Genomic DNA, 72,089 nt, shown 5'->3' with positions numbered 1-72,089 from the left:
GGGCTTGTGGCTCGATGATGCAGAGGCTAGGGAATCCCACACTACTGAGGTAAATAGAAAAAGAAGTTAATGAGTAATTTACAGGAGGAAAAAAAGTTACAAAATTGTAGTCACCTCAAGATAAATTGAAGGAGAATTCGAGATGGTAAAGAATTCTCTATTCACCGATTTACAGTTAAAGTCTGTATGAAATTTTACATTAGCAGAAAGAAAGTTTACGTTATAAAAAACAGATGATTACATAGTTAAATATTAGAACCTACCCCTCGGCTGAGTTTGCGGAAATAGATACAGAGATAGAAAACTGGTGGCTTTTACCTGGGCTGATGTGCTTCCTGCCAAACACTTAGGCACACCGCCTCCTCTATTAACACACACACTCAGAAATTTGACGAGTTTAGACGAGGTAACTAGAAAAAGCCGCGGCATTTATACACGAGGGGAGGGTTCGAGAAGGCATCGGACTGAATCCGACCACACCCTCTCAATTTATTGGATACTCAAGTAGATACAAGAAGCTTATGATTGGCCAAAAAAAAAATACAGAAAATTTGTGATTGGCCAGACTCCAAAGATGGCAGGATGAGAACGAAGTGTTGCAAACCATGAACTATCAAAATACATGAAAGTCAATTTAGATGAGAAAACTTATAAACACAAGACTTCTTTAAATCATTAATTATTACACCTTGCACCAGAGTGCATGACTTCAGTTTTTTGTACAGACATCTATGGAGAAGAGTTCAAACTTCCTTAAGGCACTTCTATTAAATGTGCGGGGTTGAGGTGTACCTCCTGGTACAAATATTATAAGTCAAAATGGACTGGTAACACCACAGACCACATTAGGAAGAATAAGAATATTCTTCACTTCCCAAGAGATGGCTGCAATGTGTGTGGTATACAAGCGAATGCTGACAGTAAACAAGCATATAACCTACAACTTGTATGAACAAATTATCTAGAAATCAATAATTAATATAATCAATAAGATAACAAAGTTGTTTCATTTGGAATCAACTAGTAAAATATCCTGTAACAGTAACAAAACAATGTGTCTTTTAGCTACTTTGTGTTCAAAACTATTTACAAATTCAAAAGTATTAGTAGGAATGATACCAGATCCCAAATAACATAGAATAGAGGTCTTTGGAATAATCCTAACTGCTGCACAAATCATAACGCAAGATTGTGGAACAACTTGAAGGAAAAGTGAAAACTAGGTAAGTAAACACTCAATCTCATAAAAAAAGTATATTTTCTGTAGGACTATCAATCATGTGCCCTGAAATGAAGGATCAAACCCTGGTATCTGTTGAGCAATTTTCTACCCATTTCCATTTCCTGATGATGGCTTATCAAATTATGTACATTACCTCACGAGAGTTTTCCTGCGATGACCCTGGCTCTGTTAACTCTGATTTAACTTCTTCTTTCAGAGCTATCACTTCTGATACGTGTTCAAAATTTTCCTGTGGAAAATAAGATATATTAGGTATGCTCATAACACACATCTACAAATACTGTCACTAACAAATGAGTATGTTAATTCATTGATTTCCAGTATTACAGTTACTTTCAGAATTTCACTGATGTTTAAGGATGATTTCTACCAGCAGAGAACTGTTATAACCAAAGGCTGTACTGAGAATGGTGTTACTATTCTTGCCCACTCCTTATGTCAGAGAAAGGATGAGATGGAGAACAAAATATAAAATGCAAAATATTTTCTAAGCCATATCAGAAGATATAATACCAGGGATGGAATTGGGGCCATCTCACACAGAATTTGGAAGGAAGCAGCGATAGGCATAAACACTAAATTGTATGAACTGTTTTCATATGTACAATCAAATCATAAAAGTTGTGTGAACTAATTAGAAGCGTTACAACTGTTCTAAATATTTTTTTGTTCTCAGCATACAGTTTGTTTATAGACAGATTAAAATACCTTGAAATAATGGAATCATATTCTCTACTCTGGTTTTACTAAGATCACAGGGGCTACATAAACCATTAAGGCAGTTCTGTTTCAAACAGCGTATATCAATGCTTCCAAGTTTAAAATGAAAAAAAATAAACATGAATGAAGCAGACTTATCACAGTCATATACCAGCAAAATATGTCATGTAGCCCAAAGGAAAAGCAACTAGAAATGAAATATTTTACTACTATAAGCAAGTTATGTAGTGTTCTGTGAGGAGCTGTGGGGATGAGAACACCGTCAGTGGAGAATCAGCAGTGTTGGAGTGTATATCTGCAGTTTCAGAAGATCCCTTATGATCTACGACAAAACATTTAAATTTTTCACTTGGATTCATAAAACCTTGTCAACAGTAAAGGGGGGGAAGGGACTGTGAATGAAAGCTCATGTTTTAATATAAGTTAACCTACTATTAAAAGTGAATTAAAATATCAAGTTCTACAATATACCAACTTAACGCATTCAATATAGAAGAGAACAGTAGCTGAACTAAGGAATGGATAAAAAGGATGAACAAAAAGGACAGGGAAATAATGAAAAAGAGGAAAGAAAAACTCTGTTTAATGTGCCTTAAGAGCCTTAGGAAATTCTTCTCAGAAATCCTGCATTCTAGAGCCCTTAGACATGGTTCTCTATATAACATAGGCTGACCTGCATTTGAGGAATAAAATGAGCTAATCACTACTCAGCATTTTTGAATGAATTCAACGCCTGAGCAAAATACTTATTTTGAGATAAGTATATTCAGATTTTGAGCTATTTTATCCCTCACATGTCATAGGCAAATCTGCTCTTTCTTCAACACACATAATATCTTCCAGCACATTGTGGATGTGAGGGTAACCCAGAATAATCACACCTGTGTTGACTTTTTGTTTAGCAGACTGGCGTATCGTCTCAAAAACACTAACGAATGATTTGTGATTTAACTTCTTCTACACTAATTATGGTAGGAGTAATCATTTTTAACATGTGGTGCTAATGGTGGTGCAGTACTGTTGGAGAATATTAGTTTTAAAATCAATACAATGGGCCAACTATCCTCTATTATAATCGGAGGGGGAAAATAAAGGAGGTGCATTCCCTACAGGAAAGTTATTTAGATACTGACAGTAAAAAGTAGAGAATAATCCAACCACAACCTTAAGTTCCTAAGAGTTGGCAGCTTTGTGTAGCATGTTGTGGTGTATTCCAAGACAAAGAAACAAAACAGAGTCGTACTACGCTTACATGTCCATGCAGCAAATGGTGACTGCTGGTGTTAATATTGGGGAAGCACATAGTAAATTATACCTCTGTCAAACTAATTGAACTGGTAAGAGTAAGTTTCTATAATGTTATCTGGAATGAGACTTACAAGTGATGCATTTGTTGTTCCTTCAAGCCCGGCTGGTTCCTCTTTGATCTTTATTTCCAGGTCCATTTCGTACTGCAACTGAAGTAGAAGGTACTGGGATCGTTGATTACTTCCAATGACCTTACACTGAAACATAAGCCAGAAAAATATATTACCTTGTTGATGTCATTGCTACTTATGTTGTTTCTCAACAGACTAAGCAACAAGCTTGTAATTTTACATGACCATAATATTATGATCATAATGAAGAACTCAAAATTTGATATGCCTGTTGATATTGTGATCATAGCTAAGGACCTCAAGTTTTCTATGACTGATACTTCGATCATAGCTAAAGGCGTGTAGTTTTACATGACTTCTAAAACAGTGATCACTTCCATAGGAAATATAAGTTAACATATCTGTCAATATCAAGATCATAGTCAAAGGACCCCTAGTATTATATAACACCATATATCATACAGTTTTATATGGAACTGAAACCGCAACAAGATGACCTTTCTTATTAAAAATCCAATGCGCATCGCTTGTGATCGAAATGCACAAAACTTCTTGAAAATTCAGTGACTATTCCGTTTGCATATCACTCTGATCACCTGGGTCCATATCTTTAAATCTTCCTACAATTTATGAAAACCTATAACTTGTTTTCCGGTCATTGACCAGGTCAGGGATGGAATGAATGAAGAATATAAAGGCTATTAGTATGATGGGGTCGCCACTCCCAAAATGATTTATTAATGACTGATAGTTGCTATGAAATGAGAATGGAGTGTGTTGCTGGAATGAAAGATGACAGGGAAAACCGGAGTACCCGGAGAAAAACCTGTCCCGCCTCCGATTTGTCCGGCACAAATCTCACATGGAGTGACCGGGATTTGAACCACGGTATCCAGCGGTGAGAGCCCGACGCGCTGCCGTCTGAGCCACGGAGACTCCCTTCCTACAATTTATATCCTTTGCAATTAGCTTCAAAACTAACTGAACAAGATGACAACTCTTTGAGATTTGTTCTATCAAAATTTTCCTTCTCAGGATCAAATTCTCTCAAAACATTCTCCCCTCATCCAGCTGATTCACTATTTTTTTTATTTGAGACATTTTCTATCAATCTGATAACCAAGAACTTCTGATATCATGGCCGTTCAAAGGATTCAACTCTGTGTTTTCGGCATCCGTGTTTCACTTCCGTATGGTGTCGTACTCCATATTCAGTGTAAACATAATTTTAAAATTTTTCAATCTGTGAATCTAACGAACGTGATGGAGAACAGATGGGAATTTAGGCTGGATTCATTGATGATATTTATCAATATTTACAAGGCATGTGTTAGTGTACCATGGCACGTGATCTCCGATGCATTGATAAAAACAGGGCAGGGATAGGAGAACCAATTATAAAAGCCATGAAAGACAAGTGAGTAAGTAGTATGAATACTACGATGGGACAAACTATCTGGTTCAAAGTAGAAACACGACTTCAAAAAGGACGTGTTTTATCCCCCCCAATCTTCACTACAGTCATGGATGAAATCCACAAAAGTATACAAAAAATGGGAACCAAGAAGGCATCTCTGCAGATGACACAGTAATATGCGGAGAAGATGAAATGGAAGCACAAGAACAAGACACTGAATGGAATTAGGAGATAGAGGAATATGGAAAGAAAATAAGTATGGAAAAGTGTATGATAGTAGTGGTGTCGAGAGGTAATAGAGAAGGAAGTGGGAATATTGAAGTAAATGGAAGACCATTAAAAGTTGTGGAAAAAGCTTCAAGTATTTGGGGAGAATAATTGCAGAAGATGGGAAAATAAATTAAGAAATTGGAAAGGGATTTGAACAAGCCAATGAGTTTTACTAATGTGTGAGACGTATAGTCTGTAACTGGGACGTCCGAAAGATATATGACAAAATTCTACACCCAATGTATTAAAAACAATTTTGACATATGCATCAGGCACATGGACAACAATAAAACATGATGAAAGCAGAATGCAAGAGGCCAAGATGAAATTCTTTAAGAGAAATAATAGGGAGGGCAAGAAGGGATAAAGTCAGAAACATAGACATCAGGGAGCGGATTGGATTCCCTGAACTGAAAGGCAAGATAGAGTCCCGTAAGCTAAAATGGTATGGACACATGATGAGAATGGAAGAGGATAGAGTACCAAAGTAAGTATTTACAGAGAAAGTCATAAGAGAAAGACATCGGGGAATGCCCAGAAAAGGGTGAATGGATATGGAAAGGAGAGTACAGAGAAGAATGGAGTAAATGTAGAAAAATATTCGAGGAAGGAAGGGAGTGATGGAGAAAAACTGAGGAGGTACTTGATTCACATTTCAATGCAAAAGACTGGAAATGGAAAATGAAGAAAATTCTACTGATATGAAGACAAAAATTTATACAATTGTCCTATCAGCTCATTGCACTGAGCAATGCCATCAACAATTACTTAAGTGTCCTTTCTTTATTTTTCTGTGCATGTCACGTCTAATGACACAATCGAGTGGTGTTTACCAGAGCGCCCCTTGTAGGGAGTTCCATGTCAAACAATTGGTTTAAATGTTTAGCAGTTTCAATAAATCAATACTGATCTGAATTTAGGGCAGTCACCCAGGTGGCAGATTCCCTATCTGTTGTTTTACTAATATTTTCTTAAATGATTTCAAAGAAACTGGAAATTTATTGAACATCTCCCTTGGTAAGTTATTCCAATCCAAAACTCCCCTTCCTATAAATGAATATTTGCCCCACTCTGTACTCTTGAATTCCAACTTTATCTTCATATTGTGATCTTTCCTACTTTTAAAGATGCCACTCAATCTTATTCGTCTACTAATGTCATTCCATGTCATCTCCCCGCTAGCAGCTCCGAACATACCACTTGTTACAAACCATCACTCTCATTTTGGTTCCATATTGAAAACAGCAAGCACACTTAGTTTACAAAAGGAGTATATTTATTACCCCGTCTATTCAATACAATTAATACCAAGTTATGTGGTTAAATAAACATAGATGTTCAAAATTTTAAGGGGACAAGTTCCGCCCATCCCTTATTATGCTTCATCAGCCTTATTTAATCTTAAAACAAACATTATTTAGTGGACAATAATATTTATGTTTTCCAAAATTTGAACTGTGATGTCTTAAGGTTAAAAACACTAAGGAATAGTAGGTACAATGTATGACGTTGAGATGACATATATAGCACATGTTAAAATCATTGTAAACAATTTTAAAATCTTTGTCCAAAAGCAAATTTGTGTCATATAAAATTCTAAAAACAACTCTTGCCTGGAACTGAAGTGGATCCTCTTCGTAAGAAAATTCGAGCATATGTTAGCTTGAGGCAATTGTCAATACAAGTCTTTAATTGAGTAGCTGGTTGAAACGTTGAGGCTGGATTTTGTTTATTTTTGCGAAGAGGAGCTAAAGAATATTGACCAGGAGAAGAGGCGAATGTTTCAAATTATCTTATTAAGTTGATTGATCCATAAATTACCGTAATATATAGTAATATAACCAATGCAAGGAAAGATGTTGTTGTGCTGGTTGAAGCTGCTTTTGAAACAAGTATATCTGGTATTTGACAGGTTTCTTTGAATTTCTCGTGAAAGTGTATTCCCTCTAGAAGATGTAGACCATCGTGGAAAAGGATGTGCATATACTGTAATGAAACAAAGAAGAAAGACGTGTAACACGGTGTGTGTTTTACCTTCCCCTCAACATTCCGATCCTCCTCTACCACATCGATACAACACGAGGAGTAGGAACTCCAGACAGAACAACGCTGCTAATACACAAAGACATACATAGTTACGGCGAATGAGTAAGTACCCGTTTTACATAATACATAACTCTTGGATATTAACATACAATTTAAACACACACCGTCATACACGCCTTTCTTTTTGTTTGTTTCATTACAGTATAACCACAACCTTTTCCACGATTCTCCACATCTTCTAGAGGGACTACACTTTCACGAGAATTTCAAACATACCTGTCAAATACCAGATATACTCGTCTCAAAAGCAGCATCAACCAGCATATCAACATATTTTTTGCATTGGTTATATTACGATAATTATGGATCAACGAACTTAATAAGGTAATTTAAAACATTCGCCTTTCCTCCTGGCCAATATTCTTAGGCTACTGTTCACAAAAGGATACAAAATCCAACTCAACGTTTCAACCAATCTAGTCTATTGAAGACTTGTATTGACAATTGCCTCAAGCTAACATATGCTCGAATTTTCTTACAAAGAAGATCCAATTCAGTGCCAGACTAGAGTTGTTTCTAGAATTTTATATGAAACAGATTTTCTTTTGGGCAAAGATTTTAAAATTGTTTACGATCATTTTAACATGTGTTGTATATGCCACGTCTCAACATCATATTTTATAACTACTATTCCTTAGTTTGTTTAACCTTAAGAAAACACAGTTCAATTTTTATAAATCATAAATGTCAATGTCCTCTAAATAATGTTTGTTTTAAGATAAAATAAGGCTGAAGATGCCCAATAAAAGTAGGCGAAACATGTCACCTTAAAATTATGAATTTCTATGTTTATTTAACAACATAACATAGTGTAATGGTTGTAGAGTCGGCCATGCTAACTCGCTACGGCCGGGGCGGCACCCATCGCCCCACCCCCTTTACGCTCGAGCGTGCCAATCCGCGAGCAACACTCAAGCGCTGGGCCAGCCCTTCTCACTCCCTACATTAACACCTAGATATTTACAATGATCCCTAAAAGGAACTTTCACCCCATCAATGCAGTAATTAAAACTGAGAGGACTTTTCCTATTTGTGAAACTTACAACCTGACTTGTAACCCTGTTTATCAACATACCACTGCCTGCTGTCATTTTCACAACATTATCGACGTCACTTTGCAGTTGCTCACAATCTTGTAACTTATTTATTACTCTATACAGAATAACATCATCCACAAAAAGCCTTACCTCTGATTCCAATTGTTTACTCATATCATTTATATACAAGGCCGGCCCCGTGGTGTAGGGGTAGTGTGCCTGCCTCTTACTCGGAGGCACCGGGTTCGATTCTCGGCCAGGTCAGGGATTTTTACCTGGACCTGAGAGCTGGTACGAGGTCCACTCAGCCTACGTGATTAGAATTGAGGAGCTATCTGACGGTGAGATAGCGGCCCCGGTCTAGAAAGCCAAGAATAACGGCCGAGAGGATTCGTCGTGCTGACCACACGACACCTCGTAATCTGCAGGCCTTCGGGCTGAGGAGCGGTCGCTTGGTAGGCGCAAGCCCTTCAAGGGCTGTAGTGCCATGGGGTTTGGTTTGGTTTATATACAAGGAAATATTAAGGTCCAATAACACCGAATTGAGGAATTCTCCTCTTAATTACAGGGTCAGGTAAAGCTTCTCCGAGATCTATTTTCTAGAAATATAGCAACCAATTCAGCCATTCTGTTGTCTAGTCCAATTGCACTCATTTTTGCCAGTAGTCTCCCATGATCCACCCTATCAAATGCTTTAGACAGGTCAATCACAATACAGTCCATATGACCATCTGAATCCAAGATATCTGCTATATCTTGCTGGGACCCTACAAGTTGAGCTTCAGTAGAATAATCTTTCCTAAATCCGAACTGCCTTCTATCGAACCAGTTAGTAATTTCACAAACATGTCTAATATAATCAGAAAGAATGTCTTCCTATAGCATACACACAATGCATGTCAAACTTACTGGCCTGTAATTTTCAGCTTTATATCTATCACCCTTTCCTTTATACACAGGGGCTACTATAGCAACTGTCCATTCATTTGGTATAGCTCCTTCAAGCAAACAATAATCAAATAAGTACTTCAGATATGGTACTCTATCCCATCCCATTGTCTTTAGTATATCCCCAGAAATCTTATCAATCCTAGCCGCTTTTCTAGTTTTCAACTTTGTATCTTATTGTAAATGTCATTGTTATCATATGTAAATTTGAATACTCTTTAGCATTAGTCTCCTCCTCTATCTGAACATTATCCTTGTATCCAACAACTGTTTATTGTTCCCCAGGTGGTACAAAAATTGTCTATGTTGAATACCTCGAGTAGTGCCTCAGGGAATTCATTTCACCCAATAGCAGTGTTTTTTAGTCACTTTGTGATACTTCACTGTAAATGTAAACTTACTGCACTAACAATGAATACTACAATTTCTCCTACAGGTAATATATAAACTTTGTTACTGTGGCTAATTGGGCTAATTGAGTCTATTCTTACACATTGCCGGGGAACAGATTTCTATCTAAACACATATCTATTCAGGAAACTATGCTCAATAGTATTTTGTATATTTCAATGTAGGGGACTCTACTGAAATGTGCTGTGTTTACTTGTTCTGGCCATCACAGTTTATTCTATTAATATGTTATTAGCTTTACTTTCAAGCAACTGCTTTTACTGCTTCCACAGCCAGAATGTATTCCTGAGGATTGCTCTTCCATTCCTGCTAGCAGTTTAATGTTGCACTAACAACTCCAAGGGAAAGGGATTAGATTAGGTACGCAGCAGCTTTAACTAAGGTTAATTAATGATAAAATGGGGAAAACACGGAAACGTTTTCCAGGGCTGCAGATCCTTGGATTCGACACCATGCAAACTCACTGCCACTCGCCCCGGATAATCTTCTACACACCAATAAATCAGAGAGGCAGCCAACTGTTACCTACATCATCAGGAATAAAAACCGGATGTAGCTGCTGTGGGATAATGATGTCATACTGAAGAATCTCCATAACAACACTGATATAACAAGATACAGATATCCTAAATGGAAACATTTCAAGATTTGGAACCCTACTGCCATATGTCGTTACCTGTAGTGTAAAGAACAATTCAACATTCACAGCGTCACTATAAAACTGCACACAGAGCTAAATAACACAGCAAAACAATAATTAAAATTACACACTACATACTGAATTTCTTTCTGAAACTACCACCCGCAATCCTCATCTGCGTAGCTCTTCAGAAAAAGATCGTCATTTCACTAAATTGAGATATATTGCTGCTACACACATCTTGCAGGTACTTGCAACGCACAGGCTAGGAGTTTTTTTAAAAAGCAAGCTAGATATATGCGTATACATTTTGAATGCTTAATTAAAAATGAAATTTAAGAAAATTAATAAAATTAAATAGTAAAAATTAGGAGAATGCTGAAACTGAGAAAGATTAATATTAACTTCTAATATTCTCAATTGAGATCTATATATTTAGCAAAAGTATATGACTGAACTTACCGACAATATGTTACTGGTTGTGAACACAGTGTAGAATGATACAAATCACAATTCCTCAAAGAAGAAAATCCGTAAATCACTTAACGGAATAAGCTGTAGAATTGGCTATTACGCGCCTTATATAACAACATATCAGCCACTTCGAAACAGAACCGGATATTTGAATGTTGATAAATCACCTACAACAAACTCTTGAAGAACAAATTTGATTTGCAACAGTCAGTAGATCAGGCTGAATTTAGGAAAGGATGTATTACTAATGACATCTTCTTCTTCTTGGTTAGTTGTTGGACATCGTCGTAAGACGCTACGTCCAGTCACTGGTTTGCGGGATAATTAATGTCTGGGAGAGGTGCCAACATTAGAAGAAATTAGTACACTACGAGAGAGTAGGGTTAGCTATGTAATGAAGCTAATGACAGCCGTTAATAATGAAACTGAGGAAAATACCAATGATATGGAGGCTAAACTATCAAGGCATAACACAAAAACACTGGGACACAGGGCTCTAATGCTTCACGTCTGTGTGGTCTGTCACGACGTCTTACTACAAACGAACTAGACCGGACCACAAATAGGGGTTGGGATGCGAAAGTTCGTACCTATAGGGAAGGAAAAGGTTACAATTGGATGTTACAGGTAACTAAAAAAGTAAGTATTAAGTCTACAACGTGAAAAGTCGGTTGAAACACTAAACACGAAACATTTAACGGCAGTTGGTAACACGCATGAAGAAGCTTAGCTATGAAGTCGCGACGTTGATGTTCATATGTCTGACACTGAAAAAAGATATGATTGACAGTACCTACTGCCCGACCGCATGGACATAAGTTACTTTCGATAAGATTAAGGCGATAGAGATGAGCAGGCGTACACACATGATTTAAGCGGAGCCGTATGATTGTAGTAATATGACGCTGAGTGTAGTTACCAAAGGCGAACCACGGTTTATTAGGAATATCAGGCATAAGCGTGAATAAGTGCTTACCTTTCAACTGGGAAGTTCGGCGCCATTCTGCACACCACTGATCGTGGATGAAGTGACGACAGTGTTCCCATAAGTCTGTGTGTGGAACTGCGATATAGTAGTCCAATCCAGTACCCTGGGCGGCCTCTTTACTATAGGATATCCGCTGTGACGTTACCGTGTATTCCAGAATGGCCCGGAATCCATGCGAATAAGACTTTAACATTACGGAGGAACAGGTCATAACTTAATTTGCGTAAATTTTGAATGTACCAATTATTGGTATGTTCGGGATTGTCTAAAGCCATCAAGGTGCTTAAGGAGTCAGTACAAATGAGAGCTTTTAATATTCCAGAATATTTTATGTACAATAAAGCCTGGCGTATGGCAAAAATTTCGGCCGTGAAAGAAGAAGCGAGGTGTGGGAGAGTGAATTTTTTGTTCACAGCCAATTGGGGGGAGTAAATTGCAGCACCTACACCAGTTGGGGATAGATTCTTTGAACCATCAGTGTAAAAAGTAATATATTGCTCTTGGTTATGCCTACTGAACGCAAATTGAAATAGACTGGTCGTGACATGACTATTTGTTCGTAGTATTGGAGGACTAGTTTCGAAGATAGTGTGAAGAATATCAGGTTTAAATGTACTAGCTCGAAAAGGTACAGAGTATTTCGGGTGGTTTAATGTTTGTACCATGCTAGTACGAAAGTGACCGAATTGGTTAAATGCCCATAATATAGCCGGTTAATGTTCTTCATTAACATTCCGGTTTTGATAATATTCGTGTAACAGCTGTAGTTTCGGGAGGATTGGGTGGCGATATTTATTTAATTTGTTAAGAAGATATTTGCTAGCGAGTAGTCGTCGACGAAATTTTAATAGCGGTTCCGATGCTTCAGCTAAAAGTGCGTTCGTTGGGGAGGAGGACATAGCCCCCATGATTAAGCGGAGTATTTTAAACTGAAAGGTATCAAGTTTGCGTAGTTGGCTATTAGATGCTATATCAAGAAAATGACAGCCATATTCGAATACTGACCGGATGATATTTTTATATACCGTAAGAAGGACATATGGATCCGATTCCCAGGTGCGTTTAGTGAGAGATTTAATGATAAGGTATTTAGTTTCTAATTTGGAAAGAATATATTCGATATGTTCTTGCCAGAGTAATTTGTTATCAATTTTAATGCCTAAATATGTGATCGAAGTTTTGATACGAATCTCATAGGAACCAAAGGTAATTGGCGTACGATCATAATTTCGTTTCTTCGTAAAAATCATTGCAGAGGATTTTTGAAATTCTATTTCTAAATTATGCTGTAGGAGCCATCTATGGAGGATCGTTAGTGTACGTTCTATGGTAGTACGGGATTCAAGTGCCGATTCTTTAATGGAATAAATAACTATATCGTCAGCATATTGTAGGATTCTAGCCTGTTGAGAAATCACCCGCTCTAAGTCAAAGGTATATAACAGATATAAGATAGGGCTCAAAATATCACCTTGTGGGAGACCTTTAGAAGTGTATCTCGAATCGAGACTCTGGCCATTGGTCTTTAGAAAAATGTGACGATTGGTGAATAATTGCCGTATGATATTAATAAACGGAAGAGGAAATTGCCACTTATGTAATTTGGCAAGAAGTACTCCAATGTCCACATTATCATATGCTCCTTTTATATCGAGAAATATAGCCGTCAAAACGTCACCTCGACTTCGAGCGAGTAATAAATCTGTAAAAAATATATTAAGAGCGTCTGCCGTACTTCGGTCTTTCAAAAACCCAAACTGATACACTGGAAGTATATTATAATATTCTAAACACCATAGAAGACGGTGCAAGAGGATTCGTTGAAAAGTTTTACGAAGGCAGGAACCCAAAGCGATCCCTCTATACCCGTTTGGGTCTTGAGGATCTTTACCTTGTTTTAATAGTGGTATAATTTGAAAATCGTTCCAATCGACAGGAATTGCATGGCTGTCGGGTATGGCGTTAAATGTATTTAGCAGCGTTTGCTTAGCGTGGAACGGTAGATATTTCAACATTTTATAGGTTATAGAATCTCTGCCCGGACTAGTATCTTGTCGATGTTCGAGTGCCATATCTAGCTCATGGAGGGAGATATTCTGCAATAGACTAGAAAATTTTTCGGAGGAAGGTATTAAACTATATTCATAAGAAGGTTCCACGTAATCTGGTGTTAGTTGGTGGTAAAATTGGGCAATTCCGTTAGGGTGCGATTGAGAAACAAAATTTGTATGAGCATTACTTAAATGTTGGATGGCTGCCCATATATCTTTGAGAGGAGTTTGTCGATTGATAGATGTGACAAATACTTTCCACGCTGTTCGTCGTTTTTCATTAAAAATAGTCTGTATAGAAGCGACTATTTTTTTATATTGGATATAGTGATCATAGGAGCCATATGTTCTATAAGCTTTTAAGGCAGCTTGTCTTCGACGAACTAAAGAAGCACATTCGGAATCCCACCAACGAATAGCATTTATCTGCATTTTAAAAAACTGCTTGTGTTCAATAGGATGATAAGTATCTAAATAAGAATGAATAAAGGATAATAGTAGATCATAGTCAAGAATATGTGGAGCTGGAAGAATAGAGCGGATTTTATCTGCAAGAAAGGTCGTGAATAGCGTAGAATCAAAAGAGCGGAGATTACGGGATGCAGTAAAGTGAGAGACATTCCTGATAACCTGTGGGCCTATATCTATTAGAATGGGGAAATGGTCGCTTTGATGGGTATCATAAATTACATTCCAATTTGTTTTATGTGCCAAATCTACTGTGCAAATAGTGAGATCTACTGCACTTTTATTAATGTTAGGAGCTGTTAGACGAGTAGGAGAACCGTCGTTGAGGATAACCAGTTCCTGTTTTACGGTGATTTTTCCAATATTCCGCCCTTTGGGGCAACTAGATATGCTCCCCCAAAGAGGATTGTGGGCATTAAAATCACTAACGATGAGGGTGTTGTTTTGTGAGAATAGTGATAAAAATTTGTCCCATTGGGCATAGTTACCTTTTATCCACGGCGGGCAGTATATTGAAACCACGTACCAATCTTGAATTTTTACTACAAGGGCTTGAGTGCCCGGTATGATATAGTTTAATGGAGCTTCCTGAAAGTAGATGTCTTGTTTGAGTAAAATGCATGTACCTCCAGAGATGGGTGCATCATGCCGTATGACCGTAAAACCTTTCATACGAAAATGAAAATGAGATTTCAACCAAGTTTCGCTCAATAAAATTACCGCAGGATCAAAAGAATTTATCAAACTCACTAATTCATGTTTCTTATTTAATATGCTCCTACAATTCCATTGCAGTAACCGCATGTTTTACTTGGCAGTAGTGGAATGTCCCACTAATAGAAGTAACTCATCATGTAATGATTTTAACTTATGCTTCCATTGGACGTTTTGTCCCATTTCTTCTATTAAATCTTCAAATTTTTTAAAGGCGTTTCGACATTTTTCATTAGAATTAACATTTGATTGACAATGTAAAGCCATGACAGAGGGAGATGCTGATATTGGTGCGTGGGGATCCGAAGGTTACCCTTGAGGACTTGACTTCCGTGATGTAGATGCAGTCTCGGTAGGAGTAGCAGGTATCAAACGCACTATTGGAGTGCCAGAATGTTCTGGAACCGTCTTCGGATTACTTATCAAATTCAGATATGATGCCCTGTCATAACCTGGTGTGACAGGTGGGCGGGGAGGGTTAATAACTACCATAGTAAATTTACGCTTTCGAGAGAGAGTTTCTTCCGATTGGGAAGATCTAGTGGGTAAAGGAGGGAAATGTTGTGGCATCATAAGGGGGTTAGATATGGACTCTAATGGGGCAACATAGTTTTTTACTTAGAAATATGATTTGTTTTCAACACTCATAATGCGTTTGATTTCTTTCTGTTGTTTGTGGATTTCACAACGTTCAGCCCCCGCAGGGTGATTTTCTGCACAATTAGCGCATTTAACTAGTTGGTGAGTGCAATCTTCGGTAGAGTGAGGAAGGGAACAATTTCCACATCTCGGCTCCCTGGAACGACAATTAGTGGCGGTATGTCCATACCGCTGACATCGTTTGCATAATAAAGGAGAGAATATAAAGGCCTGAACCTCTAAAATGACCTTAAAAATGGACACACTTTTCGGAAGTTGTTGACTTTCAAATACTACCTTCACAGTACCTGTAGGAATATATTCAGTTTTTCCCTCTTTGGAGGATCGACGGTTTAGACGTTGTACTTTCACGACAGGATATGGTGAGTCTAAATAGGTGAGAATGTCGGATTCGGAAATAGTAGTATCTACTCCCCGTACTACTCCTACTCGATGAATATTCGATGACGGAATAAAAGCTTTCAATTTCTTTTCCTTCAGAATGGGATGAAAAAGAAAGGCGTTTGCAGCCTTGCTAGACATGAATGTAACTTGAATCCTATTTCTTCCCTTCCTATGAATGGCCTTGACTTCCCCAATTTGCTTTTCATAGAAAATCCGACCCAGAGTCATAGGGTGAATATGTCCTATTTTATTTTGAGATTCGGTCGATTCCACAAATACTATGTAAGGGCCAAGATGAGTGTTAGAATATGTAGGTACAGGAACGCGTAGACGCTGATCCATGTCACGTATTGTATCTTGAGAACTGTCTCGTTGGGTATCAATATTACTAGCGTCCATGTGTAAGTCCTCACGCACGGCATCATTACCAATATCAGGAGGTCTTCCTAAAGGGCCACCGCCACTATCTACAGACATAGTACTCCGAAAGGGGATTACACTACACTAGCACCAGAACAAACACAAAAGAAAAATTACTAGGATACAAACACAAACATAAAACACTCTACTTATCTACAGACGGGAAAAAGCCGCTGCACCAGTGACCGGAGCGAGACGTGTGCACTGCACAACAGCCGAACACCGAATGTATTACTAATGACCACTGCAGAGTATGCGACACTTTTTCTGCTTCTGCTTCTGCTTGAAATGTGAATGGGCTTGTTATATCACCCAGTTCCAATACTTGTAATATATCACACTGTAACACTCATATACAGTACACCAAAATACACAACTGTGGGGAGAGTTGTAGTTTAACATATTCGTAATGTCTACAATTGCAGTATGCTACAATGGGTGCAATGTCCCGCTAAGTCTGGCTCAAGGAGGATATGTAAGAGAGAAGGAACCTCTCCGGGTGAAAAAGGGAATACCAAAGCAGGTCAATAAGTCTTAACGAGTTTTATGCCATGGAAGGAGGGATCAACTGACTGAATTTTACGATCCAATTCTTCGTACACTAGGGGAAATAAAATCGTCCGGCTTCTATACATATATACATGCATTTTCATTATAGTCCGTTATGCCTTCCAGCGTTTAGTGTGCAAGCCTCTGTGAATTTACTATACGTCGCGACAATCCTCTATTTGCAACTACTGCCATGACCTCATTTAATTCTATACCTCTTATCTTTAAATCGTTAGAAACTGAGTAAAACCACTATCATCTTGGTCTCCCTCTACTCCTCTTACCCTCCATAATAGTGACTATTATTCTCCTAGGTAACCTATCCTGCTCCATTCGTCGCACATGTCCCCTCCACCAAAGACGATTTACGTGTACAGTTTCATCCATCGAGTTCATTCCTAAATTAGCCGTTATCTGCTTGTTCCGTGTACTCTCCTGCCATTGTTGCCACCTGTTTGTAAAATCAATAATTCTCGCTACTTTCATGTCTTGTACTTCTAACTTATAAATAAGATATCCTGAGTCCACCCAACGTTCGCTCTCGTAAAGCAAAGATGGTCTGGAAACACACCGATGTAAAGACAGATTCGTCCAGGAGCTAACTTCCTATTTACAGAACACTGTTGATCGCAACAGCCAGCTCACTGCATTAGCTTTACTACACCTTGATTCAATCTCACTTACTATATTACCATCCTGGGGGAACACAAAAAAACTTAAAATTATCTACCTCTTCCAGCTTTGTATCACCAATCTGACATTCTTACCTACTGACATCAATTTAGACGTGGAGAGGCTAATTGTCATACCATACTCATTGCACATATTTTCAAGTTCCAACACTTTAGACTGCAGGCATTCGGCACAATCTGCCATTAAGACGAAGACGTCAGTAGAGGCCAGGCTGCTTACTACATTTCCACCTGCCTGAATCTCTCCCTGCCAATTTATACCTTTCAGCAGATGATACACGTAAATTACGAAGAGCTAATGAGACAGATTACAGCCTTGTCTAACCCCTGTAAGCATCCAGAACCAAGAACTCATTCTACCATCAATTCTCACTGCTGCCCAATTGTTATCATAAATGCCTTTGATTGATTCTAATAATCTACCCTTAATTCCATAGCCCCTCAGTATGGTGAACATTTTTTCCCACGTTACCCTCTCATATACTTTCGCTAGATCTACGAAACATAAGCACAACTGTCTATCCATCTCGTATCATTTTTCATTTACCAGGCGCATACCGTACTGAAAGTCGGATCCTGACAGCTCCTCTGTGGTCTGTAACCACACTGGTTTTCATCCAACTTCCTCTCAACAATTGATCACACCCTCCCTTCCAAGATGCCAGTGAAAAACTTTGCCTGGTATAGTAATCAATAAGATACCTCTATAGTTGTTGCAATTCTTCCTGTTCCCTTGCTTATAGATAGATGCAATTAATGCATGTGTCCAAACTGAAGGTACCTCACCAACACTCGGTTCTAATCTTAAGTGCCACCGGTATTCTATGAAGCAATTTCATCCCGGCCTTGCCGCTATACTTCACTACATCAGGTCTAATTTCGCCTATCCCTGCTGCTTTATGACAATGGAGTTTATTTACCATCCTTTCCACTTCCTCAAGCGTAATTTCACCACATCATTTTCTTCCTCCCCATGAGCTTGGTTGTTCGCGACACCACCAGGAAGATTTCCTTTTACGTTGAGACGATTTTCAAAAAATTCCCTTCACCTGTCCTATGGTTCCCTGGGATCTATTATGAGTTCACCTGAATTAACCAAAACACTGCTCATTTCCTTTTTCCTTCATTTCCCAAGATTATGTATTTCTGCCCAGAAAGGTTTCTTTGATGCTTTAAATAGCCTTTCTAGGTGATTACCAAAATCTTCCCACGACTTCATTTTGGATTCAACGACTATTTCTTTCGCTCTATTTCATTCTTCTGCGTACAATTCAATGTCTGCATTGGCCCTTGCTTGGAGCCATTTCTGATAAGCCTCCTTTTTACGTTTAGAAGCTGCTGTCACCTCATCATTCCACCAAGATGTTCGCCTTTGCCCATCTTTACACACAGTCGTTCCTAGTCATTCCCTTGTTGTTTCTACTACAGCATCCCTGTATACCAGATATTCTCTTTCTATACCAGTAACCTGCTTACTGTCCACTGTTCGAAACTTGTCACTAATAATATCCATGTAGGCCTACTTCTGTCTAAATTCCTCGTCCTGGAGATTTTCTACACTTATCCCTTAGCAGACAGATTTCACTTTCTCTGTCCTAGGCCATTGAGATACTCGTACTTACTACAGATCATACCGTGCCCTGTATAACAGAAAAGTCACCTAAAAAGTCGTACATTCCTAACAGACTTCCTGAATTTGAAGTCGGTTAATATATACCGGTAGTCTACTTTATGAAACTGGTATCCCTAGCATTCCACGTGTAGCGGTGATTAGCCTTATGCTTGAAGAATGTAGTCGTAACTGCTAAACACATACCAGCACAGAAGTCCAGCAAACGCTTCCCTTTCCATTAGCTTCCATGTCTTCCCCATATTTACCAATCGCCCCTTCGAATACTTCAGTTCTCTTTCCAACTCTCGCATTGGTATCGCCCATCAGCACTATCCTATCTTTGCTGTTGACCCTGACTGCGATGTCACTCAATGTTGCATAAAACTTGTCAACTTCATCCTCATCTCCACCCTCACATGGTGAATAAATTGAGACAATTCTCGTCCTAATTCCTCCCACTGCCTAATCTACCCACAACGTTCGCTCATTTACGTGCCTAACAGAAACTACGCTGCGTACAATAGTATTCCTGATAAACTGCCCTACCCGATACTCTGACTTTCACCTTTTTAACACAAATCAAGTATACTTTATAATCTCCTGTTTCTTCCTCGTTATTTCTTCTTACCCTTAATTTCACTTACACCTAGTACATCCAGATGCATCCTGTTTTCTGACTCAGCCTGTTCTACTTTCTTTTTTCCGTAGCTCCCCATCGAATTCCATTTTTTTACAAAGTTGTTTCCAAGGAGAACCTCGCCTGTCAAGTGAGAGTGGGTCACCATTACTCCCATAGGTCCGAGGCTTTCTTGAAACGTACTGAACTTGGTAAATCCATGAAGCAGGATGTCACCGTACTTACACATAGTCCTGGTGAGCATTTTTCCTCTAACGGGTTAGGGACCACCGGTGAATTGTGTAGTCCTAGCCGCATGAGCGAATGAAGGGCCATTATACAGAATATCTCTGAGGACCCACTCCTGTTTCGTAGCAACTGGTATCCCGACACTCAGGACCACTTACTAGGTCACTCAGCTGTTGCCCTGGGTTCACGAACTAGAACGTGACTACAGCAACGTACACCATGAACCATCTAATATTATTATTCCGGAAATATCGTGCATCACAGAGGCGTAAGTAGGTGTTGTGCTGAATGGATGGACAAGGAATTGACAAGAGCATAATTTAATGCCCAAAATTTTGAAATTGTATTCCTTCCGTCCTGTTCTCTTATTTAAAATTTGGTAAATAGAAGATCTAAAAAAGCAATAACAATATAAAAATGAACTCGTTAGTTCCAACAACAACGACATAAAGTCCAAAATCAGGTATAAAAGTAGAGAGAATTATCAGGATGATAATATACGATGGATGAGTATTATTAGCTCTGAAACAGTTATACTATTTTATAAGAGAAGGTTTGCTCCATTAACTTCCATAGCCTAAGAGTCTGAGCTCCAAACTCAGAGGCATAACTTTCTTATAGCGCAGAATGTTATACAATGGCAATCTTCAAATCAGGTATTTACAGTCACTTCCGCTCTATTGTTTTTTTTTCGGAAACATAAACAGGGGCGATGAGTGCCCATAATAAATGGCTATGATGTAAAAAGGTAAAGCTTGATAAAGATCGGGGGAAAACAAAATCCATGAGGGCGAAAAACCTGCGCTCCTTGTAGAAAACTCTTAAAACCTTAAGTGGGCTTATGGCTCCAACATACAGAGGCTAAGCGTATTGTGCGCCGGGGAGACTAAATGATAAACATTATATACCAAAATCTGTTAATAATTTTAGAGGATAAGAAACTTTAGTCACCCCATACCGAGATGAACGGTAGTCAACAGAGGGTAATCACTCTTGTCCCCTTACATTATGTATTTCCCAGTAGGGAATAAAACAGATTACTTAGATTTGCGAATTTTTTTACATTTAAACAGCAGAGTTTAGTAATGTACATGAAATAAAAGAGTTTTGAATCATTTCATATGTTAAGAAAATTCTACCATTACCTTGAGTTGCTGGGCCTTTGAACACCGGTTGCGTCCTCTGCCACTTTAGTATACGCCGCACACAATAAACTGGAGCCATGACCATGACAATACGGCCTTAAAGCGCTCAGCTTTTATAGTATCTGGAGGGGAAGTTCCAGAACTCTTTGCAGATAGGCTGGATGCTTGTACACACCCCAAAACAAAATTTATTTGGCTAGAGAAAGTATACACAAATTATCTTTAATCCCGGCGGAGAGGACAATTAGGCCGATGGTAGAGACATCTAATAGATGAAAATCCAAGTGTATTGCATAACATTAATTCAAGTTCAATTACATAGATATCCTTACAGAAGGCAAGCAGTCTGACTGCACGGAGAAGGTGCACCCCCGGTACAGACCGCCACTCCCTAAGGTTTTGCCACGGTATGAACAGCTTTGAAATCTTGAATCTTGCCGTACATAATTTTTGATAAAACATATATAAGTTGGAGTATCACTTGATAGATAGGCCTTTCATGTTTAGTTGTTGAAGTAAAGTAGTTTAGATAGTGTTTGCGAAGTACTAGAAGTTCGGGGTGTTGCGCCCAGAGTCGACAGCAAGAGCGGCCGCCGATGACGATGTCAGGATGGGGTCGCCCGGTCCCCCAATGTACCCTCAGATATCATCCTCCCGTATATTTTGAGGAGCAACCAAGGCGATGGTCACAAAGTACCAAGTAGCATTGTTCGAGCCAAATATAGAGTGGGCGGTTGGAGTACAGCATCCAAGCCACTCCAGAGGATGATATTCCCAAAGGAGTCAGTTTGGACGGAGTCTCGGCCGGAACGAGGCGGGTCCATACCCAGCGCCGGCATCTCTCGCTCATTGACACGACGTGGCCTCAGGTGAAAATATGGCACTGCAGTATTGATTTTTGAGGCAACTGTAACTTACTCACAGAGAGTGTTACATGTGGTGCAGGTACGTTTGGCGACTTTGGAGGAATAGTGTACGGAGTTTCTGACACAGGTTTGGAGGCAGTGTCCTTAGTGGCAGAATAATAATGAGATCATTGAAGGGAAGGTTTAAAAAAAGGATTTAAACAAAAAATGAAATTTAAGTTATGATATTACTTAAATACATACAATATTTCACAGCCAACAGGGGCAGCAAGACTCCTTATTCTAACTTGATTATATAAAACTTAAACTAATAAGATGCTAAGGAAGGAAATATAATTAAATCAACAACATCATCCCTTGGTGGCATATACTGAAGAAGCAAATGCCTTCACACAGGTTTTACTTGACACAGGTGTAGCTCAAAAATCTTTTCATTTCATTGACAGGAGTAAGGAAATCAAGACTAATGCAGGGTTAATGAAATCTATGGGCAAGCTTGCCCGCGGAAACAAAGTTTTTAACATTACCTGATCTCCAATTTTTTACTTGGTGGATCTTTGTCCACGGTCATACCTCATTTTTACTCTCCGGTGAGAGGCCTTAAGATTATTTCTAGCTTTTCCCCATAAATCTCGGATATTCTCTGGATCTATTGTCTGTGGCAAAATCTCATTGGTCGACTACGAATTTGACAAATGAGTATTTGGGACAAACTTAAACATAAGAGAAATTGGAGAAACTTGTGCTGCTTATGAATGGCCGAGTTAAATGCTAATGATAACCAATGTAAGGAAGTGTCCCTTTGGGAATGATCTTCGTGGTGAAAAGCAATAAGGGCAGGTCGAGGATTATGATTAACCCGCTCAGCTAGGGATGGTTGTGGGTGGTGCGCAGATGTCGTGACATGCGAGATAGAGAGATCGAAACAGAACATACGAAATCAATTACAGGGGAACGGCTTATCGTTATCAGGAACAACATATTGACAGGGCCCAAAAGTCGACAAAACAGAACTGAGACAAGAAATAGTAAACTGAGTAGTGGCAAGCCTAGTCGGAAACAGCCATAAAAACCGAGTAAAACCACCCACAACACACAGGAATGAATTTAATCCCATTCCCCTTATATTGGGGAAGGGTGTGACGTAATCCATGTACAATCGCTCCATAGGGCGAGATGCTTGGTGTGAGGACAATAGTCTTTAATTAGCTGACAACGTGGGCTTGCTAATCAAACAAGACTTACATACCTTAACCAGTTCCCTAATCTCGCCATCCATGCTCTTCCAGATAAACGTCCCTCTTATCTTCTCTCTGGTTTTATAGATGAATAGATTTCCCCTAATGCGATCTCATGGTAATACTTCAAAATCATAGGTACTAGCACTGCTGGAACGACAATTTTTGTCTTCTGATCGTGCCTCGAAGGGCCACACAGATCTCCATTCCTCAAAACATAAGAGACGACATGTTCCCCAGAAGAAAGGGTTTCCATAATAGGAGCATGCACCGTGTCTCCACGCTGGCATTTGGCTATATCGTCAAATAACAAAGAGGCATTAGTCAAAATTGCACTTATGCTAGGTGGTTTGAAAATAGAAGGGGAACGTCTTTCCTTCGGATCAACAGAATTAGAATCGCCGGAAAACATTCGGCTTAAGCCACTGCGACTTCGTTCTCCGACACTCGAATATGTAGCACGTCAAACTGAAAAGCTGAAACCCTAGTCGCCCAATGGGTGATGCGTCCCGTACAACGGGGCCTAGGAAAAATCCAGCTCAGAGCCTGATCGTCGATCTCCAATTAAAATTTAACGTGCTCAAGGTAGAGGCGGAATTTTTCGAAGGCCAATCAGACGGCCAGTCTTTTCAACTCATATATAGAGTACTTGGTCTCTTGAGGTGACAATGTTCCAGGCGCATTGTTAGTTGGGCGGTTTCCGACTCCTGAAGAAGAACCGCCGCACCGCAGATAAAGCGGTGTCTGTCTGTAAAGTTAACTTCTTGGAGAAATCTGGCATTACCGAGACCGGGGCGTTACACAGAGCTGATTTCAGATCCTCAAACGCAGCTTGCTGTGATGTCCCCAAATCAAACTGGGCACCTTTCCTGCGGAGAAAGTTTAGGGGTGCCTTCCTACTAGCAACGATTAGGAATTCACCATGCTGATGAATCTGGCAACACCTTTAGCATTTTTAGGAGGCTCGAATCTACGGATTGCGTGAGTTCTGAAATGATCGACCGAAACTCCAGAAGGTGACACAGTATGGACCAAGAAGGACATGGATGGTTTAGCAAAAGGTACCTTTGACAACTTGATCGTCAATCCAGCTTTACACAAGTGTTTAGAGCTTTCTCTAGACGAGCGAAGTGTTCTTCAAAGGTCTCGGAGATAACAACATCATCCAGATAATGGTACAGATAATTAAATTTAATATTGGAGAAGATGCTAACTAGCAGCCTATTAAAAACCGCCACGTCCCCAGGGAGCCTGAAAGGCATCCCGTTGTATTCATACAAGTTCCATTCACTAGCGAAACCAGTCAGATATTTCGATTCTTCCACCAGAGGTATCTGGTTATAGGTTTGGTTAAAATCTAATATGGTGAAGAACATGGCCTTACGTTTAAAATATAAGAACAGTCACGTCCGTAGGGAGCCAGAAAGGCACCCGGTTGTATTCATGCAGGTTCAATTCAGTAGCGATAGCAGTCAGATATTTCGATTCTTCCACCAGAGGTATCTGGTTTTAGGCTTGGTTAAGACCTAAGATGGTGAAGAACATAGCCTTACGAAACCAAGAAAGACACGAATGCAAGTCGGGAAGGGGTGCTGATTATAGAATTATCTTACGATTTAATGCCCTCTAATCAAGCCGCCTTGAGGTTTCTGAACCAGAAAAATTGGTGAATAATACGCCTACTTGAAGGGTCGAATGATACCATACCTCAGCATTTGGTCAATGATTTCCTTGAGGGACTTTGTTTCAGGTGGAGATAGCCTGTACAGAGGAAATCTTAGACGGACCGAATCCAGAAACTCGATTTTGTATTCAAGTAACTCAGTCACACTAAGATTTTCCGAAAGACGTCGGAAAATAACTGACATAATTTACGAATGCAATTAGCCTGTTCCTCAGGTAGATGGCTAACGTCTAACGACATCTCACTCCCGGTAGACGAAATAACAGATGATATTACAGAATTACATTTTAAATGATGTATATGGAATTTAATCCTAAATTTGAATGTGCAGGAGTTACTTTGAAAATCGAGCACGATACCGGAATATGACATGAAATCTACACCTAATATCACAGGCCTTGACAAATTTTTACCAACAAATAACATAAAATTAGATGTAAATTTAGAAATACGAAGTTTCACCTGAGTAAATCTTAAAATTTCTAGTGGGCAAGAGTTAGCGAAAACACATCTTACAGAAGGAGACACTTATTCAGGAAATTTACAACTAAGCTTTAATTTTGAATACCATTCTTCCGAAACAATAGAGTGAACACTTCCGGAATCTAAGAGGGCAGTAACATGTTCATTGCTTATTTCAATTTTAAGGAATGGAACAAAATCTGAAGTATCGGAGGCAATCTTGAGGCACTCTTGTGGACCTTCAAAGATGGTCTTAGGCGTTCTTCCCTCTTTAGAAGATATGATTTCCGATTTAAACTGGGCTGGGCCTTGCACCCTAGTCATTTTCTATTGCTGTGGTTAGCAAAGGTAAAACCAGAAGTAGGACAAGAAGATATACTATTTGACAAGTTACAGTTCTTAGCCTGGTGTGTGAATGGCCCGCATTTGGAACAACCTTGAGAAGACGATCCTCTTCCGTACTGACATTTAATGGGACAGCATAGTCCCCATTTCTACCCGCAGACCCTGACTTTAATTTATTAACTTTATTAGACAGTTCATAAATATGTTGAGCCAAGGAGTTTGGCATATTTTAGTGCTCATCTCTGATTTTAAGAGGAAATAGATCCCCTACACTATTACAGAAATTAAAGAGTATAGCCTGAACACGTTTAAGCTGGTTTACTTTCCGGGTTGAACCGTGTTGTCGTTTTTTGTACATTACATACAGTTTGCTGACGTTCCGAATACATCGCAGTATTCTTTGTCAGGGCGACTGAAATACCCCTACTCGATCCGAGGTAACCAGTCTCCCAGGCAGCAATCCCACTACAAAGGGTGGTTCCTGACCTTGATCGATATATCCTAGCCTTTCTGGCTGACGTAAGCAGTGAAAAAAAAGATCTACATCATTCGGAATTCTTTCATCCGCACGAAGAAAATGTTTTCGAGAGCGGATATGAACTCATCATCATCATCATCATCCTAAACCATCTCCAGTTTCCCGGGTGTGGTATATGTACCATGTGCCTTGTACCATTCCTCCTCCACCAACTTGTTGCAATCATGACCTCTCAGCAATACATCGTTCTTAACTGAATCTATCAATTTCCTTCGTGGCCTTCCCAGGGGTCGTCTTCCTTACTTTTCTGTCAAATTCCTTCCTTGCAGTTCTGTTAACTGGCATCCTCTTCATGTGGCCAAACCACTTCAGTCTTGATATCTGAATCTTATTGAGGAGAAAATCATCTATTCCTACTTCTTCTCGAATTTTCTCATTCCTAACCTTGTCTTTCCTGGTTTTATGGATCACAGTGCGTAGAAGTTTCATTTCAGCTGCCTGGAGTTTGTAATTATCTCTATTGGTCAGTGTTGTGGTTTCGAGACTGCATGTAAGAATTGGTGTATAATAGGACTTGTACAACGTCATTTTTGTTTTCATAGGTATTTGCTCATCCCACAGCATGTGTCTTACCTGGTGGAAAAATTGTGTTGCCTTATTGATTCGATTGTTCACCTCATGTTTTGCTAGGTTGCCATTTGATAGAACGCTACCCAAAAAGAGCGGAACTGAGCTAAGCTAACTAATTAAGGAATATTACAATGTAATTAACATGCAGATAATTATGATAACCACACCTGATGATTTATTGTTTGTATAAAAGTTCTAGTCTTCTCTCTTTAGCTCTTGTGTACTGCTCTGTTTCTTTCTTATTAAACTCCGGGATGTTTCCCAAGGCTGAACAGAGCCATCATCTCATAGTGTTTCTCAGAAAAATGTAAACCCCATTTTGAGTCGAAGAACGACGTTAACTCAACAGTTGGCATGTGTATGGTGACGGTTTTATTCACAGCATTGACGCATTACCAGAAAGTCATTCCGAATGAAGAAGCCTTAACAACGTTTTAGCACCGGCAGCCACTCGCAGACCTGGTCTTGAATATAGAACTTGCAATTCTGTTTTCAGTTTTTGTTCATTCAGAGAAGGGTAAGCTTGAAGAGTGACTAAAAAGTGATGTTCAGGGAACGTCACGCTATACTGCTCAATATTGCTAAAAAGAAATAGCTATGGCGAACTCAGATGACTAGAAAATTGAACATTACTGCAATAATTTGCACAATAACATCACGAAATTCAATAGCAGGTGTACGATTATATGCCGAACCTACCTCGTTCCTACATCTTTGTTTGTTAAAGGGTTCACTTGCAGTCTCGTCGTATTTATAATCTCTGTGCATTGCTCTTTGTATCGATATATCGATTATAGGAAATACCTTAGCATTGTTGATTTTACAGCGGTGTGAAAATTATTAGAAAAATTTGAAAATTTTGTATAAAATCACTTTTATTCATTGATATTTTTCTTCCAATTGAAATTAATCACATATTTAGTATTTGGTATGCATTCTCTTTGATTATATGGCAGATTCAGTGCGATATGGCATGCTTTCTACATTTTTCTTGCAGGAATCTTTGATTTGCTTATCATAGTGCCATTTATTAATAAGTGTCCCTATGATATTTATCTTTGTTGTAATGCTGTTTTTCTTCAGTTTTCATTTCACAATGGCCCAGAGATTCTCAACGGGGTTTACATCTGGACTACTGCAGGCCAAGAACGTACTTTTACTTTGTTTCCACTTATAAGCTTCGTCACAGACTTCGCTTTATGGCAAGGAGCAACATCGTGTATGAATACAAAGTCACCATTGGGAATCCACTCTCTCATTTGCGTCAATAATCTTCTTTCAAGTACTGTTTTGTATTGAGGCTGCTTCATCATACCCTCTACAATATACAGACGTAATATACCATGAACTGACGTAACACTCCAGACCATAACCTGGATGGGATGCTTGACAGTTTGTGCAATTAATTGGGGCAAGAACTCTTCATCACTGCTTCTCCTCACGTACTCACTACTTTCGCCTGTTATTGCAAACACTGGTTCGTCGGAAAAACATGCCTGGAGAATTATAAACATATCTAATACCATACACACATCAGTATAATGAAAATTAAATGAATAAGTTTCTTGCAAGGGGAATTTCATTCATTTGTGTTAAATTTGGAATTTTCTTACTTCAGAATATCGTATCATAATTCAGGTTCATTGACTGGTATTATTATATGTAACCAATTATAATTTTATAATATCTTGCTCCAGTCATCTCCGAATCGTTCACTCACGTCTTTTGCCCACGCTTCATCCAGGTGTCAGCGCAAGACACACACAAGCCAGTAACGGGAACATCTGATTCAGTTGTTTCCAAATCACTGTATAGGTTCACAGCTTCCTGCACTGATGATGTCAGATTATCCTCACATTACTTCTCTTTGTATGAGTCTACCTTGCAGCTGGGGGTGGCATCTTCATAATTCCACAAAACAAGCTGGTATCTTCCCTTCCAATACCTGAACATCTCATTCCATAGCACAATCTCAGGTTGCTTCATAAGTCCAGTTATTCACTTCAGACGTTCTAGAAGCAATATAAAACTGACAGCTGTCACAATACAAATATAACGTACAGACTACACCAACCCTCTCTTCGTCTTCATATAACTTCAAATCTCGCGCACAACAGTTAGCACATGCACAAGCTGAACCTCGCAGAATCCTCAAATCTATGAACCTAAACCCACTTGAGGATTTATCTTCCGTCTTGTATTCATCGAACGAAATGCCTCAATCAATATTCGTCTCAGCAGCACTGGATATCTTGAACGAAGTACTGCGGATACTGGTATCCTGTTCTGTGCCTTGCCCTGATACATTCGATTTCTTTTTCGTAAACCGAGAAGAACTGTCCTTTTTTTACTTTCTTCAAAACTCTACGTTCACCTCAAGGCATACTGTTACTTTGAATAACATACAACTAACAAAATTAGCAATTGGTAAATCGGATATGAAACCACAGCAACACATATAGATAAATACGCTGTCAACAAAGGAAACTGAAGAATGCGGCGGCCATACTTTTCCACAGCTTTATTGATGACAGGTTTCCATGGAAAAAAGACAAACACGTGGAAATTCTCCGTAAGAGTATTGAAAAAACTCGTCCTACTGAGTTGGGCGTGGCAGTATACAAGCAGTTACAGATACTCATTTTTCTCATATTTACAAATGGCATTGACCTGTAATATTTTTTATTAAAATCCTGACATGTTACCGTATATTATGAGCAAATAAAAATTTGCTATTTTTACTCATTTTTACGTATTCTGCCGAACACACCCGGCGCACACACACTCATACACTCATGCCTTACACACACTCTGCTACCGTAGACACGCACACGCACATACGCACACACGCACGCATACACACACCAACAGGTCCGTGAATACTTACCAACTTACCTCATGAGACGAGGCCGTGGACGGGCTGGAACAGACTAAAACAGTCTGGAGCTGGACTCGAACCAAATTAAACTAAAGGGAGGAGCGGGAGACGGAATGAACCCAGAACCCTTCCCGATAAATGAAAGAACGGGGTCAAAATACATGGGGGTTTATTAATGAAAAATAAAGCGAACGAGATCAAACAAACAAAAATAATAAAATCAAGCTTGAAATATTACTCACGGAGATATGCATAGAAACTTATCGTGTAGGTTATTCATCCAATCATATCAAGGGGCAGATTGAAGAGATATCAAACATGGCCACACAAGCTTCTTTCAATCACAAACTTGTAACATACGATTTACTTCCTCCACATAATTTCGTACACGCGACGTATGACACATTCGTCCTCGCAATGAACTAATATCAGTGGACATACATCGAAAGAACTTACACGCACATCAAATAAAAACATACACGGTACATCTCACACATCTCCATGTATATGGACCAGCATCCCAGAGAAGAGATCCATCACGCAACAATCCCCCATTTGAAAAGCACAGCATCCCAGAAAGAAATCAAAGAATAAATATGGCTGCCATAGTTACGAGGCGAGTAAACAATGCTAACAATGAAAGAAGACTCATTCAAATGAAAGCAACAAACGTAAATATATAATTAGGCCAGCAAATAGCCCGAGGAATGAAAATAAGAAAATGTAAATAAAACTTTAAAAAAATAACACTGTAAGAAAAGGAGAATGCTGTTAATCAGGCAAGCATACAGCACAACCACACGTACACACACACCGTAGAGACCCAACAAAAATGTATACAGGTAGAATAATCAGTTTTGTCCAGACACATAACGAACACAGAGAGATCCGCATAGCAAGACAAGCGCTTTCATGGACTCATGAGCTCAATACAAGACGCGTAAATTAACAAAGGATTGCCGCATCAAGGGCAAGGCATATCCCCACATAATTCACAGTAGCATCATCGTAACCATCACGCTTGCAACGTATTCATATCGCCTCACCACGGACGAACATGAATACCAGTCATAGCGTCAAACTCAACGTCACGCATCAAGAGCTCGGCCATGAGAGAATCGACGAATAAAGTAAATGGCAATAGGTCTCGAACTTCAGACCACATACACGCCAAACAAACACACCACTGACTAAAACCATCCTCCATCCTTACGGGTTTAAGTCACACAAAAAACAGAACACACAAGATCAGAGAAAACTAGCAATAAGACAAAATACAGCATTAACGGTTAAATGTACATAACTAATACGCCCACGCAACCATAGCAAGCCAAAAAAGTTACCTTGATAGTCGGGCGTTGCTCAGAGCATTAGGTAGTCACAAAATAGCGACAGAGATAAAGAGCCGGGCATTCAAGTAGATAAATATACTGCTGGAAAAGTAAACGGCACAGGTCAAAGATCTCGTATCTCAAAAGGTACATTGTTGTCTCGACCGCTATGTCGGCTACAACCGTCCTGCGAACTTATTTCAAAGAAAGCGGACACAAGACTGACTGAAGAGGGCACTTCGGCTGATGGCCGGAAGCGCGCTCTGTCAAGGAGAAAACGAGGCATACGTCAGGTCCAGGGAATAAATCGACCGAAAGGTCGATAGCGGTCAAAGAATGTATATTACATACAAAGGAGTGCGCCACCAAGGGAAACTTGGTGCGGCACATCTTCCCCACACCCCCTCGAAAATGAGTCCTTACTTGGTGATCAGGCAAGAAGGGCTCATTTTACCACGGGTGAAACTTATCACTAAGTGTGTACACACTCTACAACTAGGCGTATCAATTTAACAATAACTTCAGGCATTAAAAATGGACAACAGAATATGAAAACATTTATACACACGTCATAATTACACCTTTTTTTGAAGATATACAATATAATAAACGTCCTTTCGTTATCAAACACAGATTCATTAAGAACTAAACAGGCATCAGCGTCCTTTCACCGAGCGGTAATTAACTCCAAGGAGAGTTATGGCAAGTCAGGCGAACATATGTATCTGTCGATAAATAATCCAGTGAATTAAACAAGTTCAGACCACAGTACTTCCACACACTCCGACCTCTTTTCAGTCACTGAGGGTGGATTGCGGAGGAATTTGGTCGAGCTATCAGTACGTTTCGTTTGCTTACAATACAAGTGTTTCTCACAGGGCAATCATTACCTGAAACACAAAACAATATAAGCATACGTGCTTGCAACAAGTCAAAGTTAACTCCATATTATCAAGTCCAATACATCTTAAGGGTGCTAAATAAATGAATGCTACGAACTTCTGGAGTAATACTTTTTTAACATGGAAACGTTCGCCTTTGAATGCACACGGCCGGAGAGATCCTCCACTTTTACCGTAACAGGACCCAGAAACTCAGTGATCCTTCTGAGCTCAGACCACTTTCGACACAGCTTTTTACTAATGTGATCCATGGTAGAACTGACAGGGAACCTCTTTACCAGGACCAGATCTCCGACGCGGAAAGGCACAGGCATTCTTCCCTTGTTACACCTCTGGCCACCCTGTCTCTGGCTTTAATCAGTTGCTCGGAGGCTATCTTCCATTTCTCCAGGACATCCAGACGTCGGGAGGGTTCGGAGAGATACTCCACATTCCATTTCAAAGAGAGTGGATCGTTGGGGACCCTGCCCAAAAATAATTCGGCAGGAGTGAAGCGGCTGGACTCGTGCATGGCAGTGTTGAAACCTAGGCTGAAACAAGAGAGATAGCAATCCCAAAGGGATTGGGTGTTATAATGGAAGGCAGACAAACAGATTTTTAGATTTCGATGAAATCTTTCAACAAGGTTCGGTTGAGGGTGATGAGGGCTCAGACGGATATGTTTTATACCCCAGGAAAAGCATAAATTACGGAACTTAGCGCCGGTAAAGATCGAAGAATTGTCAGAGACAAGCGTCCTAGGTGGACCAAAAACTCCGAAGATGTGTTTAGTTAATAAATTCACCGTGACGTTAGAATTAATTTTACGAACAGGGAACAGCCAAATGAATTTAGAAAAACCGTCGATAACAGATAAGATACCCACGTTGCCAGATTGAGATCGAGTTAGGGGTCCAAAGAAATCAATGAATAGTTTTCACCAGGAGAATTGGCAACGTCGCCGGAATGAAAACCGATCTGAGTATTCTGAGCAGGCTTACATTTTTTGCAAACATCACAGGTTTTGACATACTCGAAGACTTCCTTTTTTCAGTTCGGCCAGTAATAATTCCGGGAAATTTTGTGAAAGGTTTTTAACTGACCGAGATGAGCGCCTAAATGAGAATCGTGATAATAATTTAAGATCATGGGTCTCAGATTCTGGGGGACGAAAATTTTAGAAGTACGGTTGTGAAGACTTTTGTGACACAAAAGGCCCCTTTTTATTTCAAAGGATTCCCAACCTTGTTCCTTCTTCGAAAGTCTATCGGCTAGATATATACATTCATCGTCTTTCTTCTGGAATTCAGACAATTCGGTAAAACTAAAGGGGTAGTTTCGAAGGATGCAGACCGGGAGATGATTATCGGGGCTGCACCCGATCTCGTAATCTGTTGTCTCGCCACCTTCAAACATGCGCGATAAACAATCGGCAACAATGTTATCTTTACCTCTTACATGAACAACAGTGAAATTATAAGACGACAGTCGGAGAATCCAACGAACAGTCCTCCCTAACCTTTTGACATAGGCAGCCATCCAAGATAGTGCTTGGTTATCAGTATGAATCCAGAAATGTCGGTGTTCGAGGTACGAGTGAAATTTCTCGACACCAAGGACAACAGCCAGACATTCTTTTTCGTACGTGGAGTACCTGGTTTCAGAGTCGAGCAATTTCTTACTGAAATAAGCAATGGGGGCAAGATGATCGTTCTCCAGTCTTTGGTTCAATACAGCAGAGACAGCAATATCACTAGCGTCACACTGAAGGACAAATTCCCCGTTAAAGTCAGGGTTGTGCAATACGGGAGCTTGACAGAGGGCATCTTTAAGTTGGCAAAAAGCTTGCTCTTGAGCATCGCTCCAGAAGAAACGAACATTTTTCTTTTTCAGCGAGTTCAGGGGGGCTGAGATATCAGAAATGTTGGGGATGAATCTAGAATAAAATCCAATCATGCCAAGAAATCTACGGACAGCTCGTAGGTTCTTTGGCCTGGGAAATTCACGAATGCATTTCACTCTCTCAGGATTAACAGATATGCCGGAGCCGGAAACGATATGTCCTAAAAACTTTATCCTTCTAGAACACAAAGATGCCTTCTCAGGATTGACAGTGAATCCGTGCCCCTTCAACCTAGTGAAAAATTCGCGAAGATGAGCGACATGTTCCTCAAATGTGTCGGAAAAGATCACGACGTCGTCTAAATACGAGAATAAACAAGGGAACTTTAAATCACCGAAGACGGAGTCAAGAATGCGACTCAGCGCTTGGCCGCCTACTGAAATACCCATGGGAACTTTATTAAATTGATATAAGCCAAAGGGGGTGGCAAAAGCCGTAATTTCTCGGCAACTAGGGTCGAGAGGAATCTGGAAATAGGCAGAATTGAAGTCGAAAACAGAGTAGAACTGGGCCTTCCCGAAGGATTGCAGGGCAGATTCGATGGTTGGGAGAGGGAAACTGTCAAATTTAACATTGCGATTCAAAGATCGATAGTCAATCACAAGACGAGGTTGGCCATCCTTTTTGGGAATCAGAAAGGCGGGGCTACTAAAAGAAGACTTTGATGGGCTAATGACGCCTTTCTCCAGCAGTTCATTGATACACTTTCTCATAGCGGCGAGCTTGGGAGGGAAGCAACTGAAAGGTGGGTGTCTGACGGGAGTACGATCTTTCAGTTCGATGCAGTACGAAAATTCTTTGGCACACCCTAATTTGGCAGTAAGTACCTCAGGGAAATCTTTTAGAAGATTATTGAGCACGGAGACTTGGTCATTGGAAAGATCAGACGGGTCAATAAGGGGAATGCCGTTTGATATAAGGCATAACGGATTATTACCAGTAGGAACCTCGAAATGGAAGTTTTCATTGGATCGAAAGCGAAAGGCAAATGAACAGCTGATAAAATCGATAGATAACCCGGCGGCTAACATGAAATCAGATCCAAGGATGAGGGGAACAGTCAAATCGGGAACAACGTTAAAATTCCAGTCCCAGGAAAAATTGTGAATTTTGAAATGGATACGAACACGTCCGGTGGGACACATACGATGGCCATTGGCAGACACGTAAGTTGCGGAACATTCACTATCTCGAAGATGTTTCAAAGCCATGCCTTCTACCACAGACTGATTTATGAAAGAACTCGAGGATCCGGTATCCAAAAGGGCATATAGCGAGCGCGAGCCGGAAATAATTTTGGCCCAAGGAGACGCAAAGAGAAGACCACAAACTTTGCGATTAGAAAAGGTTTGGGGCACCAACGACGGGCCTACTCGCTGGCGCGGGATCAGTTTCCCTGGTTTCCATTGCATCGAGGACAGATATCACGAAACACGCCAACTAAGCCACACTGACAGCATTTTACTGGGGGCTTCGAGTTACACTGCATGAAGACGTGTCCATCTTTCCCACAATTCCAGCATGTAATGGACCTAGACGTCCTCCTACGGGGTACGTTTTGATTTTGAAGACTGCCTGCCATATTGTTTAAAGAGTGAGGAGGTTTTGACCGATAATCGGAACGATCAGTGCATGACGCTGAAGAGAGCGGTCGGGCAAAGGAGACCGATTTAGACACAGAGCGACAGGCGGTGTCAGGGAAAGAACAGGTATCGGGCGGAGGAGGGGGTTGATATAAGTGATTCAGTTGAAGAGTGGACTCGTATTCGCGCCCTAGATTGATTATATCATCCACACAATTTACCTCAGATCTCTTTATGAAGAGTTTATAGTTAGGAGCCAAATTACGGTAAAATGTATCAAATATTTCAGTCTCATGAATGTCAACATCAAGACGGTTAAACAAGGTAAGGATACCAGTCGCATATTCATCAATAGGTTCGTTAGGACCTTGGGTTCTCCGTAGGATCTCTTGTTTAAGAACAAAATTCATGTCTGATAGACCAAACCTAATTTTAAGTTCTTTTGAGAAATCGGACCAACATTTGACTTTAAATTTATTTAATCGGAACCATTTACTTGCACGCCCCTCTAACATACCGGGGATGACAGGGACAAATAGGTCTAGGGACATAGAAGCACACGCAGCGACGTCTTCAACTCTCTCTAAGAATTCAATCACGGGGAAACCTCTTTCTTCGCCAGAAAATTTTAAATTCCATTTTCGAATAACATCAAGAGCAGGATTAAATTGAGATGGCCCACTCGCAATAGGCTGAGGAATGCGATTTACAGTATGAACATCCATGCTAGAGATAAACTCATCAGGGCGATTGTTTACAGCAATACTCGCATTGTTGTGATCAAAGTTTGAATGAAAGGAATTACCTTCCATAGACGTGCCTGAATTATTTTGCATATCAACACTGGGAGGATTTTCACACGCATTGTCTTGTATGTTCTCCATTGTTTACAGATAAGATAAATAATGCAAGAGCAACAGTCAACAATGACAAAAACACAACCAAAGTTATACACAAGATTTAACGAAAGTATGCTGTGAAATAGCATCAATTAATATATATATTATTCATGGCACAGTATAGACACAAAAAGGAGGACTTAATTTTAAAAGAATCCAGCTCTGCTCCACCGAGAATCAGCCCCTCGGTGAAACTTTCCAGCCACGAACCACGCTCTGCATAGCATCTGCCGAACACACCCGGCGCACACACACTCATACACTCATGCCTTACACACACTCTGCTACCGTAGACACGCACACGCACATACGCACACACGCACGCATACACACACCAACAGGTCCGTGAATACTTACCAACTTACCTCATGAGACGAGGCCGTGGACGGGCTGGAACAGACTAAAACAGTCTGGAGCTGGACTCGAACCAAATTAAACTAAAGGGAGGAGCGGGAGACGGAATGAACCCAGAACCCTTCCCGATAAATGAAAGAACGGGGTCAAAATACATGGGGGTTTATTAATGAAAAATAAAGCGAACGAGATCAAACAAACAAAAATAATAAAATCAAGCTTGAAATATTACTCACGGAGATATGCATAGAAACTTATCGTGTAGGTTATTCATCCAATCATATCAAGAGGCAGATTGAAGAGATATCAAACATGGCCACACAAGCTTCTTTCAATCACAAACTTGTAACATACGATTTACTTCCTCCACATAATTTCGTACACGCGACGTATGACACATTCGTCCTCGCAATGAACTAATATCAGTGGACATACATCGAAAGAACTTACACGCACATCAAATAAAAACATACACGGTACAACTCACACATCTCCATGTATATGGACCAGCATCCTAGAGAAGAGATCCATCACGCAACAATCCCCCATTTGAAAAGCACAGCATCCCAGAAAGAAATCAAAGAATAAATATGGCTGCCATAGTTACGAGGCGAGTAAACAATGCTAACAATGAAAGAAGACTCATTCAAATGAAAGCAACAAACGTAAATATATAATTAGGCCAGCAAATAGCCCGAGGAATGAAAATAAGAAAATGTAAATAAAACTTAAAAAAATAACACTGTAAGAAAAGGAGAATGCTGTTAATCAGGCAAGCATACAGCACAACCACACGTACACACACACCGTAGAGACCCAAAAAAATGTATACAGGTAGAATAATCAGTTTTGTCCAGACACATAACGAACACAGAGAGATCCGCATAGCAAGACAAGCGCTTTCATGGACTCATGAGCTCAATACAAGACGCGTAAAATAACAAAGGATTGCCGCATCAAGGGCAAGGCATATCCCCACATAATTCACAGTAGCATCATCGTAACCATCACGCTTGCAACGTATTCATATCGCCTCACCACGGACGAACATGAATACCAGTCATAGCGTCAAACACAACGTCACGCATCAAGAGCTCGGCCATGAGAGAATCGACGAATAAAGTAAATGGCAATAGGTCTCGAACTTCAGACCACATACACGCCAAACAAACACACCACTGACTAAAACCATCCTCCATCCTTACGGGTTTAAGTCACAGAAAAAACAGAACACACAAGATCAGAGAAAACTAGCAATAAGACAAAATACAGCATTAACGGTTAAATGTACATAACTAATACGCCCACGCAACCATAGCAAGCCAAAAAAGTTACCTTGATAGTCGGGCGTTGCTCAGAGCATTAGGTAGTCACAAAATAGCGACAGAGATAAAGAGCCGGGCATTCAAGTAGATAAATATACTGCTGGAAAAGTAAACGGCACAGGTCAAAGATCTCGCATCTCAAAAGGTACATTGTTGTCTCGACCGCTATGTCGGCTACAACCATCCTGCGAACTTATTTCAAAGAAAGCGGACACAAGACTGACTGAAGAGGGCACTTCGGCTGATGGCCGGAAGCGCGCTCTGTCAAGGAGAAAACGAGTCATACGTCACGTCCAGGGAATAAATCGACCGAAAGGTCGATAGCGGTCAAAGAATGTATATTACATATAAAGGAGTGCGCCACCAAGGGAAGCTTGGTGCGGCACAGTATGTTCCCCCTTAAAAGGTGTTTGATGGGTATCATAGGTAGTTTAAGACAGTATAGTACATCATCTGTGTCAAGACACATACAAAATGTAGTTACTAAGGAGACACTCTAATATCAAAATAAAGCTACACTAGAGGGTTCGGTCAAAGCTTTAAGAGTATTATGTCAGCAGATTGGAAAAATGGAATAATACCCACTGGCTGGAAACGATCCATCATCTACGTTCCTATACCAAAAAAGGCGATCTGTTGGACTGCACAAACTACAGTACGCTTGTCCTAATATCACATGCTAGTAAGGTGTTGCTAAAGATCACGCAACGAAGATTAGAACCTTAATTGTCTAAACCTCGAGCTCGTTTTAGGATAGATATCATTAATAATATGCGTTGGATGGTAGAGGGAGCACAGGAGTTGGTCATCAGAAGGCCTTTTATAGTGTAAATCACAGGTCCATGAGGGATGTCCTTAGACGGATTAACATCTCTCTGTTTTGGATCCCAACTACCGATTTAAATTCACACTCTTGACTTAGTTATATGGTTCTCCGAGTACTGATATACATTATACCTGGACTTTTTCTGACCGTAATTTGGCAGGTGCGATCCTAGCTCAGTCAGGTTGTATTTGAAGGTGTTCAAATACGTCATCCCCAAGCTGGTAGATTTACGAGCAGGTAAATGTGCTCTTGCGGGACTAACTTCCGGCACCTCGGCGTCTTCGAAAACTGTACAAGTAGAGTAGTTAGTGGTACGTAAAGCCGATAACAAAAATATTCAATACTATAGTTGAAATTGTACTTTTTCTATTCTTCTGGGTATATTTTATCTTACTGTATATTATTTACTTCTCATTGGCAATGGTCAGGTTTGGATTCGTGGTTCCTTCTTATAGTTAACCCCAGGAATACTAACGGGGGGAACATTGTGCCCACCACCTGCTATTTATTGCTCTGTTTCTTTTGACATTTGATATTAAAAGGCTGTAAAATGTATTCATTGTTACCAACTCCGAATGGTGTATTTGGTTTGCTCATTTTTACCGTCTGAAGGCGGAGCAGTCATTCAAACATGAGTGAGCAAGAAGTAACCCCTCCACTTAATTAGTATTGGCAGGATTTATAGCGTTGTTGGCCACTCACAGTAAAACTGAAATAGTTTCTTTCTTGACTGCTACTAGACATTACTAACTGGATAGTTCTGTGTGTACTCCAAGAGCATTGCACCTGATGGATGGTTGCTGGAATACTCTCCGAGATAGCTAATTCGTCTGAAGATGACGACATTGATATTACTGTTAGTGAAAACGAAGAAGGAACTGAGAATATATATATATATATATATTAAAAAAAGCGAGCTGGATTACCATCATGAGAGAGATACACAGATAAACCCAGTTTCAAAACTGTTATCCGCCAGACGCGTAGAAATGATTCATCAGACTGAATGTAGAACATTGAAAATATTTGCACTTTAACAATAGCTCAGTCAGCTGTTTATTTATGGGGTTGACAGCTGATAACGTTACCAAGTTGAAATATATTTCTTTAGTTGATTGTAAGGAATGTGAAATAAGTTGGTAAATATCTCCAATAATAAACATCAGAGATTCACAGGAACTTGACTTTAAGTGTTCGTCACAAAGCACACTCCCGCTGGTATACAATGACATTAAAAATAGGGTTGATATTCCTAGGGTTAAAATTGTAAGTCACGCAGATAACAATAGAACAACAGTGGAAGCTATTGGATGAGGGTGACAGTGGGTTGAGTGAGAAGACGTATGCATAGAACGGAACTTTCCTTCACACATCACAGGAAAACTAGAATCCAGCTTTGAATTGTTGATGCTAGTAAAATAAATTTTAATTTATCAACTGGGAAAATAAATTGTTAGATGATGCAAATATCTGTGAGTTTTCCGCAAATGTGTAGTAAAGCTGGAAATATGGTCATAATAATTATAACACCAGCTGCGCGGCGGAAATACTTGATGCGAGTCCCTCGACCTCTTGACGCGAGTGTAACGTCCAGCCGTCAGAGCAAATGAACACTATGACTATCTCGAGGAAGAACATCTTTACTATACACTCTTATGCCTTTCAGCGTTCCGTCTGCAAGACCTGTGAAGTTACTAAACGCCTCAAGAATAATCTATATTCAACTATCCCTGAGACCTCGTTTATTTTCGTATTCTTATCTTTAAAACTGATTCTGACCATCGTCTTCTGTGTTTCCCTCTACGTCACTTACCTTCCACAACTACTTCATTATTCTCCTAGACAACCTACCTTCCTCCGCTCGCTTCACATGACCTCTCCACAGAAGCCGGTTCACGTGTACCGCTTCATTTACCGTGTTCATTCCTAACTCAGTCTTAGTACCTTCCTGCCATTGTTCCCACGTGTTTGTAGCAGCTATTTCTAACAGCAAACCGATTGGTACACAGATAGACTTCTTTCTTACAGAACACTCTGGCTGCGCGGTTAGAGTCACACACCTGTCAACACCACTGTCGGCAGCCCTGAAGCTGGTTTTCCGTGGTTTCCCATTTTGATACCAGGCAAACGCTGGGGCGCTTCCTTCCCACTGCTGTCCCGTCGTCATAAGACTTATCTGTGTCGTAAAGCAAATTGTAAATTAAATAAAACACACACTGCGAGCTTCACACTTACTGTGCTACCATCCTGGGAGAATACACATCCTAAATAGCTGAAGTGATCTACCTGTTCCAGATTTGTATCACCAACTTCAGATTACATTATCTTAGGTTTCTGGATACTCACTGCATTAGCTTTGCTGTACCAATCACACTTACTGTGCTACCATCCTGGGAGAATACACATCCTAAATAGCTGAAGTGATCTACCTGTTCCAGATGTGTATCACCAACTTCAGATTCAAAAATTCTCTAAGGTTTCTGGATACTCACTGCATCTATTTTCAAATTACTACTAGGCCACCATATCTCAGTGTTAGAGCAGCCAACGCGAAGTTTCTAGATCCCGGGCTTCAGCAGAGTCTGCCAAACTGCTTACTGAATCCCTCCCTGTCACTTTTTACTTTCCAGTAGTTTATCCATTAAAAGTAGGAATAACAAACAGCTTTGTCTAATTCCTGTAACTCCTTGAACAAAGAACTCATTTCGCTCTCCGTACCCCAACTGTCATAATAAATGCCTTTGATTGCTCAATTATAGTATATATATTATTTGCTTTACGCCGCACATAAACTCAGATAAGGCTTATGGCTTCGCTGCGATAGGAGAGGCCTACGAGAAGGAAGGAATCTTCCGTGGCCTTCATTATGGTACAGCCATCTTTAGGGCTGCCAACCGTGGGGTTCGAACCCACTATCTTCCGGATGCAAGCTCGCATACAGCCAACTCACCCGACAATTATAGCATATTATATTATGTTATATTATAAGAATAATTTAGTGTGGCTATTTCTAGCCTGGTGCAACCCTTGTAAGGCAGACCCTCCGATGAAGGTGGGCGGCATCTGTCATATGTAGACTACTGCATTATATTGTGGTAGAGGATAGTGTTAGGTGTAGTGTGTGAGTTGCAGGGATGTTGGGGAGAGTACAAACACCCAGCCCCGGGTCACTGGAATTAACCAATGAAGGTTAAAATCCCGACCCGGCCGGGAATCGAGCCCGGGACCCTCTGAACCGAAAACCAGTATGTTGACCATTCAGCCAACGAGTCGGATATTATATTATATTATATTATATTATATTATATTATATTATATTATATTATATTATATTATATTATATTATATTATATTATATTATATTATATTATATTATATTATATTATAATAGTGGTTGCAGAGACCATAGGCCTTCGAGTAGGAGCAGATGCATAAAAACAGCGAATTTTTTTTCACTCGGTGACAAATTCTTTCTTTCTTAATCAGTTTACCCCACAGGGTTGGTTTATTCCTCGGACTCAGCGAAGGATCCCACATCAACCGCTTCAAGAGCAGTGTCCTGGATCGTGAGACTTTGGGTCAAGGATAAACTGGGAAAGAGGACAAGTACCTCGTCCAGGTTGCCTCACAAAAGTTCAAATAAAGCGTATAGGAATGTTTTGAGATATTAGAGAGCTATCGGCTGTCCTGAAAATACTTTACTGCAGTTTCCTATTTTACTTGCAGGCAAACAGCCGATTCCTTCAAACTCCTCACCCAGTTCCATTTCATCTTCATTTTTCTAGAAAAATGTTCAAATGTTGAGGATTTTTCCTTCATTAAAATAGTTTACACCTGTTCAAGCAATTTTGCTAATGGGCCTTATTTTTTCAAAATTTAACGATTAAAATCTCTCATACTTTTGTAGTCACATTCGCGCAGATACTTGCGGCTTGTAGTCGCTAAGCATTCACGTTTGGAGCTGAAGGTTTCAGCACTGTTTTCTTTTACTAATGCATCTATTTTATTTTATTTTCTCAATAATTAATTTTTTGTTGTGTTCTCTTTTGTTTTAGAGCTATCTGCAATATTTTGAACCATTGTTACCCCTTGTTGCTTGACGTAAGTCTCGTCTTATTCGTTAGAATTTAAATGCAGCGCTGCGCTACGTTCATTCGCACTGCAACAACGCACTTTGCTCCACAATCAAGCTAAATTCTCTGATTCATCAGCAACTTTCATCTAACCCTATTGCAGGCATGATAATGAATTGTCCACAGCGTCTACGGAAATACAGTAGTGTAAGAGAAAATGGGGGAAAACCGTTCGTTTTTTCCTATAAACACCCAGTCTATTCAAAGATTTTTAAAATGATATGCATATCAAAACCTTCCTCCGGATGTGTATATACTAAATATGAGGCTTGGTCGAGATCCATCCAGCCGTTTCGCCGTGATGATGGAACAGACAGACAAACAGACAGATAAACGGACACGAAAAATAAAAATCACCGGATCGGTATTGAGTTGACCTAAAACGGATAAATATCTGAAAATTTGGCAAAACAAATGAAATTACAGGCAGCGGACCGCCTGCAACTTTATTTATATAGATAAGCATGGACACGTCCAGAAGTGCAGACCTTTATTTCGAGAGTCGCTGCTTTGAAACTATACGACATATCTACAAACGGACCTCACCATCAGACGTCTCATTTAGTGTTTACATGGTTGGCCCTACGACATCTTCTCGCACCTCCTATATTTATGGGTTAGATTGAGTTAGAGTCATTGAATTGAGTAACATTTTGTACAGTTTTATCACTCATGTGACAGCTAGAATCACAAAATTTGGCTATCATATGGCAACTGGTCATGTCAACATGCGAGCTGAATGTCGTCACTATATTATGTATCTATAAGTGTGCGAAGCGAAAACATAATCGTGTAAGAAGTACAAAATTAACTTGAAATCGAGAAATACATCTCTATTTAACGTATAAGGGATAGAAATACGACCTAAGTTGTAGATCTCTCCAGAATGCAAAAGATTGTGCTTTCTGTTTAGTGAGATGACTTACCGCTTAGCCACCAATTATCCCGAAACGAAGGTCTGCACCGTCGTTAAAATTTCATCCCTATTCCGATTTTTTCCGGCGCCAAAATTTATACATTTGCATAGCTTAGAATAGTTCCTCAAAGAAAGAGTGTCCAGGCTTCGCGATTAGCATTCGCATATGTATGGAGGAAGAAAATAATACAGTTAAGAAAGTTGAAATTAATAGAAAATAGGTCAATAATTGAGGACAGTCGGATAGGACAATAATATGTAAACACCAAGTGAATGTATTGGAAAATCAGATGCTGCTCAATAAATTATGCTGATATGAGTTAAGGATATAAGAAAGCGGTGACAGATGGGAAATTTAGGCGCTGGGATTCTTAGGAAAACACATGAGAAGATGACTAATGGTGTTATTACTTAAGCTATTCGATGACGGTTATAACCTCCAACGATATTCTACCAATATCCCGCAGAATGGCCGATTGACGTCTCTCTTGCTTTCTACCCAAGGGACAACCACTAATTTACAGGAATGATGACGAAAATGGCAATACGCTACTTCCTTGCTGGCAAGCAGTCAGAGAAGTTGCCATGGTAACCTGTAGGTTCGTTGTCGGTCTGTCGGTCACTCAATGCAGAGCATGATACCCGCAGAAATTAGTAATTTTCTCCGTCATTTGAAGAGCAAGGTCAATTATGAACATACTATAAGTTGTTTATAATGAAGAGATGTTTCACATACAGACCACGACGTTTACAGAAAGACAGTAGTATAACAGAAAATGCGGGAAAACTGTTTGGGTTTTCCTATAAACACCCTGTCTATTCAAAGATTTTAAAATGGTACGCATATCAAAACCTTCCCCGGGATGTGTATATACCAAATATGACGTTTGTTTAAGATCTATCCAGGCGTTTCACCGTGATGGTGGTACAAACAAACAGACAGCAAACAGACAAACCGACAAATAGACACGAAAAATAAAAAAACACCGATTCGGTATTGAGTTGACATAAGACGGATAAATATCTGAAAAATAGGCAGAACAAACGAAATTTCAGACAGCGGACCCCTACAATTGTATTTATATAAATAACAGATAACATTTATGAAGCTAAATGAGAATATTTGCATGGTAAAATTTGCTATTAATTTGAGGTAATAACGTTTAAATGAGGTACCTCGATTATTTAACTTAAATATACTAAGTCCTTACAACCAATAATTTATTAATATATCTTGAAGGAAACGGATTACTGCCAAATGGGTTAGAGCTCAAATTCTGGAATCCCCAAATTACAACTGATCAATCAATCAATCAATCAATCAATCAATCAATCAATCAATCAATCAATCAATCAATCAATCAATCAATCAATCAATCAATCAATCAATCAATCAATCAATCAATCAATACTGATCTGCATTTAGGGCAGTCGCCCAGGTGGCAGATTCCCTACCTGTTGCTTTTCTAGCCTAATCCTAAATGAATATTTGCCCCAGTTTGTCCTCTTGAATTCCAATTTTATCTTCATATTGTCATCTTTCCTACTTTTATAAACGCCACAAAGACTTATTCGTCTACTAATGTCATTCCACGCCATCTCTCCGCTGACAGCTCGGAACATACCACTTAGTCGAGCAGCTCCTCTTCTTTCTCTCAATTCTTCTCAACTCAAACTTTGCAGCATTTTTGTAACGCTACTCTTTTGTCGGAAGTCACCCAGAACAAAACGAGCTGCTTTTCTTTGGATTATTTCCAGTTCTTGAATTAGGTAATCCTGGTGAGGGTCGTATACACTGGAACCATACTCTAGATGAGGTCTTACCAGAGACTTATATGCCCTCTCCTTTACATCCTTACTACAACCCCTAAACAACCTCATAACCATGTGCAGAGATCTGTACCCTTTATTTACAATCCCATTTATGTGCTTACCCCAATGAAGATCTTTCCTTATATTAACACCTAGATACTTACAATGATCCCCAAAAGGAACTTTCACCCCATCAACGCAGTAATTAAAACTGAGGGGATTTTTCCTATTTGTGAAACTCACGACCTGACTTTTAACCCCGTTTATCAACATACCGTTGCCTGCTGTCCATCTCACAACATTTTCGAGGTCACTTTGCAGTTGCTCACAATCTTGTAACTTATTTTTCACTCTATAGAGAATAACATCATCCGCAAAAAGCCTTACCTCCGATTCCACTCCTTTACTCATATCATTTATATATATAAGAAAATATAAAGGTCCGATAATACTGCCTTGAGGAATTCCCCTCTTAATTATTACAGGGTCAGATAAAGCTTCAACTACTCTAATTCTCTGAGATCTATTTTCTAGAAATATAGTAACCCATTCAGTCACTCTTTTGTCTAGTCCAATTGCACTCATTTTTTCCAGTAGTCTCCCATGATCTACCCTATCAAATGCTTTAGACAGGTCAATCGCGATACAGTCCATTTGACATCCTGAATCCAAGATATCTGCTATATCTTGCTGGAATCCTACAAGTTGAACTTCAGTGGAATAACCTTTCCTAAAACCGAACTGCCTTCTATCGAACCAGTTATTAATTTCACAAACATGTCTAATATAATCAGAAAGAATGCCTTCCCAAAGCTTACATACAATGCATGTCAAACTGACTGGCCTGTAATTTTCAGCTTTTTGTCTATCACCCTTTCCTTTATACACAGGGGCTACAATAGCAACTCTCCATTCATCTGGTATAGCTCCTCCGACCAAACAATAATCAAATAAGTACTTCAGATATGGTACTATATACCAACCCATTGTCTTTAGTAGATCCCCAGAAATCTGATCAATTCCAGCTGCTTTTCTAGTTTTCAACTTTCGAATCTTATTGTAAATATCATTGTTATCATATGTAAATTTTATTACTTCTTTGGCCTTAGTCTCCTCCTCTATCTCGATATTACCCTTGTAACCAACAATCTTTACATACTGCTGACTAAATACTTCTGCCTTTTGAAGATCCTCACATACACCCTCCCCTTGTTCATTAATTATTCCTGGAATGTCCTTCTTGGAACCTGTTTCTGCCTTAAAGTACCTATACATACCCTTCCATTTTTCACTAAAATTTGTATGACTGCCAATTATGCTTGCCATCATGTTATCCTTACCTGCCTTCTTTGCTAGATTCAATTTTCTAGTAGGTTCCTTTAATTTCTCCTTACTTCCACAGCCATTTCTAACTCTATTTCTTTCCAGTCTGCACCTCCTTCTTAGCCTCGTTATTTCTCTATTATAATAAGGCGGGTCTTTACCATTCCTTACCACCCTAAAAGGTACAAACCTGTTTTCGCATTCCTCAACTATTTCTTTAAACCCATCCCAGAGTCTGTTTACATTATTATTTACCGGTTGCCACCGATCATAGTTACTTTTTAGAAACTTCCTCATGCCTGCTTTATCAGCCATATGGTACTGCCTAATAGTCCTACTTTTAAGACCTTCCTTTCTATCACATTTATTTTAACTACCACAAAACAGCTTCATGTTCACTAATACCATCTATTACTTCAGTTTCCCTATAGAGCTCATCTGTTTTTTTCAGCACCACATCCAAGATATTTTTCTCTCTGGTTGGTTCCATCACATTCTGAATCAGCTGTCCTTCCCATATTAACTTATTTGCCATTTGTTGGTCATGCTTCCTGTCGTTCGCATTTCCTTCCCAATTGACATCTGGCAAATTCAGATCTCCCGCTACAATCACATTTCTTTCCATGTCAATTCCCACACAGCTGACTATCCTATGAAATAATTCCAAATCCGCGTCAGTGCTACCATTTCCCGATCTGTACACTCCAAATATATCAAGTTGCCTATTATCTTTAGAAATGAGCCTTAAACCTAGAATTTCAAGTGTCTCATCTTTACCTTTTTCGTAGCTTACAAGTTCTTCTTTTACCAGAATGAACACCCCCCTCCCACCATTCCTACCCCATCTCTACGATACACAATCCAGTGCCGTGAGAAAATTTCTCCATCCATTATATAATTTCTCAGCCATGATTCAACTCCTATTACAATATCTGGTAAATATATATCTATTAAATTTCTTAATTCTATTCCTATTCCTTTCTACTTCTACAGTTCAACACTAACAATTTTATGTAATCCCTACTCGATTTCCAGTTCCGTGTTCCCTTACCACCGCTCCCTAGGCCACCCTGTTTACCTGAATGTACCTCCCTATTACCCTTCCAAACAAATTTCCTAACTTATACGTACCACTGCGGTTTAAATGAAGGCCATCTGAGCGCAGATCCCTATCTCCTACCCACACATTAGGATCTAGAAATTTCACTCCCAGTTTCCCACATACCCACTCCATAGTCTCATTTAAATCCCCAATCACCCTCCAGTCAGTATCCCTCCTACACAGTATTGCACTAATAACAATCTCCGCTTTCTTAAACTTCACCCGTGCTGCATTTACCAGATCCCACACATCTCCAATTATGGTACTTATATCAGCTTGCCTTACGTTGTTGGTGCCAACATGAAACACTACCACTTTCTCCTTCCCCTCCTCCCTCTCTTCTACTTTCTTCAACATCTGCCTCAACCTAATTCCTGGATAACACTCTACCCTGGTTCCCTTTCCTCCACACACTTTCCCCACGTGTCTACCGATGGAATCCCCCATGACCAGAGCCTCAACCCTACCCACCTCATTTGATCCACTCCCCTCCTGGTCAGCCCTATCTTTCCTGATAGCTGCAGAAGCTACTTCCTCCTCCCTTTTCTCCTTCCCATGACCCTGTTCCACCTGTCTTTTCATATCCTCTACTCTACATTTCCCTTTCCTACCTTTTCCCTTCCTCCTACTTCCACACATCTCACCAACAGTTCCCTGTCCGTCATCTTCCCTCTGTTGTTCTACCTGGAGTGACTCGTACCGATTTCGCACAGACACCTGTCCTGAATTCTGATCCTGAATAGAGCCCTTAGCCTTCAATCTCCTTCCCCTTAGAACATTAGACCACCTGTCTTCTACAACTCCCCCTCTCCTTCCCCTCCTTCTTGTACACCTACTGTAACCTGTACATTGTTTGAGGGAGTCCTATATTCCTTCCTGTCTTCTGTGAGAATCCTAATTATCTCCCTCAAACTTTACAACTCCTCCCTCATACCCCTCAATGCCTCGCCACACCCACAGTTCGTATACTCGCGCTCCTTAGCCATTCTTTACGGGAAAAATGAAATTAAAAATAAAATAATTAAAAAAAATAAATGAACGGAGGGATATATATTCTGGGATAGTACTCAAAGATCACACAACAATAGGGTAATTAATCTACGACTACACAACAATACTACTCTATTTTTTATCCTACAACCTGTAACAGGATAAAAACTGCTGTTAATTACTGAATATCGAAAGTAATACACAAGAACTACACAATTCCAATCTGCAATTAAGCCTATCCTAATTACAACAACAGAATTTTTAATAAAAGTTTCTACGGATACTTCTACTACACCGGTATTACACAAATATTTTAAAAAAATAAAATAATCACAGTAAATTCTAATAGGATATTACTCGTATACTACTGTACAGTACACTACAGTAATTTTTAAATTACTTTCAGACGTATCCTAATTTCAATACCGGTACCGTATGTCACTACTAAGCACAAACAGATATGAACTTTGCAAGAACTACTGTACTCAAAGATTACCAACAAAGCTAAATGCTTAGACAAATTATTATTAGTATTACGGTCTAATAGATACACACGAAAGATAAAACACCAATATAGCAGGCAAGATACGGCACTATCTAAATGTATTGTACTATACTACAATGTATCTACACTACACTACACTACGTTTGGTTAAATTCTTAAGTATCGAAAGGATTGCCGTACACGAAGAAAAACACGAATATAACTGGCAAGATATTATCTAATATATTATACCTTATCTTCACTACAATTCTACTGAAATGTGGTTACGTGATTATTACAGCTGGTGGATTACTATTATTTTGCCTACTCCACGTGACTGAGAGTAAAAGTGTCCTTAATTAGGCCTACTGAAAAATACGAGGTTGTCTACAATAATTTCTCAAATATTTCTATCAAAACTACTCCTACTACTCCAGGGACTCTAACTGAAATTAGGCCTACAGGGATATATGAAATTTATTGTTATTAGCTAACCGCTCATAAATACTGAAAGATCGAGGGAGTGAAGTATAAATTACGGATACTTTAACCTACTCAGAAGTACAAATGACTGGAATACAAGGCCAGCTGATTTATATTTATATTTACTTGACTACACTACTCCCTTTGTTCACGACTGTAGTCAACAATGCAATATTTGAATATGAGGAGCGACAATAATCAATAACAATACAACGACTGTTAACTACTACCGAGTAATCTCTTTAACTACTTTTTAAATGGAAGACAGGCGTATCGTCTTTTTAAATGTAGTAAATTATTACCTTCGCGATAGTTCGGACGGATATCTATACGAAATACCGGAGGAATTTCGGCGGAAGTTACGGTACTATTCCTTATGATAAGCTGCCCTTGTAAGTATTATACCAACGAACCTACAGATATTCACAAATATATTAAAAGTTAATATTATTACCTAAAAGTTAATATTATTACCTAAAGTATTTACTAAACCTAAATTCGATCAAGGTACACCTAGCTAGCCTACTTAACCTAGAAAACGTAAATTACTGAAGACCAACTGAATTACTTGTTATAAAATTTAAATAAATATCACTACCAACAAGCACTAAACACCACTATATAAATAGCACTAAATGAATCACAAATACAAAACGTTAAGCTATTTCAATAATTTTAACTACTTTATCACTACAATAATGCAAGAGCTCTCTCAACAGCCAACCGTTCTCAAGCGCATCCAACAATGCAAGGCCAGATCAGGAAATAATTAAATCTCAACTTTTACGATTAACGTATTGAGGTGACAATTAATAAATAGATAAACTAGCATCAAATCAATTACTATTTAGGACACAACCACGAAGTGACAAGCGTGAAGAATGTATGTTATAGTCATGTGGTAATGATCCTTCACTATCAGCACATCAGTTGTCTTTCACTATTTTTTATAAACAAGAGAAAGGGCAAAAAAGTATTCATTATCAAAATAAATGCCATTATAAGGCAACAAACCTGAACAATAGATAAGGCATAATATAACGTACTGTAAACTAGTTTTAACCCTAGAACACTAACCCTTCGTAAATTTTACGACAGTAGGTAGGAGAACGGTATAGTTTAATGCCTTCCGCGCGTGCGTGCGTGCGTGCCGCTATTTTGTGTAGCTGATTTTTTCGAGCAGTTATTGACTGTGGCATGTGCGATTGTTGATATCTTTGCTCATTCTTGTAATAATTGGGTGGGTGTCGTCATATTCACGAACGGTTAGTGATAGTGTGAACTTATAAGTATAATGTTTCGTCATGCCTTTTTTACATTTATACATATTTAATTTATTTTCTTGGTAGTTTTGGTTTCTTTGTGATGTAAATAACCTACATTCATAATTTAAGTGTTTATTTTAATATGTTGTGTTATAAAATTAATTTTTTTTATAAAACGTGTTCATTTAATACTTTTTGTGCGCCAAGTTTTCTACATTTAATAAATAATCACATAAAATTGTTTAATATCTACGTATTTTGATTCATGTTAAGTTCACGACACTATAGGAATTCTTAATAACCAAATTCTTGCCAAATATAAGCTGTTCCGTATAAAATATAACAATTATAAATTGGAGTAGTCAAATTTACGAAGGTTTTCTAATAATGTGTGGCGAAATAATAATTTTGAGGCTTCGTTTACATCAGTAGAAAAGAATGTGACGATATATTATTAGGCCCATCCTCGCATATAAGAAACTTCGATAGACCTTGAATAAACTTTATGCAAGAATCAGATTAGAAATTATGTTACCAGAAGAAAAATTTGGTCCGAACGGTTATTAAGGATTCCCAATTTTATAATTATGAGATCGAACTATAGCTATTTTACCTGGTTATAAAATCGATACAGGAAACTTCTATAAATAAACAGTTTATTTAAAGCATGCCAATAACAATATTAGATCATTAAGTTTAAGGTTCCGGAATCAGCACATACTTAGTTAAGCTGATTATACATAATGAAATCAAACTGTTACAAGGGCATAAGAAAACATAATTGCCCAAAGTTAAATCAAAATGGAATAAAACATTTTGACGCCTAGCGCCGATGAAAAGTGTTTTTCTAGCCTGAAACCAACAGATATATTTAGCCAGGAACATAATCCAATCCTCTGAACAGCGTCTTTCGCCAGGAACACGAATATCCGCCTGCTGTCGACTCCATCTTACTCCAGACTACATGGGTCATTCGTATTTTGTTTGTATCAGATCATTTGCCACATTGTCGCCACCAGGTGCGCCACCAACTTTAGTACATAGTCACGCCAACAGGTAGCGTTCAAATGCACACCAGCTGCACAATAGTTCCTAAGGTTATCAAGTTCCGTATTAACGTTACAAAAAATATTCCTACAATAATAGGACAATACAATAATGTATTTGTGAAGCACGTTCTATATTTTCTGTTTATTTGTGATAACTTTTGATAGCTCTGTTCATGAGGCATTCTTTCGAAATATGTGTTTATGAATCAAGTTCCTTTTCTGTGTATTTATGAAGATTATGAAAACTAACCAATCTCATTTTCAGTGTCTGTGTCGTTCGTCTGCCCTCTTTGACATCCTGCCAGTTTTTCCTGAGCCCGTCGAGCAGCGCTTTCTTCCACTCCTGTGGTAAAGGGCCTGTCTGTCTTCTGGGTGCTGTCTCCGCCATAAAACCCTGATAGCTTTTCGTCATACTTCTGAAACAACCCGTCATTGATTTCATCCTCACCGAGCTGAGTGGCTCAGACGGTTGAGGCGCTGGCCTTCTGACACCAACTTGGCTGGTTCGAACTTGGCTCAGTTCGGTGGTATTTTAACGTGCTCAAATACATAAGCCCCTTGTCATTAGATTTAATAGCACGTAAAAGAAATTCTGGGGACTAAATTCACGCACCTCGGCAAATCCCAAATCCGTAAAAGTAGTTAGTGGGACGTAAAGCCAATAACATTATTATATCAATTTAGGAAGGCTCGGAACATAATGGGCTGACTGCAAGGGGTCACACTCTTGATTATGAAACTATAGGGACATATATTAACAGAAATAATTACAATATATACATTTACTAGCGCTTTCCCCGCGACTTCGCTCGCGTCATAGATGAGTTATGTCCCATTATATTATTTTATTTCCCATTTTCTTTTGAAGTCCACTGAACCAACCTTACGCGTTCATCGACTTTTGTACGAAATGTAAGACATGAACATAAATGATGTGTTTTCCCGTCCCGGCTTCGGTCGGAATTGGAAAGTTTCACGCGTGTTCCGAGTTCGCTGTTAAATGAAATTCTCTTGTAATAACAGTAGCTTCTATTATTTTTTAACCCCGTCACACGTAATCTAGTGCCATTGCACAACTTAGGTGGTTTGAGGTTACGTAACAACATTACAGGTGCTCCTACTTTCAAACGAAGTTTGTGAGATGGGAATCCTGGAGGATTAAGGTAAGGTAAGGTTTGTTCTGCCCGAAGGCAGGTCTGAACCTCCGCAGAGGTGTCCCGAGCCGGAGTTTACGTGCGGTAGGGTGGCCGGTTTCTTTCTGCTCCTCCATTCCCTTACCCCCACCAACAGCGCGTGGCAACCCATCCACTTCTCGACCACGCCCAATGTTGCTTAACTTCGGAGATCTCACGGGATCCGGTATTTCAACACGGCTACGGCCGTTGGCGGAGGATTAGGAGTATTTAGGAATTCTACTGGATAACTGAGAGCATCTTCCGCTTGTAATACCGTGTCGACCGATTTAGACTCTATTTCTTCTGCATCAAAATATGTAAGCAATGCTTGATTTAATTCAGGGACTCTCAAACGCCCAAAATCTCACGCGTGCAAATCGAGGCGCAAGAGCTCCGTGCAATGTGCATCGGTCCCGCTCGGCTTGGCTCGCACCAACGCCTCGTCTCTGGGCTACTCGGCTAAGCTCGGCTCAACTCGGCTCGGATTTGGAGCGCTACGGAGCAAGTGAGGAAGAGGGAGACAGGGGGAGCGAGCGAGACAGGCGTGGGGAAAGAAAGAGACAGCGCTATTGCTCCAAATCGAGGAGTGGGGGTCTGCACTCTGGTCATCGAAGCGAAGTCGTCTTTTGCACCGTGCACAGTGCATACACCAGGCGCATGCACCCTGAGAGGACCTGATTTAATTCATTAGCCGTCTCATTAAAGTAAACCTGCAAAAATCAGGAAACTTGATGAGCATTTGGCAATAGACTGCCTATGGAATGCTAAAATTGACCTTGTACTTTGAAAGTAGGCATAAAGCCGGGTTGGATGACTTGCTTAGCACCAAAAGATGTCATTTGAAAACAGCTGCTATGTTTTCTAATTCGATCAAAAAAATTACCATGATCTGGATGGGCACCCATTAGTAACTCTACAATGGTTCAGGTGGAGATTAGAGTGGTGGCAGCAGAACCTTGCCAGAATCGCAACACATGCCTGGTGTTTCATCTTTCCACTCGAGAGCATTGCAGAATTGGCATTTATGGATGATTGTACCAATGGTTATCAAGCTGTTATCTTCGTAATTCATTTCAGGATCGTAAGGCATCCCGGAACGAAACTTAATTTTACATGGACGCAGTCGTCTTTCTTTTCGGATCCCTGGGTGATGTTGCTCATATCGCATTTGAATTGCCCTGTGATATTCGCGATTATTTTGCTGGCGTGTAGCTGCCGTTGCTCTATGAAACTCGGGATTATTTTTCTGGTATGTCAGTGCCGCTGCTCTGTGACCTTGGGGTTATTCTTCTGGTACGTGACTGCCGCTGCTCTATGAAACTTGAGATTATTCTTCTGGTACGTGTCCGCTGCTGCTCTATGGACTTCGGGATTTTTATTTTGGTATTTACTTCCAGCAATGGTACCGTACGTGCGGAAGGATTATTTTGTAAAAATGTGGCTGCTTCTTTTTTAAATTGTATTTTTCTCGTACGGTTTGAGTATCGAGTACGACGTTTCTCAGAAACTTTTGTAACAACAAATGAAGCACTTGTTTCTTCGCACAGACATTCACATACAGTACGGTACCTCAAAATGTCCGTTAGAGAGATTACCAGCAAATCGCAATCTTTTTACGGGATTAGCTTCATCACTAAATATCCAGTATAACTTTATATCACGATAAACTTCAAAGCGGAATGGAAATATTTTGCCTCCTGCCGTCAACTCACATGTTCCACCATAAGTTGAATCTTCTGACACGATAAGTCGGCACTATTATGAGGAGGAATAGTTATTACCAAGCTGATTTTCGGACAAAATGGAGACAACTTACGAAACAATAGCTTCACGAGCTTCTTTATGCCGCAACTGAGTAGAATATAAAATGTAAGAAAGAGATCTAAATAGACATGCACCGTCACCTACAACAGAAACAATGTTAAGTGGCAACACTTCACCATTAATGTTTAGATAAGTTACTGCCATTATGCTGTGTGCGTGAAAAAGACGTTATCGCGCTGCAGTCTGTTATTTAACCTGTCTCTTTGAAATATCACACACCAGTACGTTGTATCTTCTGGTATGAAATGTTAGTACTCTTCTGAGGAGGAGGAGTAGTTATTAGCAAGGATTGCCAAGGTTCAAACCCTTATTGCTCAAGAGTTCTATCGCACGCACTCACTTCATTACTGGTTGACAATATTATGCAAGTTGCCTCCGGTCTCTCCTTCGTCAATATGAGCGACATATCTTCGAACCATAGACAGCTTTGTTAATGACGCATGCTCGTGCCGAACTGGTACTGCTTTCGCCTAGCCTTTTCTACCAGTTGTATGGATGAAACAATTCATTTAAACTGTAAGCGGCTGCATAACTCACTAACAAAATATAAAACCGTAATAAATCTCATTGATAAAACAATATTCCTGACTTTAAAAAAGGCTGCCCACAGGCAGATTCGAACCTGCATTTTTGCAGTCTGCAGTCCGCTATCAGCACAACGTAATACAACCTCTCACGAATTTACTCACAAACATTCGTATATGTAGGCCTATATACTGTTATTTGTATTTTCTTTTCTTTAAGGATTTGGTTCATTACCGTCTTAAAATACACGGAAGCGGAGTGAATCGGCACGTGCACGTATGTGTTGGAGAAAGTGCCGCTGCCATTTTTAATTGGCAAAAGCCAAAGATTCATGCGCGAAAGGCAAGCATTTCATCTGGAAAATCTTGAAAATACATATATTTCCGTTGACTTTTCAAGAAATGCAAGATTTTTGCTGTACTATTGAGACGATTTGGATGACTGCATGAATATATATGTAGAATATTGTTAAAAACGGATATTTTGAACACAAATGTAAAACCACATATCATCCCTTTTCACCCCTTTGAAATCGAAATTTTAAAAATTTCTTTTAAAATAGTATTTATGATATATGGAAATAAAAATGTGAATGAATATAAGTACCTACAATATTTTTCACAGAAATGGAGAAAATCAACAAAAAAAGTAAAATCACCTTTCAACCCTTTTCACCCTTTAAAAGAGGAATTTTTTAAAAATCCTTTCTTAGTGCGCATCTAGGCTACGGTAGGAATATGTCCTCAAATTTTCATGCTATTATCTCCAGTAGGTTTTGCTGTGCGTTGATTATCAGTCAGTCAGGACATCTTGCTTTATATATATAGATGCAAGAAATATGCACAGATGATGTCGCTAAACAACTCCTTATCTCCCCTTTTGGGAATCTGTTCCTCAGTATTACTGGAACTGCGGCCTGCTGTTTGGCGTAAGTCAGAGGAAAAGTTGTTCCTAGAAACTTTCTCAGAATGTGGCAGGTGCTCTTTCAGTAGTTCGACGTATGTGTGATGATGCAGGTTTAATGCGGCCAGAGAGCTGTGCAACCCTTCTGGAATAACACCGGTACATGATATTACTGTTGGAACTGTCGTGGCTGATTCTAGTTTCCACAGGCATTGTATTTCTATTGCCACTTCTGTGGATTTTAATATCCTTGTGCCTATTTTTTATTTATCGACTAGAACAATATCTGGCCTATTGTTGCAGAGCGTGACATCGGTTATGCCTTCTTGGTACCATAGTAGTTTGTATGAAGAGTTTTCGAGAACGGGTGGAGGTGTATATTTCCAATATGCAGTTGATGACTGAAGAAATCCACATTTTACAGAAAGTTTCTGGTAAATGATTTTAGCTACCTGATCATGTCGGTGCTTATAATCGGTGTTGGTCAAGGATGGGCAGCCAGAGATGACGTGCTTTATGGTCTCTGTAGTTCTGGAACAGTGGCGGCAGTTGTATGAGACGACTCTTGGATCATTCGTGATGAATCTACGGTGGTTCCGTGTAGCAATTACGTGAATTTGGATGGCCAGAACAAATCCTTCTGTTTCAGGGAAAAGACCAGAGTAGGTCAGCCAAGCGTGCGACGCTGGTTTGTCGACATGAGGCTGATCCAGTTCGTGGGGGCATTTCCCGTGAAGAGGTTTTTCCTTCCAAGTGTCCATATTGATCTCCTTTGTAGGTGGGGTAGAAACCGGCATTTCCGGCGACGATGGATTGAGAGTTGTATAGTTTATGTCAGCTCTGCAAACAGCTTGATGAAGACACGATGTATCAGCTCTCGAGTGGAAATATTCTCTTAGACTTGATATCAAATTGGTTTGTAAATTGACAATGGGTAAGAAGCCTTTTCTGATCTCGGGAGTGTAAGACAATTGATTGCAGATTTAGGATGGTGCATATGGTACCGGGTGAGTGAAAGTGCTGTTTTCGTCTGTAACTGCTGAAGTTCTGATTGGGTCCATTTTATGACGCCAAAGGAGTATGTGAGCAGTGGTACGGAGTACATTATTATTATTATTATTATTATTATTATTATTATTATTATTATTATTATTATTATTATTATTATTATTATTATTTCATCCTCCGTAATGCCCACTTCTCTCAGATTTTCCGTAGTACCCTGTGTTCTCTGTTAAGTAGTTTTATTATTGCGCTGGTTTCATTAATTTTTGTGAATATTGATAAGATGTTTGCCCTCGCATATTGCCTCCTAAGTAATGGCCCTGGATTATATAATGAAGTGTATCACTACCTATTGTTACGTGCCAGCCCTGTCGTAGACCCTTTCACTACTTGCTGAAAGGCCTAAGGAGTCAGATGACCGGGGATCTCCCAGCTGGCCAGGACTTTCTGTGAATTGTACTCATTGGTTGGTTTCCCATTGAGTTTCTGCGAGATACGAGAATGTTTTGTCTCTAGCCATATCACGCGAGCTGTAGAAAGGAGGCCAGCTGCGAACAGTCAGCGTTGGGTTACATGTGGCAGAGGTGTTGGCTGTTCCTGGTGACCCACGGGGGGTTGTGGTCCCTGTGTTAAGTGAGCACCAGAAGTGAAGACGGCTGTGGGCTGCCATCGTCGTTTCACTGGAGTCACGACATTCTTGGGTATGGGACGGAGTACTGTGTGTGCTTTTCTGTGGACTGCGAACTGGAGCCCAGCTACCGTGAGTAATTCCTGCTGCTCAGCACTGTTGAATAGTTGCTGTGCAGTTGTTAATTGTATGCGATAGTAGAGGAGCTAAGGCGGTCACAAAGCCACGGACTGTCTGCCCTCGGGTTAGAACCATCATTGTTCCCAACTAGGGGTCAATGACCCCTAGTATAGTAGAGGTACAATGGCGATTTAGCATGAGAGAGCGAGCCTAACATCACAGCAGCCATCATGAGGGGCCTAACTACACTTTAACAGCTAGTTACACTTCCCGATGCCTAAGAGAGCAAGCCTAACCTCATGAGGGGCCTAACCTTAGTTGTACGGCTAGATGCGCTTTCTGACGTGAACGGTCGTTATCTTGGAGGGGCTTAACCTTACAGGACGTAGTTTTACTGCGAGATGACTTTCCCGACGCTATCTTGAGTGGTAGGACAATGATGATTCTCGCGACGCTATCTTAAGTAGTAGGGCAATGGGGATTCGCATAAGAGAGCCAACGTAACCACATGGAGGAGTCTAACTACGCAGGGCTATAGTTTTACGGCCAGATGCGCTTCCCAACGTGACTTGCACAAGATGGCGGCCATACACAGGTTCTTATAAGAATAAATACTAGAACCTGAGTTAGAGGTTACTGTGCAATATGGCGGCTATACATACGCTCTTACGTGGCCAGCCAGGGGTGCTTGCGCAAGATGGCGGCTATACATAGGCTCTTATGAGACGGCCTAGAGGCACTTGCGCAAGATGGCGGCTGCACACGGTTTCCTATAGAGAAAGATGACGGCCATTGGCGTTTGCGCAAGATGGCGACTATACATAGGCTTTTATGGACAATGATGACGGCCATGGGCGATTGCGCAAGATGGCGACTATACACAGACTCTTATAGAGAAAGATGGCGGCCATGAGGGATTGCGCAAAATGGCGGCTATACATAGACTCTTATATAGAAGATGACGCCATGGGCGATTGCGCAAGATGGCGACTATACATGGGCTCTTATCGAGAAAGATAATGGCCATGGGCGATTGTGCAATATGGCGACTATACTTAGGTTCTTATGGAGAAAGATAACGGCCATGGGCGATTGCGTAAGATGGGGACTATACATAGGCTCTTATAGAGAAAAATGACGCCCAAGGGAGGTTCCATATGATGGCGGCTATACATGGGTCTATTATAAAGAACGCTGCCGGCCATCGGCGATTGTACAAAATGGCGGCATTACATGGGCTCTTATAGAAGAAGATGGTGCCCAAGGGCGGTTGCACAACATGGCGGCTATACATGGGCTATTATAAAGAAAGATGACGGCCATGGGCTATTACACAAAATTGCGGCTATACATGGGCTCTTATAGAGCAAATGCCAGCCAAAGGTGATTGCATAAGATGGCGGCTATAAACGGGCTCTTATGGAGAAAGATAACAGCTATCGGCGATTGCGCAAGATGGGGCTATACACGGCTTCTTTTGGAGAAAGATGACGACCATGGGCGGTTGCACAACATGGCGGCTATACACGCGCTCTTATGGAGAACGGTGACGACTATGGGTGATGGCACAAGATGGCGGCTATGGGCGATTGTACAAGATGGCTGCTATACAAAGACTCTTATAGGGAGAGATGACGGCCATTCGCGATTGCGCAAGATGGTGGCTATACACAGGTTCATGTGGAGAATGATGACGGTTATGGGCGATTGCAAAAGATAGCGGCTATACATATGCTCTTATAGCCTCCTCCTACTCCGACAGGACACAGCCGCCCTCCTCCTCCTCCTCCTCCTCTTCATCATCTGTATAGCAAACCGGCAAAAGGGCAGGGGACACAGCTGCTCTCCTCCTTCTCCTCCTCCTTATACGTATAGCAAGGGGACAAAAGGGCACAGGACACAGCCGCCCTCCTCCTCGTTTTCCTCCTCCTCATCCGTAGAGCAAAATTGGAAAAGGGCAAATAGGCTCCTCTTCCTGACAAAAGAGAAAATGGGAAGAAAGGACACCTCTTCTTTATCTGTGGGGCAGAAAGGCAAGAGGGCTCCCCTTCCCGGCAAAAAGGCCAAAGGGCAGCTCCTTTTTCGTGGGGAAAAGGGCAAAAGATTTTCTCTACATTATCTGTTTGGCAAAAGTCTAAAAGGGCTTCCCCCTCGTAGCAAAATGGAAAAAAGTCTCCTCTTTCTGGCAAAGGGGCAATAGGGCTCATCATCCCTACAAAAGGGCTCCTCTTCCTGGCAAAAGGGCAACTCCTCCTCCTTACAGCTACTGAGGTTTGCTCAATCCCTCTTCCTATGGACAGATGCCTACTTACGTTATTAAACTAATGTAGCGTTATCATCTTGTTCCCGTCGCAAAAGTTTTTACCCTTTTCGATTGACGAGGGAGCGGTTGGAAGATGATGAGGTAAGGAGAACGTAATATTTTTTCTATTGCAATTGAAATGAAAACCTACAAACTGTTTTCCAGTCATTGACCGGGTCAGGAATGGAATGAAAGAGGCAGATATAGGCTGTTAGAACGATGGGGTCGCCACTAACAAAGTGATTTATTAATGCCTGATGGATGCTATGAAATGAGAATGGAGAGTGTTGCTGGAATGAAAGAGGACAGGGAAAACCGGAGTACCCGGAGAAAACCTGTCCCGCCTCCGCTTTGTCCAGCACAAATCTCACATGGAGTGACCGGGATTTGAACCACGGTATCCAACGGTGAGAGGCCGACGCGCTGCCATCTGAGCCATGGAGGCTCCTCGATTGCAATTATCATACAAAAATATAGAACTGAATGTAGAATAAGCAAATGTTGTATGTTACTATCCGACAAGGCAAAAGAGGTTCAATGGAGTTACAGAATGCAATTAGCAAAACTGTAGATCTGACAAGCTAATGCTCTATGTCTTCATCCAGCAAGAGAAAACATGTTGACTGTTAAACATAAAACACTTATAACGCAAACACAATAATTACTGTGTTGTATGTGTCTATTCGAAAAGACAAGTTTAATCCTGTTACAATTACTAGAATTGATTGTAGAACGAGCTAATATTGCATGCCTTTATCCGACTTAACAAAACATGTTGACAATTAGTGTTGAGAACAGAAAACTTTTAACGCTACTGTGCTGTATGTTTCTATTCGACAAGTTACAATTACCACACACTAGAATTGATTGTAGAACAAGACGAAACATGTTTAAAATTAGTGTTTAGAACAGAAAACTTATAACGCAAAATACTATGAGATTTAAAATCTGCGTTATAGGATTAATCTGTGTTGACACAAGCGCACTTCTATGCAGTCAGCCTACACACATAGAATTGCAAATGTTGTATATCTCTATCCGACGTACAGTTGTACATCATCTTAATTACTGCAGATGAAATGATTACTACATAGCAGGGTATACCTATGTTCTAAGGAGATTAATTTTGCGGGATTCGAACACATGCAACAGAGAAACAAATCTGTATAGCGATTTAGTTACCGTAACGGACTAAAAAATAATTCTACTGTGCAGATAAAATGATTTTAGTACTTACCAGGGGGTACCTTTGTCCTACATCATATTGTGTTAAGGAGAAAATTTATGGATTTAAAACCTGTTGTAACAATATAAAAGATTTTTGGGATTGAAGCCTTGTTTAAAGGGGAGAGGAATAGAAGTGTACTTCCTCTTAAATCAAAAATCGCTACTATTATGGAGATAAAATGAGCTGTGAGAGGGATCGGTAATGTATATTGTTAACTTACCTTCATTTTAGGGACGGCTTAGTATTTAGAACAGAAACAATTATAACGCGAAACATTATGAGATTTGAACTCTGCATTATGAGATTAATCTCTGTACTGATACAAACGCACTTCTATGCAATCAGTACACACACACACACACACACACACACACATGGAATTGCCAATATTGTATATCTCCATCCGACGTACTTCTTCATCACTGCAGATAAAATGATTTTACTAATAAGCAGGGGATACTATGAAAAATCTTTTGCCTAAGGGTATGGATTTTTGCGGGATTCGAACACATGCAACAGAAAAAATCTGTATCGATTTCTAACTCTGATTTAGTGGATTTCAAAACCTCGCTCTACGTAGTTACATTAGTGCACACAGGTAGGACTTTGCTAAGATAGCAGGTGTCATCTTAACGACGTAGGCGCACAAAATTTAAAATCTGCATTCTTTTTGACAAGTTCTAACGACATTGGCGTCGATTTTGAACTTCGGGTGCCGACGCAGAATACCACGTGACTGTGACATCACGACCACGTGCTCTTGTTTGTAAACAAAGCCACGTGCTTGGCCACGTTCTTTTTTGAAAGCTCACATCTTGCCGGACCCTAACCTCATTTTTAAGGACAATATATTATCGCTAACCTCACTGCTACCATATTCACGGTGCTAAACCTCATTGCTGTTAACTTGTGCACGTGGTGGCCAGGAATTCAAAATCCATGTGCTTTTTAACAGCTGTCAAGATAACAGCTGCCATCTTTAACCACGTTGGTGCGGTATTCTAAACAAAAGAACATCGCTAACCTCACTGTTGCCATCATGACGAGGCTAAACCTCACTGTTGCCACTTTATGAATGTGGTGGCAGGCAATTTAAAATCCACGTAATCCTAACTCGGTACAATATTCCACGACAGCCAGCCATGGAAATATTTACTTTGAATGTACTGTGTGTTAAATGCAGATCTGTTCTTTTCCATTTCAATATGTAAGTATTGTTAATCTCAGGAAATTGTGTGCTTTTCTACTGTGCGGTGCTAATAATTTACACGTCAACGCCTTCGAAAACAGGATGCTTTTTGTGTATGCATGTGTAGTTTTACGATGCAGAGTAATAGTAGGCAGTGATTATTGTTTTACCGTTTATTCACACGCTACTGCATGTAGCTATCAGGTTGGAGCTGGCAGGTTTGAAGATGCGTTTCCGTAGTTTCTAATTTTTGCACCAGGTAAATCATATAAGTTGTATCTTAGCTGTAATCAATTTTAGACTTTTGGGTTGACGATGTGTTAGCCTCCGGATCGTAAGATATTCGGTTCAAACTGTAATGTTAATCGTGGTAGTGGTGATTGTTGTTTTAAGAGAAATGTAACGTTTAATTCTGTATTTTTGTAGATCGATTTTAAACATTGTGTGTTCTAAGCATGTGCTGTAAGTGTCGAGACCGTCCTACTGTGTGGCTGGGGGCTCGATTAGTGATTGTAGTGTTTCTTGTTTTATGAGGAAGTACATCTCTCCACTATTTATATCGTTCCGCTGACTTGGAGTTGCCCTTCTGTCAATGATTACAGCGTTATCGTTGCACAATTAATTAATCACGTTTTCGATTCCCGGGATTACAAGGAGATGGTAAGTATAGCCTGTTGTGATGTTTTTGAATTCTAATATGAATATCGACAGAAGATATAGTTGCAGAAAATCGCATTTTCTTGCACTATTTTATCTGCATAGTGGTAGTGATTATTGATTTATGAGGAAGTACATCAATTCCTCTCTCCCTGGGATCTAAGGTCGAATCCTATAATTAATTTTACTTTCTCTATGTTATTTGCGATAAGAGAATAGGGTTTGAATCCATGTTTTCTTCTATTGTAACTAAATCAGACTTCGAAATCCATACATTTTATCTGCAGTGATTAAGAAGAAGTATGTCGAATGGAGATATACAACATTTGCAATTCAATGTAGTGTGTGTGTGTGTGTGTGTGTGTGTGTGTGTGTACGCGTGCGTGCGCGCTGAATAAATGGAAGTGCCATTTTATCAATAGAGAGATTAATCTCATAATGCAGAGTTCAAATCTCATAATGTGTCGCGTTATAATTGTTCCTGTTCTAAACACTAAGCCGTCCCTAAAATGAAGGTAAGTTAACAATATACATTACCGATCCCTCTCACAGCTCATTTTATCTCCATAATAGAAGCGATTTTTGATTAAAAGGAAGTACACATCTATTCCTCTCCCTTGTAAACAAAGTTTCATTCCCCAAAATATTTTATAGTGTTACAACAGGGTTTAAATCCATAAATTATCTTCTTAACACTACATGATGTAGGACAAAGGTACCCCCTGGTAAGTAGTATAATCATTTTATCTGCACAGTAGTATTATTTCTTATTCTGTTACGGTAACTAAATCGCTATACAGATTTGTTTCTCTGTTGCATGTGTTCGAATCCCGCAAAATCGATTTCCTTAGAACAAAGATATCCCCTGCTATGTAGGAATCATTTCATCTGCAGTAATTAAGAAGATGTACAACTGTACGTCGGTTAGAGAGATACAATATTTGCAATTCAAGTGTGCTCGCTGATTGCATAGAAGTGCGTTTGTATCAACAGTAAGATTAATCCTATAACGTAGATTTTAAATCTCATAATATTTTGCGTTATAAGTTTTTCTGTTCTAAACACTAATTTTAAACATTTTTTGTCTTGTTCTACAATCAATTCTGGCGTGTGCTAATTGTAACTTGTCTTGCCGATTACAAACATACAGCACAGTAGCGTTAAAAGTTTTTCGGTTCTCAACACTAATTGTCAACATGTTTTGTTATGTCGGATAAAGGCATTCAACATTTGTTTCTTCTACAATCAATTGTAGTGTGTGCTAATTGTAATAGGATTAAACTTGTCTTGTCGAATAGACACACACAGCACAGTAATTATTATATTTGCGTTATAAGTTTTTCTGTTTAATAGTCAACATGTTTTCTCTCGTTGGATGAAGACATACAGCACTAGCTTGTCAATTCTGTATTTCTCCTAATTGCATTCTGTAGCTCTATCGAACCTCTTTTGCCTTGTCGGACAGTAACATACAGCGTTTGCCTATCCTACATTCAATTCTATATTTTTGCATGCTAATTGCAATCGAAAAAATATTACCTTCTCCTTACCGCATCATCCTCCTACCGCTCCCTCCTCAATCGAAAAGGGTAAAAACTTATGCGACGAGAAGAATAGAATAACGCTATATGAGTTTAATAACGTGAGTATGTGACGTTCATTTCTATTTGTGCAGGAAGGCATCTGTCCGTAGGAAGAGGGATTGAGATAACCTCAGTAAATGTAAGGAGGAAGAGTTGGCCTTTTCCCAGGAACAGTGGCCATTTTGCTAGAAAGAGGAGCTGTTTTGTAAGGAGGAGGAGCACTTTTGTAAGGAGGAGGAGCCCTTTTGTAAGGAGGAGGAGCACTTTTAGCCTTTAGCCAAACAGATAATGAAGAGAAACACTTTTGCCCTTTTGCCAGGAAGAGGAACCATTTTGCCCTTTTGCAATTTTGCTATACGGATAAGGAGGAGGATTTCGGTTGCGTCCCGTGCCCTTTTGCCCTTTTGCTATATGGATAAGAAGGAGGAGGGCGGCTGTTTCCCGTGCCCTTTTGCCCTTTTGCTATACGGATAAGGGGGAGGAGGAGGGCGGCTGTTTCCCGTGCCCTTTTGCTATACGGATAAGGGGGAGGAGGATGGGCGGCTGTATCCCGTGCCCTTTTGCCCTTTTGCTATACGCTAAGGGGGAGGAGGAGGGGGGCTGTTTCCCGTGCCCTTTTGCTATACGGATAAGGGGGAGGAGGAGGGCGGCTGTTTCCCGTGTTCTTTTGCCCTTTTGCTATACGGATAAGGGGGAGGAGGAGGGTGGCTGTGTCCCGTGCCATTTTGCCTTTTGCTATACAGATGAGGAGGAGGAGGGCGGCTGTGTCCCGTCGGAAGAGGAGGATGCTATAAGAGCCCATGTATAGCCGCCATCTTGTGCAATCCCGCATGGCCGTCATCTCTCTCTATAAGAGCATATGTATAGCCACCATTTTGTGCAATCGCCTATGGCCGTCATCTTTCTCTATAAGAGCCCATGTAAAGCCGCCACCTTGTGCAATCGCCATGGCCGTCACCTTTCTCTATTATGGCCCACGTATAGCCGCGATCTTTTACAATCGCCTATGACCGGCATCTTTTTCTATAAGAGCCCATGTATAACCGCCATCTTGCGCAATCGTCCATAGCCGTCATCTTTGTCTGTAAGAGTCTATGTATAGCTGCCATCTTGCGCAAGCGCCCCTGGGAAGTCTTATAATGCCTATGTATAACCGGCATCTTCCACACTAACCTCTAAACCAGGTTCTAGGAATTAGTCTCATAAGAACCTGTGTATAGCCACCATTTTGTGCAATTCACGTCGGGAAGGGCACCTGGCCGTGAAACTATAGTCCTGTGTAGTTAGACTCCTCCATGTAGTTACTTGTGCTCTCTTATGCGATTCTACATTGCCCTACTACATAAGATAGCGTCGCGAGAATCATCATTGTCCTACTACTCAAGATAGCTTCGGGAAGGGTATCTCGCTGTAAAACTACGTCCTTTAATGTTAAGCCCCTCCAAGATAACGACTGTCTACGTCAGGAAGAGCATCTAGCCGTAAAACTAAGGCTAGGCCCCTCCATGAGGTCAGGCTTGTTCTCTTAGGCGACGGGAAGGGCAACTAGCTGTTAAAGTGTAGTTAGGCCCCTCAAGATGACGACTGTGTTGTTAGGCTCGCTCTCTTATGCTAAATCGCAATTGTACCCCTAATATACCAGGGGTAATTGACCCCTAGTAGGGGAACAATGCTGGTTCTAACCCAAGGGGAGACACTCCGTGGTTGTGGGACCGGCTTAGCTCCTCTATTTGCGATTGTGGAATTTCTCTGGAGATGAACCAAGGACCGATCATCGTGTGTCGGCAAGCAACTTCTGTGTGAGGTGAGAGCACCCTGTCCAACTGAGAGAGTGTGCTCATTCACGTTGAATGGTGTGCGTTATCCTGAAATAAATTAGAGTAATACAACAAACGGTGAGCGATTTGTGAAACTAACAATTGTTAAATTTATATTTTGAACTTAACCTAATATGTGTCGTATTGGCGTTACAAGTGCTTTAGGCATCCCAGCCATTAAGTCAGAGGCATCCTGAGTTGGAGTTAACTTGAGGTGGGCTCGCTCCTTCTCTACCCAACAGCATGTTGGGACCAGTTTCCGACTCTTTCCAGACAAACCGCACTGTACCAAATGCCATCACTTCGAGGCCTAATGATATATTTGATTCATTTTCATACCATAATATTTTAAATTTCATAACCATTTTATACGCACAGGATGAGATGGGTATCTCCCTATGGTAATGGAACAGACCATACTGCCAGCAACTCTACGCCGAGTGTCGGGTAGTGGAAAATAATCCGACTCCCTGACAGAGTGGTAGAACTATTCTGCGTGGAGGAATTTCCACTCAGTTTGATTACAAGGCATCTGACTTTCCGTTTCAGGAGAACCTTACAAACAATGTAATCCTACTCCTCACTATGTTTAAGGGTGAGAAAATACCTTCACAGACAGATGAACTGGATATACACCTCGCCAGTCACGTAGGATTTAGCAGGCAAGGGAAAATCTTCTAAGTATTCCCCCAGCAGTGTGTTTCGTGACGTAAATTTGGCTACCTGCCATGTATAGCACAAGTTGAAGCCAAGTGATTTAAGTACTAGTGTAACAGCTGGGCGAGCATGAGAGGGGATGCTGTGAACGCAACGTTACCGATGTAGTGAAGCGCAACGGTCATAGCCAGCTGTTAACACTATGAGAAAAATTTACTGTAAAAATACACTTCTAAAAGCAGTGATTCTAAGTCATCATATTAAACAATGAATACCCAGTTCAGATGTGATCTCACAATGCAATTAAGTTGCCAGCAGAGTAGAACTCTCTACCATTGTGCACTGAACTATCATGTTCAGAGATTGAATCGCTATTCCTATCGCTACCAACATGTATGATGAGTTCTCCGAGCTACACATTTCTCATCCAGTACACAACTCTTAGCCTGTATGCAAGTTCATACTCATTCCATTCCTCACTTTATAACGGCTGCAAAAGCACTGTGGTGATGCACTCTTTATCCCTGAGTACCTGGTACATATTTGTGTCAGCAATTAGTTGCTTCACAGTACTCCAGTATGTCATTAGATAGTTCTCTTAATTCGTATTTATTGCCAGATGTTGAAGGTACTTCATTAATCTGATGGGTGTAGTACAACACGTTGTCATACTTGATATGTTTGGTCATGAAGTTATATACCTTCATTTCATCATGATAATAACATTTCGTTTTCGATTTGAACATGCAGAGTGCGCAGGGTACAAACCGGTTCTCACTACCTGCATATCACCTGCACTGTCCAAAGATAGAAGGTCTAGTGAATTACACTCCCAAAACTTCATTACAGTATAGGATGGACGGAAAAATGTTTCATCTAAAAAAAAGGACCGATCTCTTGTCTTTCTCTGCTAAAGTTCTCAAGTACACCAATCTCTTAAGCAGAATTTATCTTCCATGTTCTTCACAATTATTAAATTTAAAGCCTATTGAAAGCAAAACTTACCTCAGACGTTTGCGACTCGCCTTGTAATACAGCAATCTTGAAACGAAATGATTCTGGATCCACCTATTCAACACCAATGCGTATACTGTTGTCAATACAGGACAGCGAATATGAGATTTATAAACTGCAGATCGCCTAATTCCGTTTTATGATGCACTTACCTGTATCATCTATAAGTTTTCATTATTCACTGCTCCATTTTACCCAGAGTGGATAGCTTCATCCCATTATCACCTCCCTTCTGATTTTCGTAATAAATGTCTGATGTTTCCTTAACACTGAAGCTCGTTTACTTGCTTGAAAGAAACGCAAGCTAAAGGAAATTGCACTCTTTTCTAAACCACGAAAAGCAATTACATTCCCTATGAACAACCTTGTTTTAGGACTTGCCATCACCTAACATACGGAGACAATACACTTCCGAAGGAATACAATACATTAAATCAACGGCGTGCGTATGTCCTCGAGAGCCTCGTGAGGCATGCTTTTGTGAGAAAAAGCATTGAGAGGTTCTCGAGAAACTTGAGAGATGTCCTCTTGTTTCCTATCCCTAGAGCATAGTGACAAAGCATGGAACTAGAGCTATTCAATACTGGCTTAACGGAAACGTCTCCCATGAGACCTGGGTGAGCACTGACCTGCGTTCACCGTTCGACAACATTGGGCAATCTTCCCTTTTATTGGCTTGTGACGGTACACTCCCCTGTGCAGATTTGAAAGCTATTGGTCTTGGATGACTAGGGCCAAAAGAGCAGGTAAGTTATCGAGAAGTTTGCATTTCCCAGAAGTTTCACTTGGAGTTGCTGAGGTCTAGATAAGGAGGTACAGGCCTCACATGTGCTATTGGTGACTTGATCCGGCATGTGGAATGCGGTATCAAGAGTTTTAGTTCCAAGGTGGACATTTGTGGCTTCTCCAGAACACATTAGCAATACTGAGACACAACACATCGCAAGGGAAACATTCCTCTACACGATCATGATCGTGTTGATCACCAGTCATATCAGTGCAGAAGTATGGAAAATCACAGACGTTGATCTGAAAAAGCAAAGAGGGTTTGGCTAGGACTGAGAAAGGAGAATGCCTCATACATTTTGTGATTTAGACAATAACACTCTTTCAATTCATGTTTATTACTATTAATTTGCAACATATAAAAGAAACAGAAGAAAAATTCTACTCATGGCATCTCTAAAATACAAAATGAACTAAGATTAGCACAAAATCACATAATCTCTGTGTCACAAAACAATCAAGATCTCGCCACTTAATTGCAGAAAACATAACACATCTCGTTCCATAAGCTGTAAAAAAATTCTTCTTTCTTGAGGAAACCACTTTTCATTGCTCAGAATTTAAATCCAGACCTCCTCGATAACCAACCAATGGCAATGTTATCCAGAAATCATGCCCCACTAAAATGATATTGTAAATGTTATTTAAACACCACTACTAAGTATGTTTTAGATTCACACAATATACTATTCCTCATTCAATTCTGAAGAGCTCGAAATAAATACCCTACACAGGGTGGCGCAAAAGTCACTGGACAGTGATTTAAACAAAAGATTGAATTTATGTTTCATTACAAATACAAACAATGCTAACTGTATTCTGTCTGCATGAATACATCTTCCAAGTCTTACATACTGTATGGCATAGTGTAGTATCACTGTCGAAATCATGAAATGCGTCGTGTATATAGTCTTTTATTTCAGCAATGGTCCGAGGATCTTTAAAATAAACAGTCCTTGACGACATCACGTAGGAAAAAATCCATGCACGTGATATCTGGTGAACGTGGAGGCATGTCACCCTTCGACAAATCACTTTTCTATGGAAAGTTCCATTTAAATAATCGCGGACGGCAGTGGCATAATGTGGTGGTGCCCAACCATGTTGAAGGTAATTTTCTTGAAAGTTTTCAGCACACGCTGTAAGTCCTGGTAACAGATAATTCTGAAGCATGTCCAAATACTTATCCACTGTAACTGTTCCGTCAAAAATATGGTCCAAATACGCCAAATAGTGATATTGCCCCCAGACACTCACACCAGGTTGATTTACTTGTTCTTCTAAGAAAAGATGTTGATTCTCAGTATACCAGTACGTGCATTTATGTCCGTTAACTTAAAATTGGCCTCATCAGACTACAGAATGCTATTGAATGGGTTAGGATCATCTTTTTGTTCGCCAAGCATCAATTCACAAAACTTAAGACGATATGAATCGTCTTCCAGTAACCCATGTCGTAAACGTGGTATGTTAATTTTAAACTTCTGTTTGTGTAACATTCTTTGCACTGACCTTCGTGATAAAACCAGCTCACTTGCTAATAGTCTGGTTGATTTCGCGGACTTTGGGTCACAGCTAAACATACACGCAATTCATTTTCCTCAATTGTGACTGTTCTTGGGCGGTCAGATCCCGGTGCATCCATAACAGATCCATGTTCTTCAAAACTATTTCGTACGTCGTACGCGGTTTGTCTAGACGGTGGTTTTGATCTAAAGTGTTGTCCCCTTTCATTAACAACTGCAGTAGCACCGCTTTTGAAAATGACAAAATTAAACCAAGATTTGTTGGTAAATCAGATCAATGCACATCATATTATAAGAAAAACACAAAATACAGAGGACAATGAAATAACATTCCCAACAAATATACATTCACCAGCCTAGTGATACTTGAAATACACAATTACAGTGTATTTATAAGAAAATCATAATTATTGATAAACAATTTGCTAACACCTTAATGCACATTTCAATCATCGTTTTCAAATTCATACTGCAATGACACTTATCACGGTTACAAAAACTGCTCTCAATTAGCAGAAATCCTAACAATAGCACTGCCTCTCTTTGATTCTGTAACTTAGGAAATTCTGGTTTGTAACTGTAACCAATTAACACATAGAAAATTCTGAACAGTTTGCACAGTGGCGGCTGTAACCCATCCCCACTCCAAAAAATACAAATATTTAGAAACATACCGGTGCGTGGTTTTCTTTTTCTTTGCCATTTGCCTTACGTCGC

Source organism: Anabrus simplex, chromosome X (assembly GCF_040414725.1).
Source record: "Anabrus simplex isolate iqAnaSimp1 chromosome X, ASM4041472v1, whole genome shotgun sequence".
Classification (NCBI taxonomy): Eukaryota; Metazoa; Arthropoda; class Insecta; order Orthoptera; family Tettigoniidae; genus Anabrus; species Anabrus simplex.
This window is presented reverse-complemented; position numbering follows the sequence as displayed.